This window comes from Alexandromys fortis, unplaced genomic scaffold (assembly GCF_014885135.2).
Source record: "Alexandromys fortis isolate MF-2015 unplaced genomic scaffold, M_Fortis_MF-2015_v1.1 scaffold_26, whole genome shotgun sequence".
Classification (NCBI taxonomy): Eukaryota; Metazoa; Chordata; class Mammalia; order Rodentia; family Cricetidae; genus Alexandromys; species Alexandromys fortis.
The window spans coordinates 6,996,434-7,066,303 of NW_026067894.1; the positions used below are offsets into that span (position 1 = coordinate 6,996,434).

The 69,870-nt window shown below is 52.5% G+C and overlaps 2 protein-coding genes across 3 annotated transcripts in view; both read left to right on the forward strand.

Annotated features, from left to right (window-relative positions):
- The first annotated feature begins 16,763 nt into the window (after positions 1-16,763).
- On the forward strand, positions 16,764-42,387 carry Ldlrap1 (low density lipoprotein receptor adaptor protein 1). 2 transcript variants are annotated; one of them, XM_050152993.1, is made up of 9 exons: positions 16,764-16,932; positions 25,513-25,655; positions 26,707-26,819; positions 28,551-28,665; positions 33,416-33,488; positions 33,792-33,875; positions 34,409-34,539; positions 36,087-36,118; positions 37,019-42,387. In XM_050152993.1, exons 1-9 carry the CDS (start codon positions 16,848-16,850, stop codon positions 37,161-37,163), a joined length of 921 nt encoding a protein of 306 aa, XP_050008950.1. In that variant the 5' UTR covers positions 16,764-16,847; the 3' UTR covers positions 37,164-42,387. The 2 variants fall into 2 exon arrangements, with proteins under 2 accessions (XP_050008950.1, XP_050008939.1); XM_050152982.1 differs by having other exon boundaries at positions 16,765-16,932; positions 36,084-36,118.
- Positions 42,388-67,145: 24,758 nt separating this feature from the next.
- The window catches only part of Man1c1 (mannosidase alpha class 1C member 1), a 142,664-nt gene continuing 139,939 nt past the window's right edge, over positions 67,146-69,870 (forward strand). The window contains exon 1 of the mRNA XM_050155642.1: positions 67,146-68,448. Within this exon, the coding sequence (XP_050011599.1) occupies positions 67,954-68,448 (495 nt within the window). The 5' untranslated portion in view covers positions 67,146-67,953. The remainder of the gene's footprint in view (positions 68,449-69,870) is intronic.

Consider the following 69,870-nt stretch of genomic DNA (forward strand, 5'->3'; position numbering starts at 1 on the left):
AAATCCCCTGGCTTCCCTTGGCAGTATCTGTCAGTCTCAGTCTCTCTCTGGATTCTGTCCCTTCCTGTCCTCCAGGTCCACAGAACAGACCCCACACCAGGGAAGTGGATGAGCCTGGAGCCTCGCTGGGTTTTGGTCTATGCCCTTTTCCAGAGCTCATCAGCTGGGCATGTATTGAGCACCTCCAGTATGCCAGCTCTTATGGTAGGAGCCTCACAGCTGGATGTGGTGGTGCATACCTTCAGTCCCAGCACTTGAATGGCAGAGGCAGGCGAATCTCTGTGAGTTTGAGGCCAGTCTGGTCTACATAAGAAGTTTGAGGCCAGCCAGGGTTACTTTCTCCAAAATAAATAAATAAACAAATAAAGCCATATAGCATCATGACTGGGTCACCTGCTCTTGGGGGCTCAGGAAGTTCCCATGAGTGAGGAAGGGCTACCTGCTGTCATCCTCCCTGGAGTAACGCCCAATAACTGTGGGCAGGCTCAGGAGAGGACTGCTGGGAGCTGTGGACTGTGGTTGGGTTTCTTGAACGTGTGTGCATTCCGTGTGTATGCACCTGGGCATTTTACACAGTGCAGGGGGGCACAGAGGGAGTGACTGAGGTGGGATGTCCTTTTGTATATGTGTTGCTTTTATTTGTTGATGAGTAAAGCTGTTTCGGCCAACGGCTGAGCAAAGTAAAGCCAAGCAGAAAATCCAAACACAGATATAGAGAGTAGGCAGAGCTGAGGAGACGCCATGTGGCTGCAGGAAGAGACAGATGCCGGACGGGACCTTACCAGTAAGCCACAGCCTCGCGACCATACGCAGATTAATAAAAATGGGTTAATCCAAGATGTAAGAGATGGCTAAAAATATGCCTGAGTCATTGGCCAAACAGTGTTGTAATTAATATAGTTTCTATTGTGATTATTCGGGCCTGAGAGGCTGGGAAATGAATGAGCAGACTTCGCCTACAAGTGACCAGGCGTGGGTGCAGAAGGAGGACGCTGGTGCCCCCCCCCAAGCCCTCTCACCTGAGCGCTAGGGGAAGGCATTCTTCCCACTGCAGGATGGACAGGGTGAAGGTGCCACTGCACCTACCCGAGAGCAGTGCGGCTGGGTGGATGGGAGCCTCATCGTGTGCATGGTGTCTGGTGAAAACAGCTGGGGTGGCCCCAAAGGTGAGGCGGCTGGTGACAGAGGTAGGAAAAGCTCGAGGGGACACACACATGGCACGCACACACCACATCACTCAAGCTTCTGACTGGGTCTCGGCAGCACTGACTAGAAACTTGAATGACTCCACCCAACAGCACCACAGAAAACATCCTGCCTACAAAAATTACAGCGATCTCGAAAAATCCAAAAAAAAAAAAAAATTACAGTGATCGTGCTTTGGATAAAAGTGTGCCTATTGTGTGTGTGTGTGTGTATGTGATGTGTGTATATGTGTGTATGTGTGTGTGTGTGTGAGATCTCTCTGTCAGAGACCAACCTTTCCTGCCATTTCCCAGGCACTGTACCCTTGGTTTCTTGTTTTTTTGTTTTGTTTCAAGACGGGGTCATTTGCATACTTGGGGCTCAGCAGTTAGTCTAGACTGACTGGCCCAGAGATCCAACTACTTCCCCTCCCTGGGATGACAAGTACACACGTACCCTGGGCACTCCTGTGAGTTCTGAGGATTGAACTCAGGTCCTCACGATTGTCTGGCAAGCGTTTTATAGACTAACTTAGCAATCTTCTTAGTATTTTCTTTTCTTTTTTCTTTATTTTTTAAAATTTACTTATTTATATGAGCTCCTTTGCTCACCAGAGGAGGGCATTGGATCTCATTACAGAAGGTTGTGAGCCACCCTGTGGTTGCTGGGAATTGAACTCAAGACCTCTGGGAGAGCAACCAGTGCTCTTAACCACTGAGCCATCTCTCCAGTCCATTTCTTGGTGTTGTTTTTTCAAGACAGGGTTTCTCCGTGTAGCCCTGGCTGCCCTAGAACTCGTTTTGTAGACTGACTGGCCTCAAACTCACTAAGATCCCTCTACCTCCGCCTCTAGAATGCTCAGATTAAAGGCGTGCGCCACCACAGCCTGGCCTGTTTCGTTTTTTATGAGGTGGAGTCCCATGTAGCCCAGGCTAGTCTCAAACTTTCTTGTAGCCTGGGATGATGTAGCCTTCTTACGGTCCTGCCTCGGTTTCCCAATGCGGGGTGGGGGGTTACTGGTATGGGCACCACACCCAGTGTACTGGTGCCGGAGAGGAAACTGTATGCTGAGCAAGCATTCCACCGTTTGAGCTGCATCCCCAGCCTGGAGTATAAACTCTCAGGGTGGCAAAATAGGTAGATTTTTCATTCTGATTCATCTTTTTATCTTGACCACACTTCTCTCTCACTTTTACCTTCCTGGGGCTGCATAATCCACCCTATAATTTTATTTACTTAAAACCCTTTCTGTGCCAGGTGATGGTGGCACACGCCTTTAATCCCAGCTCTTGGGAGGCAGAGGCAGGTGGATCTCTGTGAGTTTGAGGCCAGCCTGATCTACAGAGAGAGTTCAAGACAGCCAGAGCTACGAAGAAACCCTATCTCTAAAACCAAAATAAATAAATAAATAAATAAATAAACAAACAAATAAATAAATAAATCTTTAAGAGTAAGACCCCCCCCCTTTTTTTTTTTGACAAGGACTCGAGGAGGCCAGTTGTTCCAGAGTGCTGTTCTCTGAACAGACTTCATCTTCATCAGCACGGAGGCGACCACAGACAGACAAGAGACCCTGGAAGCCTGGCCTGCTGACAGGGTTGACAGGTGCTGTTCTCCCACAGAAGGAGGGGTGGGGAGGGTCTTTGGACTCTGGCCACTCCAGCTTACCACTCCCAGACAGCTGCAGGTGGTAATCTGTTAATTGCAAATGGCCTTGGTGTGGGCAGGCGCTTCAGCACTAAAGGGTGGAGGGCAACAGATGTAACTGGAGGGAAGATGCCCTAAGCAGCTAGGGGGATAGCATTCATGCCCGAGGTGAGATATTTTGGGGGTCCCCCACACATTTGTAACTACCCTCTCACCCTTGTCCTGTAAGCAAGCCCAGTATTCTTATTGGTTCTTCACAACGGACTTCGGGGGAAATGTCAACAGGAAGTGGGCAGACATTTGTTTCTATGTCCCAGGGAATGCGTTCCGGCCACCTGCCTCAGCCCCTCATGTGGTGACATTAGAGGCACACGTCACCATGCCCAGCCCCAGGTTCCCTCTGCAATGGCTGCTGAGGTTGTTCCTCACCCTACACCCCACACGTGACTCCCTTCGAGCATGGGCAGCTGCCTGCCTCAGTGACTCCCTCTGAAGCTCTTCCCTGCGCCCCAGGTCTCGAGTCCCAACGGGGGAGCCGCTGAAGCTCCCAGCCAACAGAGCAACAGAGTTGCGTTCCCCGCAGCTGGTGACCACGGAAATAAGCTGCTGTTGTCCACCGGCTCCGTCCTGCTGCCCTACCCAGCCAGGCACCCACTGGCTTCCACATTCTGCGTCCTAGCTCCCTCCATCCTGCCCTTGCTCAGAGGCCTGGGACACTCAGGGCCTGGCCCACTCTGGTGCTTCACTAGGCCCAGGGCCTCAGCTCAGGCCTCCTTCAGGTTCCTGTTTTCCCAGCACCCTGCAGAACACGTGGCAAGTGCCCAGGACGACAGCAGGAATTGCTGGCTTGGGATTGTCAAGGGTGAGCGGCTGAGAATCCAGGTTATCAGAGGTAATCAGTTATCACTGATTTCAGGAGATCCAGCTGAGCCCAGCTGCCAGTTAGAAGCTACCCTGAGACAAAACACCAAGCTGGGGCTGCTTGGGATGCAGGACTCAGTCAACTCAAAGTCAGACTCCCTGCTGCCCTGCTCCTGGCACACGGCCTCGGAGCCAAGCAGTCTCGAGATGGGGCAGGTGAGCACATACGCCACATTCGTGGGGAAAATCGGGACATTTCTGAGAACAGATACTCTGTGTTTTTAATGCCTTTCTGGCATTGGCCCCCCAGTGATGGGTTCTGTGGCTCAGAAACCAGGACCCACGGGACTCTAGCCATCTCTGGGATCCCCAATGTCACACCCCAGAAACTATTCCGTTTCCACGCAGGGCAATCTTGTTGTTTTCATGGAAAATAAAGTTTCCAAAGCTATAGGAGGTGATTTTCACCCCCTCCAGACAACACTAAATGGCTTCTGGCTCAAACAAAAGGCAAAAGTCTGTGAAGGTCAGGAGTGGGCGCAGCAGGGCCAAAGGGACTGACTCACGAGTGTCCGAGTCCTTGTGTGGCAGAGCACTCAAGGTCAAGCCCTCTAACTGGAATATGAGGGTGGAGGCCTCTGCCCAAGCCGGCCTTTCAAAGGCTGCTTCGTCTTGACTCAACAAGCCATCCATCTCTCTGCTGCCACCTGTGCCCACCGGCCCAGGAGCCTCCTTACTTCTACCCTCTTCATTTCTGTCCCAACAGTTTCCTCAGTACTTACATTCATACACACACACACACACAATATAATAATAATAATAGATAAATTATTTAAAAATCATTTCAACTGTTATTTGTAACTCTGCAATATTTTTATTTTAATCTTTAAAATTTTTTAATTAAAATCAATTCATATGTATGAGTGTTTTGCCTGCATGTGTAAATGCACACCACAAGTGTGCCTCACGCCCACTGAGGTCAGAAGAAGGATCAGATCCCCTGGGACTGGAGTTACAGACAGCTGTAAGCTACCGGGTGGGTGCTGGGAATCGAACCCAGGTCCTCTGGAAGAGCAGCCAGTGTTCTTAGCTAGTGAGCCGTCTCTCCAGCCTCTATGATGCTTTGAAAACCTTTGTCCTTCCCTTTCCCTCAAGTTTTTGCTTCAGGATTTCTATCCACTTTCCTGGTTCTGTGATACAGCTGAAGGAGTCTGAAACCCAGACATGGGTGGTTGAGATGCTCAGCAGGTAAAGGTGCTTGCTGCCAAGCCTGACGACGTGGGTTCAATCCCAGGCTTCACATGCAGGAAGGGAGCACGCTGAACTGACTATTGTAGATTGTCCTTTGAGTTCAGTGCATGTATATACATATACGAAAATAAATAAATGCAGTAAAAAATTATTTTTCAAGACAGGATTTCTCTGTGTAACAGCTCTGACTGTCCTGTAACTCGCTTGTAGACCAGGCTGGCCTCAAACCCACAGAGATCCACCTGCTTCTGCCTCCTGAGTACTGGGATGAAAGGCGTGCGCCCTTACCACCTGGTTAAAAAAAATTTAAATAAAATAAAACCCAGACTTACCTTCAAGAGGGAAGGAGGGGGAGGGAGCCTCCCTTGCAGGCTTGCGCTAACACCGAGCTCTTGCCTCCTACTATGGACGGCGGAGCCAGAGCCAGCCCTCAGCCCCCAAAGGCCCTCTTTTCCTCCCTGTTGGCTCATCTCAGACTTGGTGAAAATCCATTACAAAATGGAGACCACAGCAAGGAAGGGAGCTGGGTCTCTGTGTGGTGACCAGGAGCCTTCCGGGCTAGGATGCTTGCTTGCCATGACTGGTCTGTGAGAGAGAAACCCTCAGCCAGACAGAGAGGATGACCATGATCCCAGCACCTGGAAGGCTGAGGCAGGAGGAAAGGCATAACCTCGGCTATATAGCAAGTTAGCCTGGGCTACACCGTAGGCTCTTGTATCAAACAAACATTCAAAATGGCAAAGAGAGAGGGGGCTGATCTGTATTCTCTAAGCTGCTGTCGGCGTCACTGAGGGGTGTTAATGTTGATCCCATGTGATGGAGAGAGGAGGAAGGAAAGCTCCCCGGAGCTCTCCAGGACCTTTGTCCCATCACACAGCTGTGCAATGAGGGAATGAATGAATGAATGAATGAATGAACGAACGAACGAAAGAAAGGCTGCTGGATGTCTACTGCCACAAAAGCTGTTTCTCATGCGACTACAGGGAAGGGACATAAGTGGGGCCATAAGATACCAGAAGTGCAGCCGTTCCGAGCCATTCGGAATCCAAGTGTTCAGCCAGCTGGCTTCCAAGGGGCACAGCGTTAGGTGGAAAAGAGCAAAGGTCCCTGCTGAGTCCCCACCCCCCATTACAAGGGCTTGCCCAAGGTCTCCCTGGCTGGCGGTTAGAAAAGGAAGGGGCTGAGGAAACCCTAGCAGAGGCTTTGGAGCCAGAATGGGTTTGAGGGGGAAGCAGATGGGAGGCCAGAAAGGGAACCTTCCAGCGGAAAGAGAGGCCACAGACAATGGATGGAAATGACCTAAGGAATCCCAGGGGCGGGGGTTAGGGGGAGAGATATTTGGACCAGGGCCTCAGGCCTCAAAGCCTGTAGGCCCACTGCTCCCATCCACAGGCCTGGGGTGACAGGAAACGGCTGGTGAATCCTTGGAGTCTGGACACGGGACTGCCGGAACCACCAAGCTCTGGCCTGAAGGTCCTGAGCCAAAAAGAATGAGATAAATGGGACGGGCCAAGGAAGGTCTGTGGTCCCAGGTGCCATCCGTCCACTCCTTCCCACAACCTCTTTGTTTGTTTGCCAAGTCCCTACTGAGCACCTCTGTGAGCCAGGCAACCACTCTTCCTCAAGGGTCTGGGTTCTAGCAGGGGGGCAACCCCACAATCATAACAAAGAGCCAATCCCCCAGAGAGCCAGGATGCTTCTGGGGCTATGTTAAACCAGACCACAAGTCTGGAGTGAAGGACACCTGAGATTTGCAGAGACCAAGCGTAAATGCAGGTGCTGGGGCAGTTTCCCTTTCCCTCTGCTGTCCCTGCTCCATTTCTTGCCACTGCGCATTAAGTTAGCTATTAATGTCATTCTGAGTAATGAAAAATTAAAAATTTAAATGATCAGCATGAGTTTTGCCATTCATCTTTGCGGTGTGAATTGCCTGTTTTAACCGCAAACGTCAGAGCCTGTCCCTCATGCGTGGAGTCACAAAAACTGCACGGTTTGTATTTTGGGATTCATCCCCCGGGAATGAGGATGGGTTTGAGCTGGTCAGAATGACAGACGCAGCAGACTGAAGACAGTGGGAAGGTAAAGGGGAGAGTTTAGTGCCAGGCCATTTATTGTTAGCATATTTAAAGAGTCATTCCGGTTCCGGACGCACAGTGAAGCTTAAGGGGTGACTACATAGAAACTCCTCTGCACGGCGGGCGGTGGTGGCGCACGCCTTTAATCCCAGCACTCGGGAGGCAGAGGCAGGCGAATCTCTGTGAGTTCGAGACCAGCCTGGTCTACAAGAGCTAGTTCCAGGACAGGCTCCAAAACCACAGAGAAACCCTGTCTCGAAAAACCAAAAAAAAAAAAAAAAAGAAACTCCTCTGCAGAGCACGTGTGACCACAAAGGTGGGTTGTGCACCCGGGCCTGGGATCTGACTGAAATAGTGTAGCGGTCAGCAGGCTGTACAGTACAGGTAACAGCTCCCTCAGGGTGGACTCTGTGAGAGCTAAAGAGAAAGTCTGGGGAGGGAGAATCCGGAGAAAAACCTTCTGGGGGATTTGGGTGAGGTCTGTCTCCACGGGTAGCACAGGTCACCGGGTCACTAACAATATTCACTCCCGGGGCTGGAATGTAGCTCAAGGCCCTGAGTTCATATCCCAGCAACTCAGAGAAAAGCAAGCAAGCAAGCAAGCAAGCAAGCAAGCAAGCAAACAAACAACAACAAAAACAACCAACCAAACAAGACCAATGTTCCCTTCCAGTCTTCTGGGTGGAAAATAGATATTCATTTCCTCCTTTGAGGAGATGCCCCTTCGTGATTACCATGCCTGATTTCCCTAGTGATCTGTGGGCAGGCACGTGGACCTTTGTGCTCCCGACAATCCAGTCCACACAGGCTGGGTCTTGGCAGGGAGATGGGTGACGACCTCTGTATGGCTGGGTGAGAGGATATAGAAGGCCGCCCCTGCCCTGGGTGCTCTTCTACTTCAGAACAGTCACACCCACTGGGTGCTCGTGCTGGAGCTGGAGCTGGAGCTGGGTGCAGAGGCTGGAGCTGGGTGCAGGAGCTGGGTGCTGGAGCTGGGTGCAGGAGCTGGGTGTAGGAGCTGGTGCAGGAGCTGGGTGCAGGAGCTGGGTGCAGGGGCTGGGTGCAGGGGCTGGGTGCAGGAGCTGGTGCAGGAGCTGGTGCTGGAGCTGGGTGCAGGGGCTGGGTGCAGGAGCTGGTGCAGGAGCTGGGTGCTGGAGTTGGGTACTGCAGCTGGGTACTGGGTGCTGGGGATGGGTGCAAGAGCTGGGTACTGCAGCTGGGTACTGGGTGCTGGGGCTGGGTGTAGGAGCTGGGTGCTGGAGTTGGGTACTGGAACTGGGTACTGGGTGCTGGGGCTGAGTATAGCAGCTGAGAGCTAGAGCCAAGAGGCCCAAAAGAGCAGAGGAGAGAATACTTGGGGGAATTTGCAAGCTAGCTTTTAAACTTTTAGCAACTTGAAACTAGTCATGGCAGCTGTGTTGATGCCATGGGAATCAGCAAGTGCTGTTGTGAACTGAAGTCGCCACGGAGGGAGGGGCCACACCTGTGTTGAAGAATTCTACAAAGTCAAACGCCTGATTCAAACGTCATGATTACAGGGTTAGAATTCAAAGCCAAATTTTCCTGGGTTATTTTTTGTCCTTTAAAAAGCCACTTGTGGGGCTGGAGAGATGACTCGGTGGCTAAGAGCACTGGCTGCTCTTCCAGAGTTTGTTTCCCAGAGCTCATGCCGGGCTGCACACAACTGCATTCAGCTCAAGCTCCAAGAGATCTGATACCCTTTTCCTACCACTATAGATCTTTGCATCTGCGGCATACTTATGGCACACACTCACACACACATACAATATATAAAAATAAATCTTCAAAAATTAAAATAAAGTAGAAGCATTCACTGTCCACCCTGTGTGTTATCCCTTGGCTGTCAGGTGAAACCTTGAAGATACATTCTTTCTTTTTTTTTTTTAAAGATTTATTTATTTATTATGTATACAATATTCTGCCTCAATGTATGCCCGCACGCCAGAGGAGGGCGCTAGATCTCAGTACAGATGGTTGTGAGCCACCATGTGGTTGCTGGGAATTGAACTCAGGACCTCTGGAAGAGCAGCCAGTGCTCTTAACCTCTGAGCCATCTCTCCAGCCCCCTTGAAGATACATTCTTTAAGGTTACTAGCTTCCGGGCTGGAGAGATGGCTCAGTGGTTAAGAGAAGTGGCTGCTCTTCCAGACGTCCTGGGTTCAATTCCCAGCACCCAGATGGCATATCACAACTGTGTGGAACTCCAGTTCCAGGGGATCCAACACCTTCACCCAGACATGAATGTGGACAAAACACCAATGTACATAAAGTGAAATTAAATCTTTAAAAAGACTACTTGCTTCCAAGCCTGGCAAGAGATGGTAGCACACACTTTTAATCCCAGTACGTGGGAGGTAGAGGCAGGCGGTGGATCTCTGCGAGTCTGAGGCCAGCCTGGTCTATAAAGTGAGTTCCAGGACAGCTAGGGCTACACAGAGAAACCCTGTCTCAAAAAGAAGAAGAAGAAGAAGAAGAAGAAGAAGAGGAAGAGGAAGAGGAAGAGGAAGAGGAAGAGGAAGAGGAAGAGGAAGAGGAAGAGGAAGAAGAAGAAGAAGAAGAAGAAGAAGAAGAAGAAGAAGAAGAAGAAGAAGAAGAAGAAGGAGACTACTAGCTTCCACCAACCCAAAAGCTATACCATCAGATGGCACCTGAGACCCATAACCATTTTTTTGTGCTTTGTTACAACCTACCTACCTGTGTTCCCACTTGCATACTTGGGGAACATCTTGATTAATGTCTTCCTTTGTTTGGTAACTAATAAAATCTCATGTAACGGCTCCCACGGAGGTTATTATCCTGGGCTGTAGCCACTCACATTTCGCTCAAAATAAACTGTCTTAGTCCCTCTGAGGGGAGACCTGTGCTCTGTGCCAATGCTCCACACCAGCGTGGAACACGCTTTTTCTTCCAGAGTGGGTATGTCAATGCCATTCACAAGACGGCTCCGGCCACCAGCAACACCAGGTAGGAAGCAGCTGGAGCTCTCAGCGGGCTGCACACCCAGCATGCTTCCCAGGAAGCCTGCAGGTGAGTCAGACCCTCCGAGGAGCCCCTGCCCTCTCTCTAGTGATGAGCCAGAAGAAAGAGACTGGCCCAGTCCCAAGGCGTGACAGCAGCAGCGGCCACTTCTCAGATCTCTTCCTTCAGGCCATTCACAGCGGCTCAACACTTGGTACAGTTGGGGCCTGTCTATCTCAACAGGGCAGCCACCTGCCTGTCACAGCTGAGATAAACAGGGCTGACTCCAGAGCTCAAACTTTAGCCTGTGAGGCCTGCCTCATGGGTCACTGAGGAGGGCAGGAGCTGGGGAAGAGGAGGAGAGCCTTCTCACGGGGTGGTGACATTTGGTCAGGCCTTGAAGGAAGAGGGCAAAGCTGGGGAAGGCTTTACAGGTAGGGGAAATAGGATAGGAAGAGGCTTGGAGGAGAAAGAAAACACAGAAAGTAGGGGTGGGCAGTACGGGGTCACTCAGTGCAGTGTATGGTTGTAGGAAACCAAAAGGGAAAAGGAGCGTGGGGTCTGAATGAGAAGTTTCTAGGAAACAAGTCTAAAAGACTTGGTATTGGAAGGCAGAGGCAGGCGGATCTCTGAGAGTTCGAGGCCAGCCTGGTCTACAAGAGCTAGTTCCAGGACAGCTAGGACTGTTACACAGAGAAACTGTCTCGACCCCCCCCGCCCCCAATGCTCAGTGTTTGTCCTATCGGCTCCAATCTATGGCCCTTCTAAGAAAGCAGTCCAATACAGAACCGTACACTCACTTAAAACAATGTGAGGTGATGGGGACAGGCTCTGTTAGCATGAGGACCTAAGTGTTGTGTAACTTTTTTTTTTTTTTTTTTGGTGGCCATTTTTTTGGTAACTTGAGTGTGCTGTTCTTGAGCATAAACTCTGTAAATGCAGCCCTGGGTTACAGTTTGGGAAAGGTGGATGTGGCCTGTGGAGATTTCCTAGAAATCAAACTGTAGATCTAGGTAGAGGATACACAGGTTGCTCGGGTCTCCAAGCCTCTTGGCAGGTGCTGCCTCCCAGCCCTATGGAGAGGAGCGTGCTTTGAAATGTTTCCAGATGTTCGTAGTGGGGCACACCTTTGATCCCAGCCTCAGAGGGCAGAGGCAGAGGCAGGCAGATCTCTGTGAGTTCGAGGCCAGGTCACTGGTCTACACAGTGAGCTCCAGGACAGCTAGGACTGCACAGAGAGCCCTGTCTGAAACCAAACCAACCAACCAACAAACCAAAAACAAACAAAATAATAATAATAAAAGAAAGAGGAAGGAAGGAAAGTAGGTAGGAAGAAGGAAAGAAAGATAGGAAAAAAGATGAATATTTTTATAAAATACGTATAAAATTAGTTGGAGGAAGACTCGCCCCCCCCAGCCTAATGTTTTTATTTTTGAAATTTGTTAGACATCAAATCCTCCCCCACATGCTCATGAGTGAGTTCTCAATCTTAGATTTGTCCTTCCTCTGCAAAGCAGGCTGCCCCGGCTCCCTCCTGGGACATCTCTTCTGATCACAGCCAAGGTGCCTTGAACAGCCTCTACAGAATAGGCAAAGAGCTTGCTCAGCGGAGGCAAGTGGCCTGCCCAAGGTTGCACACTGGACCTTGTTTCCTCCTCCTCTTTGCACAAGGTCAAGGGCCCTGTAGATGGCACAGGGTGGTAGTGGTGGTGCTGGTGTGCATGTGTGTGTGAGTGTATGTGTGAGCCTGTGTGTTGGAGGCAGTTTAAGACAATCGAGGAAGCTTGCTCAGTGTCCTCCTGCAAGGGGGTGGTGGAGACAACCAGTCTCCCATCATCTCCTGACATAGTCAATGATCAGCTTCTCAGTGTGGCTTCCAGGGAGGGCCAGAGATGGAGGACAGGAAGAGGCAGGGGACCCGTCAGTCGCTGGCAATTACACAGTGCTTTGTCATTCTTAATTAGCTCAGTGGCTCTGCAGCCCTAGATCTCCCAGGCTGCCCACGCTGGGAGGAGGCAGCTGCAAGGGTTCACTGGGGACAGCAAGTGGGGTGGGCAGGGCAGGGCTCCTCAGGAGTACTTTGTCCAGATCCCTCAGGCTCTGGGAAGGTAAGGACTTCCAGTCCCCCCACTGGAGACCTGCTCACCTGTTGGGAACTGCCCACAGACTCACTGTAAAAATTTCAGAAGGCCATAATGGCTGTTGGTTGGGCACCTGCTTCATACTCCAGAAGCCTCACAAAACCCTCGAAGGTGGCCATGAGCCCACTGTACTGACAAGAAAACTGAGGCACTGTTAGTTTAAGGTGAAACACACATAGATGGAGGATTTGGTTGAGAGTCCAGGCATAAGCCCAAGGTCTGAGAAATGCTGTCAGTATGTACATATGTGTGCAAGCACGTGCAAATATGTATGCATGCACATGTGTGCATGTCTTAGGGCAAGAGCAGTGGTAGCCCACACCTTTAATCCCAGCTCTTGGGAGGCAGAGGCAGGTGGATCTCTGTGAGGCCAGCCTGGTTTACAAAGCAAATTCTAGGACAGTCAGGGCACACAGAGACAACATCCTGCCTCGAAAAACAACAACAAACAACCAAATAAAAAAAGTAGTTTAAGTAGCTAAGGTTGGGATATTGGAGAGGGAGGCCTTTAGATACTATAGCATAGGTGAGAAAACCAGGAGTAGCTAGAAGTTTCTAGAAAAGGAAGCATTGTAAGCAGAGAGGATGGTCCAGGTGAGCAGGTTAGCAGGCAGGTTAAAGGCTAGAGCTGTGTAAGGGCTTCTCCTGGACTACGGGCTTTCAGTCACTCAGATCCACGCAGGTAGCTGAAGCGAAGTCAGCTTGCTCGTGGCTCAGGCCGGGTCAGGCTGGTTCCAGTCTCCAGAGCACTCCCTTCCCTGGAACCTGCGTGAGAACCACAGCCACAGAGTGTTTCTTTGTTTGAGACAGGGTCTCACTCTTGATAGTAGCTCTTGCTGTCCTAGAACTCACTCTGTAGACCAGATTGTCCTGGAACTTGCTTTATAGACAAGGCTAGCCTTGAACTTACAGAGACCCGCCTGCCTCTGCCTCCTGAGTGCTGGGATTAAAGACGTGTGCCACCACTGTCCGGCTCAGTTTGACAGTTTTAGTAAACCTAGACCCTCAGTATTTAAACATTTTGCCAAAGGCCAAACTCACAGCAGCCTCTTTCAGGCTAATCTGTCCTGTCCAGGAGACAGAGGAACAACAGGTGGAGGACTGACCCAGCGAACCAAGAAGATTAAAGTTTTTATTAAATTTACTTATTCATTTTCCTGGGGGGCCCGTGTGCACAACATGGTGTGGGTATGGAGGTCAGAGAAAAACTTTGAAAATTGTATTCTTCTACTATGTGGGTTCTGGGGATTGAACAGGGCCACTGGCTTCTCACCCAGGCCTCTGTTTCTGTCTCAGTCGCTGCACAAAGATGTTAATGGTCCATCCACTTGACACCTGCTCTCTCTCCGGGGGGCCTTGTGAGTACTGAGAAAAGAAGCCAGTCGACTAAAGCCAGAAGCTGCTTACTCCTGTGAGATCGTCTCCCCTTTTCACCTCATTGATTTTTATTTTGCAATTACTAAGGGACTTAAGGTCCTTGCAGAAGTGTTTGTAAAATTAGAACAGAGAAGAGAAAAAATAAAAAACAAACAACAAAGAGTGCCCGGCATGGTGGCACCTAAGAGACAGGAGGATCTCTGTGAGTTCAAGGCCAGCCTGATCTACAGAGTAAGATCCAGGACAGCCAGGGGTACATAGTGAGAACTTGTCTTAAAAAGTATAAATTAATTGCAGGGCGGTGGTGGCGCACGCCTTTACTCCCAGCACTCAGGAGGCAGAGGCAAGAGGATCTCTGTGAGGTTGAGGCCAGCCTTGTCTACATAGTGAGTTCCAGTACAGCCAGGATTGTTATACAGAGAAATCCTGTCTCAACCCCTCCAATATATGTGTGTATTTATATATATGTATATATACACACACATAAATACAATATATATTTGTAAAACAAAACAGAGGTATGGGGATATAGTTGGTAAGATGTTTGCCTTAGCACACATGAGACTCCAGGTTCAATCCACAGCACCACATACACCTGGAGGGTTGAGGGGGGATTGCCCCTATATGGCCACCTGGGAGGTGGAGGCAGGAGGGTTAAGGTCTTCTTCATTAGGCTAGGTAGTGAATTGGAAGCCAGAAGGGAGCTACAGGACCCCCTATCTAAAAACAAACACCAGCAGTAAAACCCCCAAACAGAAAGACACCTCAAAGCCTGTCTTGAGTGCTGAGTATGAGTTACTCACCCCTGTCCTGGAGTTTTAAGCATCCCAGTATCTCAGATGGGAGGCAGAGAGCCCTGGCTGCTGGTCCTAGCCTGCTGTGTGACCTTGGTCAAGTTCCCGCTCCTCTCTGGGCCTTAGCCTCCTCACCTGTGAAATGAGGCGTTGGGCACAGCGACTGCCCTGGAGGCCCCTTGCAGCTCCAACCTTCTGTCTCCACTTCTCTTTCTGGAAGCAGCAGAAGGGCCCCCAGCAGCCTGCCCCTCTGCAGGAGATGCATGCCTGACAGCTCTCAGCAAGTCACCTCCGGAAGGACACGAAAGGGCTAAACAGTCTTTGCTCCCCATACAGGGTTCCCAGGCAGGCCTGATTATGGGGTCCATATGTCTCCCCTGCCAACCAGACACCACCGCTGCTCTTGGGCCCATAGCCCTGGTCACTGCTTTCTATCCAGGCTCCAGAAATCTCTCTGCTTTTCTAGGATCACGCTGACCTTGGACAAGAAAGCTAGGGTCTCAGCTCTGTCACCTCCTACCCACTGCCACAGCCTTCTGAGGGGACAGATGACCTGGGGCGGTAGAAAGCTGGACTAGAAAGAGAGGGGAGGAGGAGGGACGGGCAGCCCTTCCTGCTGACAACCCTCCAACTCCTCTTATACCTTCCTTAGGCACCTGGGGTTAGAAATGAATCAAAAAACCTTTGTAAGTCTTTGAGGACATGGCCTCTAATTCAGGGGGGAACAACAGGGAGCAGATTTACAGTGCTCCAAGTTCAACTCTGTGGGAGCCCATGGGGAGAAATTTAACCCAGGGGTGGTGCTCTAGGAGGGCTTCCTGAATGAAGCAGATGGATTCTCGAGGTCAGGATTTAGCTTCTCTAATCTAGTCCCACAGGTCACCCCTGTGGAAAAGGTTTTATTGTCACCTTCACAGATGAAGCCAAGAAAGGCCAGATCACTACCGTGACTGCCACAAGGACCACTGGGTGCTCAGTGGGGCTTCTCTTTCTAACTCTTGGGGACTTCAGGTGTGTCTCCTGCGGTAAGGGAGGCTGTGGCTGGCTGCACTGTCTGCTCAAGCTGAGCAATTGGAACAGACAGGAGGGTTTAGAAAGAGTGGAATGTGAGCCAGGCACACTGGAGACAGTCTGCTTGTCTCCTAGCCAGAGTAGGCCTGCAGGCTTCTGAAACTAACCAGACGTCACAGCTGTGTGGCTGAGGCATGGCCTCTGACAGCCAGGGAGTGAGTGCCCGCCTTGGATGTCCTCTGCCTGGGACTGCACACAGTCTGACCCAATGCCCGGGGTTTTATGGTTAGAATTTTATATATANNNGTTAGAATTTTATATATATATATATATTTCTTTTTTGAGACAGGTTTCTCTGTGTATCTCTGGCTGTCCTGGAACTAGCTCTTGTAGACCAGGCTGGCCTCGAACTCACAGAGATCTGCCTGCCTCTGTGCTGGGATTAAAGGTGTGCACCACCACCGCTCCATTTATTTTGCGTTTTTTTGAGACAACATTTTTTACTCTGTACCTCAGTATGCCTTGGAACTTGCATGAATCCTCCTGCCTCAGCTCTCCCTCCCTAAGTGCTGGGATTACAGGTATGAACCATCACTCCTGGCTCCAGAGTTCGTCTAACTTCCTGGAGCTGGAAGAGGTGTGCTGCCTTGGGAACAGGCAAGGGTTGAAGCAAGGTTATAGTGTCTGCCGGGGCAGGTGGGTAGGTTTTCTAGAGACAGGATCATGCTTCATTCAACAGATAGCATGACTCAGAGCAGGGAAGGACAGCCTGGGGTCACACAGCAAATCTGAGTCAGAGGCTAAGGCTGCAATGTTCCTGAGACTGTGGGGAGGGGGACAGCTAAGCAAGTTGCTAAAAATGCCTACTATACATTCCCATTCCTTCCCAGCAAAATACACAGCCGTCACTCTCTCATTAGAAGCCTCATTGCCTTGGTGAGCCCCTCCTTCAGATTTAAATTAATTCTTTACATTTATTTTGTGTATGTACACAATGGGAGAGGGAACGTGGGTGTCACTTTTAGCCCCTGAAAGTCAGAGGACAACTTGCAGGGGTTGGTTCTCTTCTTACACCGTGTGGTCTTTGGGATCATGATCACGCTTGGCGCAAGTGCCTTTATCCACTGAGCCATCTACCATCGATCCCATCTACCACTTTTCTTTCTCTTATTTGACGGCTCTAGCTCTCACTCTCCCCATCTGTATAATAGTCTCCAGGTGTCGAGTAGTCAAGAAGACCGTGGGATTCTGTAGCTTGGGACCGAGGAAGGGAGCGGAGCTGGGAGCCTCGTAGGGTACAGGGCTTAGGAACGCACAACTTGCTGCGCCTCTGTGCTGGGCGGGGAGGGGCGGGGTCGCACTCTGGGAGCGTGTCTGAGGCGTGGCCACGGGCGTAGCCTCTGTGGCCACGCCCCCGGACGTCGCAGGGAGGGCGGGGGAGGAGCGCGGAGGGCGCGCGCCGCCTGGCCCGGCGGAAAGTTTTCCTGGAGGAGTTTTGGCGGCGGCAGCGGTGACCGGAGCGGGCCATGGACGCGCTCAAGTCGGCGGGGCGCGCGCTGATCCGGAGCCCCAGTCTGGCCAAGCAGAGCTGGGTGGGCGGCCGGCACCGCAGTGAGTGTGTGCGCCCCGGGTCGGGCCTCCGCGGAGCTCGGGGCCAAGGTGGACCGGGCGGCCTCGTCCCGACCCGAGCGGCCGGGCCCCGGGGATCATGCCGGCTGCGTCTGGGGAGGGTCGGCGGGGAGCGGGCTGAACTCCGGGTCCCCAGGTGAGGCGCGGTGAGGACTCCTAGAGCCTCTCCACCCGTTCCAGCCCAACCCACGGGGTCGCCTCTAGACGACCCGCAGGTCTCGGCTCTGAGGAGCGAGCTCAGCCCGGTGCCACCCGAGGTCCTCTCGCCCTCCCTTCTGGACGCGTTCAGGTGGCGAGGCTGGCGTCCAAGCTATTTTCAAACCCTGTTTTCCCTCGTACCTTCCCCTTGGGGGCTGCCCAAGTCCCTGGGTACCTAGGCAAAAGGCAGACTGACTAGCTGCCACTTCTCCCGGGCGTCTGGAAGAGCGGAGAGGAGCCTTCCCCAGTCACCTCTCGGGTTACTCTCTGGGAGCCGTCACCTGGCACCCTACCCTGAGGCCTGAGAAACCTAGCTCAGGTCCCTCCCTTTTGGGGAGTCGTTTATAGGGGATCACCCGAGCCTTTCCTTCTAGATATGAAGCCTAGGCGCCTGGACTCCGGCATAGTCTCACCTGCCACCCACCTGGGGCTCACTGGCAGTACCCTTCCCTCCGCTCCCAGCTTCTTGCCAGCACCTTGCCTTGCCCGGCTCCACCAGGGGAGCCCGAGTTCCCTGGTCCCTGGAGCGCCAGCGTGTCTGGGCCTAGGGAGCCCGCCCTGCCCCTCCTCTCTCCCACTGTGGTGTTCCAGCTGTGGGTTCCTCCTAGCCCTGACTGGCATTGGGAATGTGTGCTGGTGCCTGCTGGTGGGGGTGGGGTCAGGGGCCCCTGGGGCAGGGCATGTACCATCTTCCACACTTGCTGACTCCCAAAATAGCCCTTCAAAAATTCGTGGGATGTGACCAGGACTTTTGAACGTGACCTTCCCTTCCAGTGGATGAACCCTGTGGTTTTCTCCTGGGACAAGGGAAAGAAGGGTGGGTGGGGAGGAGGTCCGAAGAGGAGGGAGCCAGGAAGCAGAGATGAATCTGGAGGACCAGGGTGCATTTTGGATGGCGAGGTTTCCCTGTCATTTCCACTCTAAGGCAGAGATCACTTACTCCGTCTTGATGATTTTGGTGTTCCAGCCTGCAAAGTGGGGATAAAATCCCCCTGGGGCTGGGGATGTGTGTGGTGTGTAGGTGCTTGCCTAGCTTTCAGGAAGTCTTTTGATCCTAAATTCTTGGTTCTGTCGTCAGCACTTCACAGATTGTTTGGTAGCGGCTCTAGTCTGTAATCCCAGCCTTAGGGAGGTGGAATTGTGGGGCGGGGAGAGGGGGGCTTGCGCAGGGGTGGGGGTGGGGGTGGGGGGAATCAGAAGTACACTGTCATGCTGTGCCAAAGAGTGAGTCCAGCCTGGGCTAGTTAAACTCGGTTAGTTAAACTGGTGCTAGTGTATTTTCCAGGTTGTAGCCCAGGCTGGCCTGGAACTTGCTGTGTAGACCAGGTGGGCTTTGTGCCTCTGCCTCCCCCCAGTGCTGGGATTAAAGGTACACATCACCATTCCTTGTCCTCCTGGCTAAACCTAGTTCTTAACCCGGTTTGGCCAGCTCTGACTGAGATGGGAGTGGCAGTCTGTCTGGACCCTGAGCTCTCTCTTCTCCCCTCTCTGCGCCTCTCAAAGCTCTGTACTTAGAATGAGCTCCTCAGAAGCCTGGCTGTCTTTGGTTAGGTGTCAAATTCATAATCTTAGTTTACCAAGAAGAATATTACTTGCCTGGGACTCTTGTGTCTGTGTTTTACTTACCTGGTGGTGGTTTTGATGAAGGCAGGCTCCTGCTTTTGTGTCTGGTGTTTGTGACTTCTGTTAGATCATTAGCTCCTGGGAGGTGTCAAAGCTTGCTTATCTTCTGACCCATTTTAGAGATAACGGACAGGGAAGTCCACCCACAGCTCCAGACACGGAGAGGCAGAGCTTCCTCAGCCCTGGGATATTAGTCACATGCTTTGGGTTTTTCTGGCTGTTGGGGAGCTAGGGACCCCCACTCTGGGTTTGGCTGGCTGGACATAGGTTAGAGGGGACCTACGTGAGAGGTTGGGACCTACTCAGCCAGTCCTTGGGTCTAGCTTTCATGATCAAAGGCCAGAGCCTGTTAGATGGGAAAAGGAACTTGCTCTCAAGCCTGAGGACCCACGTTCAATCCCTGGGTCCCTGGTGGTGGGAGGAGAAAACTGATTGCCAAAGGTTGCCCTCTGACCTCCACACGTGCTCTCTGGCACATGGGCTTCTCTCCCCCACATGCCCACTAAGTGTGGGGGAAAAAAAAAAAGAAAAGAAAAAAGCTCAGAGGGCAGAGCCACCGCCTGACCTGGAAAGAGGATTCCCTCCTTCTCAGGGCCATTTTCTCCTTCTCTCTGGGAACCATAAAGATCATATCTCAGCACCTGACCCAGAATCAGGATCTCTTCCCCAGCTCAGTGGCTTCCTAAAGGTCCTGGGGTCACTTTGACCCTCAGATTCCTGTATGGGTAGTGCTAGCCTGTCAGAGAACCCAAATGATTAAAAAAATAAGATGTCTGTTCCAGTAAAGGTAATTCATGACTCTCTATGGGGCCTATTCATATTTCTGTATAGGATTCTAAATACTGCTGGGCATAGTCCTTTAACCCACACCTTAACCCTAGCACTGGGGAGGCAGAGGCAAGTGGATCTCCGAGTTCCAGGACAGCCTAGTTTAAAGCCAGTTGCAGGACAGCCAGAGCCACATAATGGAGAGAACTTGTCTCAAAAAAAACCAAAACCAAAACAAAAAAACCCAGAATGTGACAACAGTAGAGCACAGTGAGTCTGAGTGTGTCTCACACTCACTCACTCACAGTGAGTGGTGTGTACTGTGATGGTTCTCACTGCTGGTGGAGGAAGAGACAGAGGGAGAAGGCCGCAGATAGTCGGTGAGGCTAGAACAGAATGCTAGAAAAAAGATAAAACAACAGAGGGGCAGCTTTTTCAGATAGAGTGGGGATTGTGTTATTCTAGCTGTAGCCGCTGAGACATGGGTCCAAGTGCAGATTCTCTGGGAGGATTTCCCAGGAAGTATGGTGAGGATAGCTGAGATGGTAAGGCAGCCTCCATAGTGGACAGAGGGGCAGCCCTTGGGCCTTAATTCTGAGGTCCCTCGAAGTAGAATTAGCTCTATGCTGTCTTGCTTCTGAATGGCAATGGCTGGAGCAAGACCCACTGGATTCATGACTGGAGGATCTTGCAGATGGAGACCACGGTCCTCCAGTTTGTGAGGCACCCCAGGCGCTGGGTACCACTAACAGCCAGGCTGCAGGCAGAGTGGCAGGCGCTGGCGTCTGGTGTCAGAAAGTGGTGTTCGTAGAGGGGATCAGAGTAGTAGGTCCTGGCAGCCACCTCTCTTAAGAAGCTGGCCTGGAAGATCCAGGTGAGTCCAGGGAGGGACGTGGGAAGGGGATTTGGCAGTGGACCGGCAGGTCTGAGGGACATTGAACTGGAGGATCTCTGATTACTGAGGGAGGGGCAGGATGTTTGAGGAGACAGGTCACCCACTGTTGACAGAGGTCAGACACTCTCTTTGGGTGCCGAGGCATGTGTCAGTCACCCCTGCCTTGCACTGGAGGGGCTTGGTGGTTGCAGGATGGGGTGTGGGGCCCGAGTCTCGGGGCTGTCACTTAGGATTTGTATTTCTTGCCTGTGGCACTGTGACATACTGATCTCATAAAACACAGTAAGCTGCCACATGTGCGTGGAAGCTCTTTGCACCTGATGGGTGGCGGTGGCAGTGGCTGGTTCTCACAGGGCTCCAGGTGTGGTTTCAGCAGGGTCACGTGGGAGCTCATCTGGCCTCATGACAGCCCCATGGAGTGGGTACTGTTACCTGTTTCGAAGTAAAGAAACTGAGGCGCAGGAAGGTTGAGGGACTGACGAGCCTTTCGTTGCACTGACTTTTTTCTTCTAGTATAGGTAGGAGGGAGCTCTGACTGAGGTAGCCATCACTTCATTATTCACCTTTAAGAATTATCTCAGTGGTTTTAGTTTTTGAAATCGGCTTAGTCTTTGTTTTGTTTTGTTTTTATTTTGAGACAGGGTTTCTCTGTGAAGTCCTGGCTGTCCTGGAACCTCCTCTGTAGACCAGGCTGGCCTCAACTCACATCTACCTGCCTCTGCCTCCTGAGTGCTGGGTTCAAGGGTGCACTGCCACAATGCCTGGTTCTTAGTCTGTTCACATTCTGAAACTTTTGCCATGAAAATCCTGAGAGACCCACTGGGTTTGTCGAAGATTGTCATGTTCCTGCAGGGCAGAGTTTAGGTCCCCTCCTAGGACATCCTGCCTACTCCCAAGTCACCCTCACCAGGCTTGGGAACCAGACTGTGTCCCTGGGCAGAGGCTTGTCTTCACTGTACCTGTGGGTTGGCTGCAATTGTGGTGTTCAGACACCACCCAGCCAGGTCCCAGCTATGGGGGTCGGGGCAGGACGCCCAAGTAGCCCTAACCCTTCTTGGGACCTTTACCAGGAAGCAGCATGTGGTGGGAGCTGAAGCTAGCCTGGACTTGCGGTCCTGTCCTGAGCTAACTCCCATAGCAGGCCATCTGTAAAATCATAAAATGAAAATAGCGTAGTCATTACACACCACAGGGCTGAAAATAACTCAGACTGGAGTAAGGCACAGGCCTGTATTTGCCCAGGGGCCTCTGGGAGCTCTGCTTGGGAAGGGGTGCGGCTCTGGCTCCTTGCTGTATGTGGTGTCTGGTGGTTGGAGACCACACTGGTCTGTCTGTTTGTCTCAATGCTCTTTCTTGGGCAAGTTGTGGGCGCCAGAGGCCTCGAAGAACCTCAGTAAAGAGTAGGTCACGTGTCCAGAAGCACAGGCGAGGAGGCTGGCCTGCAAGGATAGGCAGGCAGAGGTGATGGGAGAAGCGCTCAGGGCAGAGGCCCTTTCAGCGCCACAGCCTGGGGAGCAGACCTGAGGACAGGTCTTTTGAAGAGAGGCAGGCAGCTGCTGTGTGAAGAATCGGCAGAGCCCTGCTCAAGGCAACAGCCATAGCCAGGATTGAGCAAGCCTGCAGATACCTGCCCCTGGACCTGGCCCTCAGCCTGCACCTTTGTCCGCCATATCTCATTATCTTGCCCACAGCTCTGAACAGCCCTGTGAGCCTAGTGCAGTTGCTTTCTCTATTTTATCCTGATTTTGAGAAAGTCTTGCTATGTAGCCCTAGCTGGCTTGGAACTCATTATGTAGACAGACCAGGCTGTCCTCGAACCCACAGAGATCCACCTATTGGGATTGGGGGAATGTGCCACCACAGCCACCCTTTATTTCTTAAGTATTTTTATTTTTTAATAGTGTGCATATGTGTGTATGAACATGAGTGCAGGTTCCTGCAGAGGCCAGCCTATGATGTCCCTCTCGGGCTGGACTTAGCAGCATGTGTGAACGGTCTAACCAAACCCGCCCCGCAATGCACTCAACTGCTGAGTCATCTCAGCCCCCAATTCGTCTTTGTTTTTTTTTTTTTCTTTTCTGAGACAGTCTTGTGTACTCCAGGCTGGCCTCTAACCGGCTGTGTAGCCGAGGGTAATCTCTAACTTCTGATGCTCCTGCCTCTACTTCCCAGTGCCAGCATTATGGGTATGCTCCACTATACCTGGTTTGTGGGGTACTGGGGATAGAAACCAGGATGTCGTGCATGCGAAGCAAGCACTCCACCAACTAAACAACACCCCAAACTCCTTTCCCCCATTTTAGAGATGAGGAAATAGAGCTCTCACTCAGGGTCATTCAGAGTATCAAACAAAGGCCCTCACTCTTAGCCACTGGGCTGGCTTGCCTGCCTCTGATTAGGTGCCCTGGGAGAGGGTGAATGTGTGGATCACTGTGTAGCTCTAGCAACGTAGACCAGGCTGGCCCCAAGTCCACAGAGATTTGCCTGCCTCAGCTTCCTGAGTGCTGGGATTAAAGGTTTGTTTCTTATACACAATCTCAAGGTGTGTTGTAGGCTAGCATCTAATTTAGAGTCCTGCCTCTTCCTGGGATTGCAGGTGGGTACTGCCATGCCTTGTTTGGAAAGAGCATTTTGGATATTGAGAGAGTAGATGTTGCAGTGTGGCAGGAGCTTGTGTAGGGACGTGTGTTGGGGGGTTGGGGGACGCTGCTTTCAAACAGCCCAGCTGTCACTGAGGGCACCTCCTCTCTCTGACTCACTGTGTCATCTTGAATAGGCGCTGCACCTCTCTGGGCTTCAGTTGGGTCAGCTGTCAAGCTACAGGCCTGGGCAGAGGGTCTATGAGGCTGGGTCTGGTAGCCAGTGTAGAAGTTGGCAAGCAGTACTATAGAGAAGGGTCAGGTCGGGGTAGGAGGACAGCAGAAAAATGTCAAGCATTTGGGGTCAAGGAGGAGAGAATGTTTTGACAGCAAAGAGAACACCAGTGACCTTGGCAAGCTTTGGCCCTTTGGAATGAAGTGAGCGGAAGTGGCTTTGGACCTGAGCCAGGGAAGGGCTGAGGCAGAGGAAATGGGAGAGTGGGACCCAGAGATAGGGGAAGGATGTGTGCCTTAAGGCAGGGATGGATAATGAGAAGAGGTCACCCCTGATTGATTAGTTTTGCCTGCCTGAGGCCATAGTTGAGAAACTGGGAAGCACTGCTGTCTATTGGCATCTCAGGTTGGAAATGGTGGGCTGGGTATCCAGGGCTGTGAAGTCCTTTGACTAAACTGAAGGCAGTTTTCCTTGTGGCTAGTTGTGTGGTCCAGTGACCTGGAGCTCAGGCTGGTGTCCTTCGCACTCCAGTTCCTCCTCCTGTTCCTCCACTGTAGAATGGGCTGTAGAATGGGTGTGAAAGACCTTCAAGGCCGCTGGCTGTGCCTATTGAAGTGGCCTTCACTGTGCTCATCCTGGGAACAGGGCTGCGAGCCTTGGTTTCTTCCAGAGCAGGGAGTTGTTCTGGCATCCTCATTGCCTGACCCAGGACTCTGCTTCCTTCTGGAGGACCTAATGGATGGGACATCCTGTTGGACTTTAGGATTGTCTTAGTTGGGGTTTAGGAGGCCTGCAGGGCATTGTGTCAAACAGCTGGAGCTGAGAGTATTTAGGACGTCTTTACACTCAAAAGATGAATACCAGTTGTGTGTCCTCACGAGTCAGAGTCACCTGGGTCTGAGAGAAGGGGTCATACTTGCAGGTCCCTTCTTGTTCCCACCCACAGTGAGAGGCAGCTTCTTGCTCAACACAGATCCCAAGCCATGAGCCATGGAACGAAGAGATAGCGTCCCTGGAACTCAAGGCTCTGGACATGGCCCAAGAAAGTAACAGGGAGTCTAGAGGGGTCAGGGGCATGGGGTGACAGGAGGGGCCCTAACAGGGCTGTGCACGCATCCCCAGTGACCTCACTGTCTTAAGTAAGCTTGGCCCCGTTACCCACTGTGTGATGGGTGCCCTTAGCCTCAGCTCTAAGGAGGAACTGGAGAATGGGCAAACCTTCCCTGGGGTCTGCACTCTTTCCTTCACGGGGACCAGGTGGGCCCCTTCCCAACTCTCCCCTGCCCTGGCTTTCACTCCACTCACTCCTTGCTGACGTTAGTGATGGCCAAGACATCTTGGAGGACCCTTCCCACGTGTCATGGCTGCAGCCCAATGGAGCCAGTGACATCACTTAACTCTAACCCTAGTCCCTTTCCTTGGGCCATTGTATCTTTGCTGGTCCTCAACCCCCAGACTGCCCAGCTCTTAAGCAAGTGTGGGCTGGGATGCACCAGCTGGTGGGTGACTCTGCCTGTATTTACCGTGGTGGCCTTTGGCCCATACCTTCCGTTCTTGAGCCTCAGTTTCCTTAACTGTAATGTGTGTCTTCTATTGCTATGAAGAGACCTCAGGACAATAACAACTCTTACAAAGAAAACATTTAATTGGGGCTCACTTACAGTTCCGAGGTTCAGTCTATTATCATCATGGGGAGACATGTCGGCAGACGTGGTGCTGGAGAGGTAGCTCTTACACGTTGATTGCAGGCTACCGGAAGTAGACTAAGTGTCACACTGAGGAATGAGACCTCAAAGCCCACCCCATAGTGACATTTCTCCTAACAAGGTCACACCTACTTCAACAAGATCAGGCCTCCTAATAGTGCCACTCCCTTTGGGAGCCATTTTCCTTCAAACCACCATAATGTGATAGTCCTCATCTTAAAGAGTCAAACTGAGGACTCATTGAGGAGGAGGGACCATTTGCCCTCAGCCATCTCATCATGAGATGGCATAGCCAAGTCTCGACTCTAAACTGACTGTGACTTGGTTTAACTTCCTGGACTTTGGAGTGGCTGTCTGCAGTGTGTGTGACAGGTTGTGGGTGCCCCTAAGGGTGGACGGGGACAGTATATGTGAAGCTGGCCAGGTTTTGGGTAGGCTGGGAGGTAATAGCTAAAGTAAGGATGGGGGTACCCCAGGGCCCTTTGTAGGTGTGCTGAGAAGGTGGGTGGCGAGAGCCAGGCCTGCTCAGCACACTGAGGGCTGTCTGTCCTGTGCTAGAGTTGCCAGAGAACTGGACGGACACTCGGGAGACACTGCTGGAAGGCATGGTTTTCAGCCTCAAGTATCTTGGCATGACGCTGGTGGAGCGGCCCAAGGGCGAGGAGCTCTCTGCAGCTGCTGTCAAGAGGATCGTGGCCACAGTGAGTGTCCAGGCAGCAAGACAGGAGCCCGGGCCAGCTCCCCTGCCCCAGCTGCCCCTGTCTCCAGGTGGGATCTGTATAACATGTGCTTGAGCCTGGCACACATTGGGTCTCCTGTGTCCAGCTCAGGCATTTGTGAAGATGGCCTTTGTGTTTGCTGGGTCAGTTAGCATCCTCTGCAGGCTACCCTGGCCTTGACTGTTTCCAGCCTGGAGTCCCTACCTCAGGCTCCTGGTGACTCACTAGCTCCAAGGAGGGAAGGAAGTTGTTCCCTATTTACCGTGTTCTCACTGCTTGGCCCACCAAAGTGTCCTTCCCCTACCTCCAAGAGGATGTGAGCTCTTTAAGTCTATTCCCTAGGGTAGCTGTGACCTATAGCTCAGGCCCTGGCATGTGATAGAGTTGGGTCCCCAGGTTGTGGTGCTGGCCTGTGACAATCTGTCTCGAATTCTTGTCAGTCCTTGGGCTAGTCCCTTCCCCTAGGAGTCCCCATCTTCCTGGACAGGGGCTATTGATCCCCTCCTATGAGGCCAGTGCTCACTGGGCAATAGGCTAGTGGGCAGCGGTTGTCCGTCTGTGCCTCAGGAGACTTGTCGTAGTGTGCTTAGCATTGACCAAAAATTAGGAAAGGGTTTGTTTGTCTTAAACTTGCATCACAGCCGTCACTGAGAGAAGTCAGGGCGGAAACCCAGGCAGGGACTGAAGCAGAGACCTTGGAGAAATGAAATTTACTGGCTTGCTCCTCATGGCTTGCTCAGCCTGCTTTCTTATATCCAGGACCTTTTACACAGGGTAATACCACTTCCCAGGGGACCGGGCCCTCCCACATTACTCACCACTCAAGGAAATGTCCCCACTAGACTTGCGAACAGGCCTGTCTGATGAGTCTCCCCCCTCTTCCCAGATGACAAAAACTAGCCAGCACAAGGTGCTGTTTGAGCATCCATTCTCCCCTCCCCCGTGGCACCTGCCAGTTGTCTGAGCTGAGGGGCCTTGAAGCAGTGAGGTACAGGCAACCAGACAGGCACCTCTGACCCCTGTGTGCCTCTAGGCCAAGGCCAGCGGGAAGAAACTGCAGAAGGTAACTCTCAAGGTGTCGCCCCGGGGGATCATCCTGACAGACAGCCTCACCAGCCAGCTCATTGAGAACGTGTCCATTTACAGGTATGCTCAGCAGGGAGTGGCCATGTCTGCTCTGCTGCTCAGGGGTTGATTGGATTGTCCTGTCTGAATCTAGGCTCTACAGCTTTCTTTGTGGACTCTGGGGAACCTAAGTTTCCCTCATTGGTAAAATGGGCTGGGGGCAGGTCCTGCTTCCCTGTGCTGTTAATGTAGTGCTGGCAGGTAACCCACAGCTCACAGGGAGGCTGCGATTGTGGGCACTGCTGTCCTCTAGCCAGCTGAAGCCGGCTCAGAGCCTGTGCTTGGTCATGTGCCAGGGAGTCAGGCTGGGGACACACACCTGTGAAAGCTCCCTGTTCTGTCTGCCTTGAACAGTGCTCAGCCCTGAGTGTCTGACTCATTGTCCCTGAGAGGCGTCATGCAGGATCTGGAACAGAAATGGAGATATTCCCTCTCTGTCCTAGGGGGCTTCAAGGCTACCCCACCTCTTTTCAGCTGGTCAGGGGTAGGAGTACAAAACAGGAGAAACAACCCAAATCCATGTTAACTATGGGGAAACTTGAGGCCCAGAGAGAGAGAGTGGCCCAAGACTGTACCATGAGGTGGAGGCTGAACTAGGGATTAAGAAACCAACTGTCTCTCTTAGATCTGTCTGCCCAGGTCCAGAGCCAGGGCGTGGCAGGCACAGGTGTGCTGGAGTGCTTCCAGAGGCCCAAGCTGCCGCCTGTAAGCCTCCATCCAGATTCTACCTGCCTTTCCTTAGCCAGCACTTCTAAGTGCCTGCCAGCCCCTGCCCTCTGAGCACTTCCGGTCTGGAAAGGAAGGAAGGGAAGGACATAGAAGACAGTGTTTCCCAAGAAGGCAGAGAAGGGGGTGTGTTGGGGAAGCCTGGGAAGACCTCCCAGTGGAGGTGGCTCCCTGCAGGATCTGGCTGATGTTATCCAGAAGCAAGGAATAGTTAGGGATCCAGATGCCTAGGATAGAAAAAGCCCTTGGGAAAATGGCACCCTCATCTTCCCTCCTGGGGTTATCAGTGATGTTATTGAAACAATGTTCTGAGAGTTGGGACTGCTTTGGTGAGGGGTGAATCTGCTGAGCTGCACCCCTAGACAACAGCCCCTCCCCCAACTGTGAGTCTCAGGATAAACAGAGGTAGGGAGGGGTTAGATAAGAGGTGAGAGACCTGGGGAGCTGAGGTTGTGAGCAGAGATCTGAAAGGCCACTGTTTGCAGCAGAGGAAGCTGGTAGTCTCTGCACCCACGGGGGCTCCTGGGCAGATCATCCGCACATAGCCCTAGCTCCACCCCTAGCCACAGTTCCAGGTCGACTTGTTCTTGGTCCTGGTCCCTAGGGAGATGGTCCTGGGTATGATCTGTTGTCTGGTTGGTGAAGGAAGGTGGTAGGCAGGGCAGTGTCTGGCTTCTCCTTCCAATTGACACAGCCGCCTCAGGGTTGTGGGTGTGGCTATCACAGACCCCTGGCTTGGAGGTTAAACAAGGAAGACTCTGTAGGGTCTTCTGTACAGACAACTGTACAGACTCGTGTGCAGTTGGGTCCAGATGTTCGTCTTAGGGCTGTGGCTCAGTGTGGGGTGGAGAGAAGAGGATGGGACTTCCTTCCTTATCCCCATGTCCCCTGCCTGGCAAGGCCAGATCTGCAGAGGCTTACCCAGTGGAGATCAGGCAGCAGAGTCTCTGAGACCCAGCAGAATCTGTACATCCAGATGTGATGAGGTGCCGTGCAGGCCGGTGACACTTATCGCCTGCTTTCCAGGATCTCCTACTGCACCGCAGACAAGATGCACGACAAGGTGTTCGCATACATCGCCCAGAGCCAGCACAGTGAGAGCCTGGAGTGCCACGCCTTCCTCTGCACCAAGCGGAAAGTGGTCAGTGGGGGCGCCAGGCCCAGAGGGGACAGGCTCAGGGACTTAAAAACAGGAGGAAATCCCCAGGAATCCCAGTGGGTGTCAGAGTCCAGAGGGTACTGCGAGGGTTGGAGTCGGCCAGGCTGGCTGGACCATCTGGCTTCGGGCATTGAGCAGCCCCTGTCCCCTGGAAGTGCCTGGGCATATTCCTCTTGGGATTATTATTGCTCGGGTTTGAGGCTGTGACCCTCTTGTCGTTAGTACGGTCTGGGGTGCAGGCCTTGTAGGGATTAGCTTTTGGATATGGGAAACCAGAGGGACCCGGTGCAAGGTAAAAGTGAGACTTCTCTAGACTGGGCTTCCTGGGGTCGGGCAGAGGCAAATGGCTCCTTTGCAACCCCCTCTGTGCCCATTTTGGAGCTGGGCTTCAAAGTGCTTTCTTGTTTAGTCTCCAGGGCAGCCCTGTAAGGTGGAAATGGTCTCTGTTGCCTTTCTTTAAGCCTTTTAATTACAACAAGGCGCACCCCAGAAGCCAGCAATTTTGCTCATAATGGCACAGCCAGCCAGGTGCAAAGTGAGGCTCAGAGCCCACAGTTCCTCTCCTCTGCACACCCAAGAGGCTGAGCACTTCCTGTCCCTGACCCCTGGCAACATCTGTTGGGGCTGAGTGATGGAGGCATCTTGGTGGTCTCCAGCGTGTGCTGGGAATGGGGAGGAGCTGGAGCTTTTCTGACTTGGTTGATGACACCTTGGTTTCTGGGGCCTTTGAGGATTGAGTGTGAGGAGGCCCCTGGTGTCAGCTGGCTCAGCATCCAAGTCTGCCGACAGCTCAGAACCTGATCCCCAGGCCCCTGGCTCTCAGAGGCAAGGAGATGAGATCTTTTTCTTCTCCATCAAAGGATACATCAGGAACTCCACAGTCTATGGGGCAGCAGGAATAAATGATACAAACATAGTGACTCAAAACAGCACAGGTTCTAGGAAGCGGCAGGCTGGGATAGGCCAGGACTTACATCCTCAGCAGCCCAGGAAAGAGCCCTGTCTTTGCTTTCCTATCTCCTGAGTATTCACAGCCCACCTACAGATGCTCATGAACGCATACTTTGTTTTCAGAGGTGCCCGTGTGCTGTCTTCCTGTATCGTGTCTGTCTTAGTCACTGTGAAGAGATACTGTGAACAAAGTAACCCTTATAAAAGGAACATTTAACTGGGGCCGGCTTACCGGTCAGAGGGTCAGGGCATTGTGACAAGGAGAATGGCAGCCTGCAGGCAGACACTGGGGCAGCAGTCGAGAGCTACATCCTGACAACAACATTGTGCCTCGTGTGGGCTTTTGAAACCTCAAAGCCCACCCCAGTGACACACTTTCCCCAACAAGGCCACAGCTCCAAAGTCTTCTAATCCTTCTTAAATAGTGCCAGTTCCTGGTATATATTCAAATATATGGGCCTACGAGGACCATTCTTATTCAAACCACCACAGTGTATTCTCACTCTGCTGTTTTGGTGCCTCTCCTTCTCGGGTTCCTGTGGTGATAATGTCTGCTGGATCATCCAGATTTATCTCCACGTCTCTACACCTTTCCTTCCCCTAATCCTCCTGTGAGGCTGTGCTCAAGGCGTCCCAGAGAAGGGGAGCAGCTAGTGTGCTGTGTAACCATGGTGAACCCTGCCCTTCTCTGGTCTGCTTACTTATTGGCAGAATCAGAGGTCACTTCATTGACCCCAGGGTCATTCCAAAGGCCCCGTTTCCTCTGCATGCCTTATTTCTCTGTAGACTCCATGTTACCAGTCTGATGGGGTCCTTCAGGGCTTCTCCCATGACAGCCTGGATCCCACAGATGGCGGGAGACTTTGGCATGAATGAGGCCACTTTGACCTAACACTGCAAAGTTACTGTGTTCTCACTGTTTGCTTCTTCCTCCTCACTGACCACACCAGGCAGGACTGCTGGCCCTAAGTTATTACTGCAGTGTGGGCACTGGTGGGAGGGGCATGCTCACGTGAAGCAGCTCTCTCTGGGATGGGGTTCTGTGCAGAACAGGGAGCAGGCCCAACCATTCAGAAGGAGACCTGGGCCAGAGGACTCTACACAGCCTGCCCCAGGACAGAGGGCATTGCTGAGAAAAGCAGAGGCTCTCTATCCCATGGCTGTGGCTAGTATAGCCTCGTGGGTAGAGGGTATAGCTCTTGCTGGACACCCAGCTGTTTGTTTCTCTGTGTGCCTGGCTGTGGTCTGTCTCCCACCTATTTCCAGCTTTTGTCACCCAGGGTTTCCAAGTTGCTCTGGGGTGGTATAGGTTCCTTCCAGGCCTTCAGGACCTTTGCTGGGCTCTAAAGCCATAGCTCAGTGGGCCAACACTGAAGGCTGTCCTGAATTGGCCTGAGATTCCCTGATTATCTGAGGGAGAAGCAGGGATGAGTTGGGGGCCTTGGCTCTGCTCCGCCTTCTGTCAGCTGTCTCCAGTTTGTGGACAAGGCTCTGCAACCTACAATTCAAGCCTGCATAAGTCTGTGGGGGAAGGGCTGACTTTGACATTGAGTCTAAGGCTTGGCTCTAGGGTGGAGGTTAGGGAGATGCCCAGAGACTGGAGACCTAAAGGATGAACAGAGTGGTGAACACGAGTGTGCCAGGCTTAGGGACTAGTCTGCATAGCACAACTTGATATGGTGTGCTGGGCCTGGAGACTCAACATCAGGCATGGTCAGCCCACAGGACCCATGGTGCAAATGTGGCCCTCACTGAGTCTCCACCTTTCCTTGCTGGCCAAGCGAGAAGCTTGGAGAAAGAGGTTCCTCCTGGGGTCCCCCACAGTGCAGCCAAGGGCTCCCTTTTCTGGTCTTGTTTGAGCATGATCAGAAGATCGCTACAAGGAAGTGGCTCACTACGCTCATGTGAGAGGCCTCAGCTCAGCAAACACAGCCTCTGTGATCAGACGTGGAGGAGGAGGAGTCTGGACTTCCTGTGTGGGCATAGGCCTGGACACCCCAGTTCTGTCTAGCAGAGGGGACAGGGCTATTTCCTCCACGTGGACCTTGGTGTTCTGGAGAAATCTTTGTGCAGAGGTTAATATGGGAGCCAGGTGAGCGCTGGCAGGGCTGATGGTGAGAACAAGACTTAGTCTGGGCTGTGTACCTGGCCCAGGTGACCTACTGATATATATATATATAGTTTGCTTAGGTGGAATGATTTAGGGACATGGACAGCTGGACCAAGAGGAAGCTGCTGGGTCATAAGACAGCCTCCCAGCAGAAGTCCCAGGAAGACTGTGCAGTAGTAGCCTGGAGGATGAAGGTCTTCCCACTGTGTGTTCCTGTGACTCATCCTGCTGGGGGTCCCTGGGGAAGCAGGCCACCCCCAGGCCTGCCCAGCCCAGACCTGTAGGCACTTGCACGCATCACTTCAGATCTCGGCTCAGGTTACATGTTTATTATGACTTACCGTCCAGGACCCTAGGGCGCAGGAGCAGGAATTTGCACAGATGAACCAGATTTACGTAGACAGCATAAACCCCTGTCCGCAGGTTCCTGCAAGCAGACGTAATGGTGTTTCCATAGTCCTGCCGCATGGGTGACCAGCCCTTGCTCCAGAGTATGGTGGTCTGACTTGGCTGGTAATTAGCCCATATTTTTAGTTCATGGGCAATTCTCAATGGTAACTGGGTCTATTAAACTTGATTCAGACGTGACAGCTTAAATTGTAAACAGCTGTGAAGACTTTCATACTTAATTACCATATTTAAGTTCCACCATAAAGCATCCTCACTTCCATCACAAATGTAAATGACGGAGACATTCAAATGAGATTTTTATACTTCGTGAAGTTTAATTGGCACAGATCAGCCAGTTTGGAGATTTTGAAATTTTTTTAAAGGAGTTTTGAAGGCAGTGGCCCCGAATTTATTTCTCAGTTAAATCGAGTTGTCTGGTGGAGGCTACTTAAGCCGGAGCTTGTTCTACAGTTGAGTGTGGTTCTCTTCTCTGGGACTTGCACGCCAAGCTCCGGGCCGGTTATTCCAGGACTGGGTAGCAGGATGTTGTAGGAGATCTGTGTGACAGCGGGACCTGTGACGCCATCACTGCCTCCTGAGGTCGCTGACTGAGCTGTGGTACCACTCTTGCTTGTAAAGGAAGCATGTGAGCTAGGGCCTCTTCCATCAGCAGATTCCAGAGGGAGGTGAGCGGGGCTGTAGAGACCTGTGCTGGTGATGGGAGAGAGGTGATGTGGGAGCCAAGGCAGCTGCTCATAGGCTGGCTGCAGTGCTGGATGGCTTCTCTTCCTTACCATCACTAACATCTTGATTCTGCCACCTCCTGCCTTGCTGGGATGTCAGTTACCAGATGTTGGCACCCTCAATGCCCTGTAACACTTGAACAATGTGGCCTCCATCTCTCTGCCTGTAGCTCACTCAAGCACAGCTTCCATTCCCTCAAGGACTGTGAGTGTAGGGAATCCTCGGCTCACCCAGGAGGGAGTTCCAGAGGTAGCTCTCACAGTTGGCTTAGATATGCCTGAAGGGAAGGAAAAATAGAGGTGAACAGCCATTAGGGGTGGGGCTGGACAGGAGGTGCCTCATTGGCCCCCAATGCCATCCTAGCATGTGGCTTCATTATGCCCCAGGCTGCTGTGGGAAATGGAGGAGCTAGGCCCCTCCCTTCCCCCCGGGCCCTCCAGAGCCTGTCATGGGGTGGGATCCCCCAACCCTCCAGTTCATACTTGCTTCTGCTGCCTGACGCTGCACCCATCCCCACCCTCATTTCCTGTTTTTCAGGCACAAGCCGTCACCCTCACTGTAGCCCAGGCCTTCAAAGTTGCCTTTGAGTTTTGGCAGGTGTCCAAGGAAGGTGAGTCTTCCCTTCTGAGCTTTGTGAGTAATGTGAACAGGGACGGGTAGAGGCCAGAAGTCAGACCTGACTGACCCCAGCCCCGTCCCCTGCTGGGCTTGTGATCTTTGAACAGGTTGTCTTACCTCCCTAGCCTCAGTTTCCCCATCTGAGGCTTCTTCAGAGTGTTTGGGTTTCAGTATCTGGAAGGTATCTTTTCTCCTGGGGGAGCTCTCATACTGCCCTGAGTGCAGTCATTCTCCTCGGGGGCTTATGGAGACAGTGTCCACAAGGGCCCCAGCATGTTGTGCCTTGATCCCACAGAGAAAGAGAAGAGGGAAAAAGCCAACCAAGAAGGAGGAGACATCTCAGGGACCCGATGTGACAGCACCCCCTCATTGAAAAGCTGTGAGTCTTGGCACTGAGCTTGTCTCCCATCCAGGGCTCCCTCCTGACCTGTTGCTGCTTCCTTTTCTTCTGTTACATCAGCAATAACAATGCCTTGTAGGTAGCTAAGAGGGTATTGTTCAGATGCACACACTAACCCAGGCGTGTCCCTGCAGACACGCATACATGTGTGTGTGCACCTGTCTGCTTCGCAGCCTGTTAGACATCCCAGCCTACCTGGTGTGTGCGCCACCCCTGCCTGGCCACGTGGAGCACTTTTAAACATTCAGCTTATGTTATGAACATGCAGGCTCCAGGGTCTACCCTCAGGAGCCACAGGGTCTCACCTGTGGACAACTGTCCTGTAGCTGGGGGTCGGGGAAGGTGTCAGAATGGGGCTCCATGTGATCAAGGTCCATCCCGCATCTGGACCAGGCCAGAGTCCCAGAGCTCCTTGGGAATGGTATAGTACCAGGGTACCGGAATATGAGTGTGGAAAAGGCTAGAGATGATGTTCATCCTCCTCCTGATGGCCCCAACTGACCCCCCCATAGTGGTTGTCACGGGGAATCTGCTGGATTTGGAAGAGGTGGCTAAGGCCCCGTTGTCCACGGTTACCACTAATACCAACAACTTGGATGAGACAGCACGGCCTCAAGTCTTGGGCAGCAACAGTGTCGTCTGGGTGAGTAGTTTGTGGCCTGCATGGTTTTGGGATCTGGTGAGCATTAGCCAGGTCTCTGAACAAGCCTGAAGTGGTTCCCAGACCCAGGCCCTGGGTGGAGTAGCTGAACAATGTCCTCTCTGAGCGCAAGGTTGTGTCCCCAGCAGGCCTGGTTCCCAGCACGGCCATCTCCTCACGATACTCAGTCTGAATCTGGGTGTCTGTACTGTTCCCTCTCTGTCAGCAAAGGCTCCCTTGTTCTGGGCATAGCAGGTTTGTGCCTGGCACCCCTCCTTCTCAGTTGTCTGAATTCGCAGCCAGGCTGTGGGCTCTCAGGACTCATGGCCAGTGCCTGACCTCTGTCAGCCTTTCGCTCCCTCAGCAGCGAGCTAACCTTCCATGCATCTCCCAGAGGAACCTGAATGGCCGTTAATTTCAATTTTCATTTGGAGGTGGTTGGCTTCAAACTGTTATTACAGAAATAGCACCAAGTATTCCAGTGCCTAGAGACACTTTATATCAGCACGTGAGAATGACCAATGGGACCACGCGCCAGCGTCAGCAGAAGCCGCCAGTGCTTGTCATAGCTCATTCCTTTCTTTTTCTTTCTTTTTTTTTGGGGGGGGTGGTGGTAGTGGTGGTGGTTTTTGTGTATTTTTTTATTTTTTTGAGACAGGTTTTTCTGTGTTGCTCTGGCAGTCTTAGAACTCACTCTGTAGCCCAGGGCTGTCCTTGAACTCAGAGATCTACCTGCCTCTCTGTGTCTTTTTTAAATTTAATTCCTTCAGGGAAGACACTGACCTTCTATGGCATCCTCCTGCCTCAGCCTCCCAAGTATCTCAGGCACCCCAAGCCTGTCCCACCAGGCCAGTTTATCTCTTCACATGATGGTACTCCTGACAATTGTCAGCTCACCTGTCGGTTGGGAACAACTTGGGTATCCCTTGTACCTGTCCGTTGCTGTCATTTGTCATGTGTCCTAAAGGCTTTGGAGGGTTTCACATAGCACTTAGCCCCTAAGGCTGAGAGGCTCTAGCATCAGTTATCCTGAAGTAGCACAGGACTGTGACTGGCGTTGGGCACGACGGAGGTGCAGGCAAGGGTTCTCTGTCCTTCCTTTGGGGCTGGAAAGCTGTGGCTCTCATGTCCCTCAGTTTACAGAAGGGAAAGCTAAGTCTCAGAGGAGCGTGACTTATCTGGGTCACTGAAGGTCCAGACATGCCTGTTCCTTTTCTTTCTTTTTTAGGGATGGGGTGGGATTGGGGGTTCAGAGGCAGGGTTTCTCTATGTAGCCCTGGCTGTCCTAGAACTTGCTCTGTAGACCAGGCTGGCCTTGAACTCAGATTCTCCTCCCAAGTACTAAGATTGACGATAGATGGCACTACTGCCTAGCTGAGACACGCCTTTTCTTGTCCTGTGCCCCAGCCTTGGGTCCATGGGCATGACGCTTGCCTTCGCTAGTTTCCCTAGGCACCCCCTCCCAACATACATACAGGTCCTGGGTCCCTGGAGCCCCCTTGGGGAACATGGACCACTCAGTTCTTACTTCTTGCTTTGTTTCTAAGGAGCTGGATGATGGCCTGGATGAAGCATTTTCAAGGTAATACTTTGAGGGCTTGTGCTGGGGATGTGGGCCTCGGGCGACCTGGCTTTGCCCTCAGGTCTCTGTCCTGACTGAGAACTCGAGTGCCCTAGCCATCTACACTGCCATTCTCGAGTTCTTCCAGCGACAGGGAGCTTATTACGTAGGATGTCTCGTATGTGAGAATGCTTTTGGGGTTCAGTCAAAATGCAGGCTCAGCCTGTCATTTTGTAGCGTGTCACTAAGGCAGTAGGCGAGGACTGGACCACTGGGGTTCCTAGTACTGAGTCTAGACCCTCAGGCCTCCCTCCACCCCTTTGGATATACAGCCCCTTCAGAGGCTTCCTGCTTAGGGTTAGCACCGTTGCCATTTCCCTACCAGCTCCTGGTGTAGCCAGGGACTGACCAGCAGGTGAGACCCTTCCCAAGGAAACAGCCCTTTCCCCCACCTTCCCTGCTTCAGTGACCAATTCCACCCACATTTGAAAAACAGTTTCATCTGCTTTTCCAGAATGTCCAGTTGTCACGGGTCCTTGTTAGCAATCTCAAACCTCTGTGTGGCATAATCCCAGGCCGGCCCCATGTCTGCTGATTCTGCCCACGAGCACAGCAGCTTGTATCCATCAGCGCACAGCTGTGGCCCTGGGACTCTGCATTTTTCTCAGTGTTGTCAGAAGCCTCCCTCCAGGCGTTCACACAGCCCAGGAACCCCTCCTGAGGGCAGGGCTGCCTGGTACTGACCCTCTTTGGCACCCTGTTGTCAGGGGACATTAGCTCCCCTGCTGAGCTTTGAGTCTGGCTATTTTCCCACTCACGTCCCTTCAGGCCTTCTGTCCCCATGCTGGCCAGGCTCTCCCTGTTGCTTAACCCCTGCCAGCTTCCCACCTCTTGCTTGGCTCACACAGCTCTGCCTTCCAGGCTGGCACAGTCACGGACGAACCCTCAGGTCCTGGACACTGGACTGTCAGCACAGGACATCCACTACGCACAGTGCTTATCGCCCACCGACTGGGACAAGCCCGACAGCAGCGGCATCGATCAAGATGACCTCTTCAACTTCTGAGGGCCTAGGACTGGCAGGACACAGCTGGCCTTGACATGTGATGGACCAGAAGCCACCTGCAGCAGGGCAGCCATCTCCAGGAGCCGTCAGCCACTCTGCAGAGCTTGCAGAGGAGAGCTGCAGTCAGGCAGGGAGAGAGGGCGGAAAGAGCCTGGAATACCCAGGTTTGCATCAGGCACTCGTGGTGTGTGCAGGCCAGGGCCTGGCCTCCTGGCCTATGACCAAAGCATTCCATGATCCTTTTCTCGGGGGCACTCACTCCTCAGGCAGTGAGAGCCTACTGTTCCTTGTGCACTGGAGGGGACATGGCCTTCAGGGAAGCTTCTTCGGGGCTCTGAGAGGCAACCCCTGACCAAAGACACATAGCTCTGCACTTTAACTCTCACAGGTGGACATGGTTTGAGGTCCTCGATGGTGCTGTGGGAGAAGCGCTCGCTTCCTGCCTCCCTCCACAAGAGGGCACAGTCCCTGAGGTGGTCTGTATAGTGCTAAGACCTAGTGTACCGGCTGCCCAGACTCCCAGAGTCTCATGGCAACCTGGGGAACATCTCTGCGTGGCTCTCAGGGCGTCCCCAACAGGCGAAGCTGAGCCTGCTCTTCTGTTTTGTCTGTGTGTCCTGTGTGTGTCCCCATCTTCTGCCTCCTCATAACCGTGGGATGATACCAAAGCCTAACACTAGGTTGTGGCAGAATATTTCTCATCCATTTTACAGATAAGGAAACTGAGGCAACACGTGGTGGGGTTGGAGTTGAGAATAGAACCCAAGTCTGATACCAAAGCTTCTGTCTGTGCTGCCAGCCTCTCACAGCCCACGCCTCCTTTCTCTCTAGTTTTGTTGTCCTCCCAGGAACCAAAAAGCCCCAGCTATTTTCTGACCAAAATGTGTTTCATAACAAACCATCTGGTGCCTTTCCACACAGCACTGGCGCGGGCCTCCTTGCCCTGCTAGCTGCCACGCTGCTGTGTTTTGAAGATGTGTTTTGAAGTGTGTCGATTCCATGGGTTAAATGGAATCCTCCAGAAGCATCTCGTTGTCCTTTCCTGATGCTGCAGCCCCAGTGGTCCCCGCACCCCAGCTGATGGTCGAGCAGTCCAGTGGTGAGCTGTCCTTAGTTTCACTGCTCCCATGGCTCTGGCATCCTGAACCTCAGCCAAGCCACAAGCATCTTTGCATGGCTAGGAGCCCCCAGTGGCTAGGCTTGTGAGAGCAGGAGAAACACACCAACCAGCATGACTTACTGAGTGGCTGAGTCAGACCCTTGCCTTGGGGAAGGGACTTGGGGAACTCTCCTTAGAATCAGGGTAGCTCCCTTTCCCCAGCCAGCTCCAGGGTCCTGAGCATGAGGGGCTGCCATGGTGTGGGTAGTGCTGTGGTCTTGAAAAGCTGTTCACTGCTGCAAGGCTGCCTCTGAGGAAGAAAAAGTTAAATGTTCCCTTTTTAAAAAAAGTATAAGCACCACTCGGTATTGCTGATGACAAGGGGCAGTGTCATAGCTCCTGCCCTTTGGTGATATGAGAGGCAGTTGTCGAGAGCCTGGGGGAGGCCACAGCCCTTGCAGCACCGGAGTGGAGGGTGATGGCGGGATCCCCGTTGATGAGCCAGCGGGGCTCCTTTCTTTGCAGCTGTCACCGTGTGACAGGGTACTGATGAGTGACAGGGTCTATGTGTTGACACTGACAGTGTTTCTAGCCATGTGTCCTGGCCAGACTCTGAGCCCCTGAGACATGAGTGTGTGAGGTGTGGGTGTTCCCCTGTGCACCCTTTCTGGGACAGTATCGTTCCCACAACTCCCATGACTCAGACTTGCAGACTTATCTGTTACTCCTGTTCAGGTCCTGAGCTTGGTGCCTTGGATGAGCCTGACACATGTGGATTAAGCTTGTGTGGTTTTGTGTGATGGGGACAGAGGTGGAGGATAGGGGTTCAGTGATTTTAGAAACCCAAAGTCCAGCTATGGCCCTGCGTTAGTTACTTGCTTCCTTGAGCCTTGGTTTTCCTGTTTGTAAGCAGGGTACAGCAATCTCCCATGTCTGTGTCCCAGGATTTTGAGACTGTTGTCCACTATGACGTTATTGGTAGCTCATGCCTCCGGTAGCTCACAGGTTATCTCTGAGCAAGAGGTCATTTGGATCGAATGTGTAAAGTCCCAGTGAACTCGGACAGAGTACTTCATGTGTGCCGGCTGTCATGACAGAAGTCATGGAGAGCCCAGATGTCTTCAATTCCTATTGCTGAGGGTTCCGAGCTTAGCTAGAAAGATGGCCCTGTCTTGGGCACCTGGTGGGGCCACAGCCCCTTCGCATATCCCTGACCCTCATCCTGTCATGTAGGGATTTCCCAAGAGCTGGCTGTGATCCAAGTGCTCAACACTCCTGCCCAGTCTCAGTGACCATTCCAGCAAGGCTGCAGTCCTCGAGTTCCTTGGCCTTGTGTCTGGGGACTCCCCAGCCACTGCTCCTTCCTGTAGCTTGTGGGGGTCTCGGGCATTTATGCAATAGTCCTATTTCGTGTCCAGAGGCAGCCTTCTGATGCCAGCCGAAGAGCAGACTCCCTGCGAGGCCCAAGTGGATCAGAGCAGTCTAAAGAATTCTTTCTTCTTTGCCCCATAATTTGAAAAGACACTCAACAAGCTCATCTTTCGGTTTAAATTTGGCCAACGCCTTTAGTCTCCGGATGTCTCAAATTACAGATCCCGAGCCCAGCTGCCTGCTCTTTCATGCGGAACAGATAAAGTGAAAGAACAAAGCCACCTTTCAGATTTGACGTGACCTTCAGCTCCTCTGGGTAGACGTTGGGTTGGCTCTCCAGGAGAAGCCATCACAGTTAAACCTCACGAGGGCTTTTCAGCGTCTGTGCCTGGGACACAGGCTTGAGCCTGGCCTTGCTCCATCTTCCCTGGTGCAGCGGTCAGGGTCCTTGTGCCCGACCTCAGCATTATCAGTCTGCCTTGGCACAGTAGGAGGGGGGTAGGTGGTCTTAGAAGTAAAAAAAAAAAAAAAAAAAACAACGGAAACTTTCGTTTATTCTTTGACAGTTTCATACACGTAAGCATCATCTTGGTCCTGTGCACTCTGCTCCCCTCCCCCCCAAACTCCAGCATCTTCTTTTCCCCTTTTCCTCTTTAATGCTTTGTAACCTAAGTCCAGTTATCCTGCCCGGTGAAGCGCTTGCTGGCCTCGTTGGCTTGCTCTAGTGCAAGTAACCACAGCTGCAGAGAGTTCTGGGATGTGTTGTCCATGTCCTGTAAAGGACAGCATTTCACAGCTCTCCCCTCCCCCACAGTGCCTAACGGTCTGTGTGCTTCCTTCCCCGCAGTGTGCCCCTGATCCTTGGGGAGGGTGTGAGAACAGTCTATGTCAACCCTTCTGTAATCAGCCCTGTTTAGGACTGAGCACCCACCAGGCCCCGTCTCAGCTTTGACCCATTGAGTCTCTTTATTAACTCCTGGCCACTGTCGAGAAGCCACCTAGCCAGGGTTAAGGACAACCCTGACCTATAGGTATAAACATAGGTGGTATAGGACATGTTGCCGTGTCCTTCAGCAAAGTGATAGTAGTAGGTTCCCCCTGGGCCTGTCACTGCCATAACCATGGGCTTTTGGCCAGGTTTGTGGTACCAGCCTGAATCCCTTCCTGTAGAGCAGGTCTAAATCCCCAAGTGGTTGGTTATCCCCATAACCTCATGCCGCTACTGCACCAGTGGACACACTGCATGGTAGGCCGGTGTTGTGGCATGCAGGGCTGGGTTTCCTTCTCCCAGTGATTCTCCCGGCGACCCGCGTGGCTCCTTCCTGCACTGAGAGCTAATCAACAAGGAGGGAGCTTTTGGAAAGTTCAATTTGATTTCTGTGTTATACAGCCAAAGTGTGTCTTATGCAGTGGAATCTCTGGGGCCTCCCTGACCAATAAACTGTAGGGAGGTATCCCATGTAGTCTTGCTTCTTAGGTTGGGTACAGGAAAGATGCAAGCTGATTTGAGGCTCACATTCAGGAAGAGGTTAAGTCAGGGATTTGAACCCCAGGCTGTCTGAACCCAAAACTTATGCCGCAGCACCAGCAGTGGGCCTGACCGCACGGGCAGTATCGGCAGGTACCAGCCACGTAGATCTATCGGCTGGAGTCTCTTGACTTTCCAGCTGGCTGCCCCTCAGGCAGCTACTCTGGACATGCCCAGCTCAGGATACTGCAGAACCATGTGCCCCTCACATAGGCCCCATCTTTTCCCGGGTGACATCGTCCCCTCTGCCAGCTTGAGAGTACTTACCACAGGAGGGACATTGAGTCCGAGAGGGCTGGAAGGAAGGAACCCTTGACGCTGTCCATGGTTTGAGCCACTGTAGTGACTGTAAGTGGTGTCTATGTGAGGTGAAGGCACTGAGGCCCATAGAGATTCTACAGGCCTGAGGCCCAGATCCTCTGTTCACTGTCCTGGAGTAACCCCGTATCCGCAGGTCACTGGAACACTCCGAGAACATGGCCTTGCTTGCTGGGAGCTCCTGAGGCCAGCTCAGAAGAACAGCCTTGACCAAATGCCAGCACAGCACTGCTAGGGCAGCTGGGAGCTCCCAGCCAGGACAGGTGTGGGCTGGAAAACAAGGTCATGCTGCTGGGCAGCCATGTCTGCACGTGTCTGCTGGTCACCAGCTTGGCCTTGTCTCTGGGTGACAAGAGGCCTCTGCTCTTGATCCTTCATAGTCCAAGGGGCATGGTTCCCATCAGTCCCGGGTCATACAGACTGGCCTACATGAGTGAGACATTGGAGAATTGAGGGGTGTTGCAGGGAATGCCAGCTGGGCTGCTGAGTGAAGGGAGTGGTCCTGCTGGACCTCAGAAGGAGTAGGAAGGTTGGGATACCTTCGATGGCTTGGTAGCTCTGATGTTCAGGCCCTGTCTGAGTCACTCCATGGCCAGGTGCCCAGGCACTACCTGGCTCCATGTGGCTATGGCTGAAACATGGCAGAAGGGGGTAGACCCAGTCTCAGTTTCTGAGAAACTGGGCAGCCCCAGGTCAGTGGCAGCCCAGCGGTTTGTTGGTCACCAAGGTTCTGGTCCCACAGACGCCCCTGCAGGCCCTGATTGAGGGTGTACTTTGTCTTCATTGCTCCCAGCCAGCAGCCCTGCAACCCTCCCTGGGCCACGTTGCTGAAACTGGGGTCTAACGCTATATCCTGACCAAAGATCTTGCTTTCCAAAGTGTTTTCAAATAAAGGTTCTAGAATCTGAGTGTGTGGTATGTATGCAGACACAAGTGTGTCGCAATGCATGTGTGGGGATCAGGGAACAACTTTGTAGTGTGGTCTCTGTCTGCCTTTGTGTAGGGTCCAGGGGTTGAAGTGATGCCATTGAACTTCACAAGAAGCACTTTTATCTGCTGAGCCATTTTGCTGCCCTTGCTAGACTCTTAGTGCCAGGGAGAACCACCTGCCTACCTCCTGATGACTGGTAGGGACATGTGCACCACTATGCCAGCTACAGCTGTTATGTCTTCTGTGACTTTAGTACGTGGCTCCTGGGAGGACTGAGTCTGACGGCTGAAGCAGGGAGGCCCAGACCCCCAGACTGTGATCCTCAAGTGCAAAGTCTTAAAACCAGAGACTGCCACCCATTCCCCGACCCCTGGTTTCTATGGGGTAGAACCCTCACTTCCCAGTTGGGGAAGACCGGAATGTTTGGGCTCTGCCAATCCTAAGTGAGTCATATTTCTGAATTTGATGGTCCACAGGAAAGCCAGGACTTCAGCAAAACCAACTGTGGTAAAACCAGTTAGGAGCCAAAGGATTCTGGGTTCGACTATTCTACCCCTGTTCCGTGTTGTTTCTATACCCATCAATGGCTCGGTGATCTCACCTGTAGAATGGGAACTCACCTCATACGTAAGTGTGGAGATCCTGCCCTCAGGTCCACCCTCTGCAGTGGGCACTGTTTTCCATCTCGCAGAGGAAGCTGAGGCCCAGAGAGGTGAAGGTACTTGGCCCGAGTCACTCAGCGGAACAGGGGCATGCAGCCTGAGAGATGCATCTCAAATCTGATGGTTGGCTGATGGGGGCATTTGATCAAGGGCGGCTGTCATTAGAGCTCAGAGAGATGAAGTGACACAGGCAGGAAAGGGTTAGTCTGAGAGGAAGGCCGGATGTGACTGTGTGTTGCGTTCCCTCTGTCATGGCGCCTTTCCCACTCCTGTCAGCGGCGTGTCCTCAGAAACGGACGGCATCCAGATTGGGAGGGACACAGAAAAGTCACCCCCGCCGGAAGACAGACAGGTCTAGGCGGTCCTCTTCGGATGTCTGTGTGGTTAGCAGAGCCCAGCTCTGGGCCAGGGGTCTTGGGGTACCTGGTGTAGGGTAGAGAAAGCTGCATGCTACCCTCAGACAGGTATCAGGGGCCTGAGTGGAGACCAGACTGTGGGACAGGCCAGTGTTCATCTCTAGGAGCTGGGAGACTTCTGCCTATCACAGAACAGAAGGGAGGCTGTATGAGAGGCGTGCCCAGCCATGATGTCCTTGTGAGGGTAGTGGTCAGATCCAGGCACTGAGTCACCCCCCAGCAGCAGGGCCCCCTGAACCATACACTGCCGTAGCCTGAGTCAGGACCGAGCACGTCCCGAGTGCCATTTTTATCACTATAAGTTTGCCGATTCAGCTCATTACACTTAATTAGAATTATTTAATTAGAATCTTAATAAAAGAGTAAAACAGGAAGGAGGCTGGGAGCGGAGGTGAGGAGATCCGTGCCGAGCCTGTGAAGTAGACGCAGCTGGAAAAGCGCAGTGTGGAGGGGCTGCAAGGACCTGCTCGGAAGGTTGCACAGAGCGTCTGGAGCAGGTAGGGGGCCACCGAGGCACAGGAGCCTGATGGGGGACATGGGAGGCCCTGGAGTCGTCATCATCTGTTCTTTACCAGGTGCCAAGCCCCCGGCTAGGGGAGTGGACATGTGGTGTGGGGCCCACTTCCTGTCATCCAGGGACACCCAGTCCACAGAATAGAAGACAGATGTTTACACAGATGGCGTGGGAAGCAGAGTCGCTGGCACTCGAGGTGAGGTACCTGACTGGCTGGGGCTCGCATGGTGATAGCTCCACAGACCTGAATGCTGAGTTGTAGGTAGACAAGAGGGGAAGTGTGGATGAGGATGGCAGAGAACCCGCATCAAATAGGGAGGAAGGGCAGAACGCAGGAGAGGGTCACAGCTCAGACCTGGGGCCAGTAGGCTTATTTCCGGACTCCAGAGTTACCTTAAGCTTTGCCACCTCCTTTTCCTCTCCTGGGGGTGAGGGTAACCACGGAATCCACCTCACGAGGCTCCTGCATGGAGAAGCTGAGCTAATATCTGTATAGCATGTGGGCTAGCACAGGGGGCGTGGCCAGGGCCAAGAGCAAAGGGTGGCATTCGTGTGCAGATGTCCCTTTAAGTGGTCAGTTCACAAGTCTGAAGCCCAGAGTCTGAAACAGAGGTATCGGGATTCTGCAGCTGTCGGGGAGCCACCAGGCAGGTGTGACAGCCAGCATTGCTGCCACCTGACCCCTAAGCTCATCTTTCCCCAGTCTTTGAAGAACCTGAGTGTGGTTCAAGGACAACTCAGTTTTTCAGGACCCTGCAGGGGAAGCAGCCCACACCATGGCTCCAGAACAGATCCTGCAGAGACCAAAGATCTGGCTGCATGGTCAGCCCAGGGTCCCCCTGCCCCTCTCTCCTGGACACAAAGCAGCTGGTGGTCCATGCTTCCCTTTAGGAAGCCATGCTGCCCCTGGTGCGAATGTGCCCGCCGTAGCTTATTTCCTGCCCTAGATAGGAATCCCCCCCCCAAATGGGGTAGGATGCCCGCAGTCAGTGCTTATAAACAAAGGGCAGCTGACATCAGTGCTTCCCTGATTGAAACCATCCTGGCTGGAGATCAGACATGAGAGAGCTTGGGGGCGGGGGGATGTCCCAGAAACCCACCTCCCTCAGGGTCTCACGGTTTCTGTTACTCACAGCCAACCAAATGTACCCCACACATCACGGGGCCACAAAATAAGAGAAGACCCAGGGTTGCCCTGGACTGTCTGCCTGGGTACAGATGGGCAAGGGAGAAGAAGCTGTGGGCTCAGCCGCCTCTGGAATTTGTCCCCGCGAGGGATCTGACTTTTGCGCTGGCTTTCCACAAACCACTCCGGCGGCAGAAAAAGACAGGAGAATTTTTAGCCCAGTTACATAAAGTGTTTCTCAGCCCCGGCGCAGACTGGAGCTCTGTACTTGAGGGCTTGAGTTCTTCCCACCCCCCACCCTGGTGTCACAGAAGCAGCTTCGGTCTTCAGAATTCTCCTGGCCCCCACAGGCTGTGTGGACTCAGGTCCTCTGCCCTCCAAGGGACTGTCCCCTCTCAGATGGCCATGGGCCACCATTAAATTAACAGATTAAATGTAATTTAATTAGCTCTTGTTTCATCACTCACTACGCTCTTCGGGCCGTTAGACTGCGTCCTTGCGTGTACAGTGGACTTTCCCTTCTGTCCGACTAGACAGATCTTCCTCCCTTTCCCTGATTTCCAGGCAACTTTCTTGATGGAAAACAGCGGAACTTACTGGAGAGACACCAGCTTGCTCATGAAATCTCCTGGAAAAGCTGGCTCAAGGGGAAGGAGGACTTCAGAACTGTGGCTTCTGTTGCTGTAAGGGAATGGGGTACTCCCTGGGCATCCTGGCACGGTACTGCCCATGAACGAATCATCCCGACCATGGCCTGTGGCACCGGCATCTCCAACCCTGTGGCACCAGTGTGTTCCTTGACATGAGGGCAGGTTTGTGAGTGACGGAGGTGGAGATAGGCCTGCTTCTGACTGGCTGGGGCCAATATTAGCTTTTCACTTAAGACAGATGTACCTCCTGCTCCCTGGATAAGAAAGGGGACTGGAGCCTGGCAGTGGTGGTGCATGCCTTTAATCCCAGCACTCGGGAGGCAGAGGCAGGTGGATCTCTGTGAGTTCGAGGCCAGCCTGGTCTACAAGAGCTAGTTCCAGGACAGGCTCCAAAGCTACCCAGAGAAACCCTGTCTTGAAAAACAAAACAAACAAACAAACAAAAAGCAAACAAACAAAAAAGGGGGGGGGATTGTCACGCCCGCCTTGACCAGCAAGGAAGATGCAACCCCGGAGCTCTTCTTGGAGGCAGGCAGTTTTATTCAGGACTTTTTTTTACAGCAATCTTTCTCTCTCTTTCCTCTCTCTCTCAGGGCAAACCTCTCCCAGCTCTTAAAAAGGCACGGGCCGCCAACCCCGGATTGCCAGGTGGGCACTGCCCATAGGTCCACGCATATGCAAGCAGCTGACAATCATTGCGTGATAATAGCATGAGTCAGGCCTTAGCCATAATCGCCATCAGGTGCGGCTCCACGCAGCGCCCTACAGGGGATGGGGTAGGAGTAACGGGACTGAAGGCTAAGCAGGAGAATTTCCCACGGAAACAAACCTAGAAAGCCTGCCATGTTCCACCTTGTCTCAACACAGTGTTATCATTTTGACGGTGTTCTCTTTGTTTAATCTTGACCGTGAACTTCCAAGAGCTGTTACTGGCATCGGCCTGTTTTGTAGACTGGACGAGGGGTTCGCGTCTTTGTCACAGTCCAGGCTTTAGGGTGTGGTGACAACAGGACAGTGCTGTGGCTTCTGGAGGGGACACTTGGACTTTGGACCAACTGTAGTTCTTCAGGGTCCAGCAGAGGCAGGCAGGGCTGCTCAGTACCAACCACTGTTGCCCTGCTCGGCATGGGTCCCAGAACAGGAGGGCACCATTATGGAGACAGCAGCAGCCACAGCATGCCAGTTTCTCACCAGAAGCAAGGGTGTGTCAGGGATGTGAGCTTTCTGTTGCCTCGGGGTGTGGCGGCCTTGTGAGGATGCTGGCTACCGCCCACAGTCGAGGTGGTAGGGCCCCACTGTGGTAAACTAGGGGCCACTGTGCTGAGCTCTAAGACCCAAATAGCCCACAACTGGGCATGCTCACAGAGTTTCCTGTTGGTGGCAAGGTCTCCTCCATCAGAATGGCGGTCCCTGAACCTGAGGCCATCTCATCTCTCAATAGAGGTTCCCAGGGCTTGGGTGACTCTTCCTCCTACATATCCAGAGGAAGGAGGAAGTGAAGAGTACAAGAACTTTGTCTCTCTCTAAGTACTAAAAGCCATGGTCCCCACTCTAGGATGGGACATGAAAGGTGGGGCCAGCAGCACTGGGAAGAACCGGTTTATCCTGAAGGAGGCCCTGAGAAGAGTTAGGACTTGCTGAGGTAATCCTCCAGGGAGGCCATCCCCCAGACAGCCTCCCATCTTCTAGCCAGGAGGACGGGGTAACGGGTGAGGTGTGACCCTCAGGAATGTAGAACTCAGCCAGCAGGGGCAGCCCTGCTGGCCCAGGCTCAGCTCCAGCACGTAGCTGCCAGCTCCACTCCTCGGAGGATCCTGCAATGTTCTGCCTTGACGCTTGGAGTCCTTGGCCCTGCTTCTGGCCATTGTCTCATCCTACAGAGGCTGACAGATGTGCACAGCTGGGTGGGGGCTCTCAGCAAAATTCAGCTGGCTCACCACAAGCCTGAGCCATGGAGCTGGACTCTGGATTCTAGTCCAGGTCTCCACTTTGCTGAGGTGGGTGACTCTAGGCCCGGGGCTATTCCCTGCCATGGGCTTTAGTTTCCTTCTCTGTTCTCCATCTCTGCCGTCACTACAGTAGCCAACACTATCCTGCTCTCTGGTTGGTGTGTGCTCGTCTGTCCTGGGCTCGTCATGGAAACACAGTCATGGACTCTGTGGTGCCTCTCTCACAGAACATAGTGCCTCCCAGGCTCAGCGTGTAGATGCCTCGGCCCTCCCTTCCCACCATGCACCAGTGGGGTAGAGCTCAGAACAGGGCCTCGGGGGGGGGGCACTGAGCCCCTCGCTCTGGTTTAGCCCTACCAGCAGCCAGGACCCTGGCTGTGACAAGGGTCAACAAGCTGGCTGCAGAGCATGTGTGTACTCTCTGGAGTACTGTGGAACCTGCCCCCACGGTGTTCTGCCTTGGTGGCTTCCTCCTCCCCATTCCTGTCTGCAGTTACCAGCCTGTGGCTCCTGCTGTTGTCCCTTGACTGCCCGGGTGACAGGAGTCCTCTTGGGTGGGTGTCAGAAGGCTGCATGAGCTCAGTTCCCTTCTGTGACCCCTGCTGACCCTCAGCACCTGGTAGCCCTCTCCCCCTCACCCCCGTCCCCGTCCCCCGGCTGTCCGTTGCCACCTCTTCCACCATAACCCTTTTCTGTTCACTTGTCTGTTCTTAGGCTGCCCAGGGTTGGGTTTTCCTTAGTGCAGGTTGGCTTTGGGCCTATTTGTCTCCCCTGCGCTCCAAGATCTCAGGGGGTCCAAATGGGTGTCTGTCTGGCTTCAGCTCACACTTTCTTCTCTTCAGTGGCCTCTGACAAGGAATTTTGCAGATAAAGGTCTGAGGGGCAGGAGACCTGCGGGCTCTGCTGTTGGAGTGCCTGATCCTCATCCCATGCCGCCATGGCTGCACTGTGGGGCTCCAGGTCAGACTCCTCCCTCTGCCTGGAAGTTTCCTCATTTATCAACTGTGCTGACTAGTTGTGTGTCAACTTGACACAAGCTAGAGCCGCCTGAGAGAAGGGAATCTCAACTGAGAAAATGCTTCCACGAGATCGGTCTGTAAGCAAGCCTGTAGGACATTTTCTTAATTAGTGATTGATGGGGGAGGGCCCAGTCCGTTGTGGGTGGAGCCATCCCTGGGCTGGTTGGGCCTGGGTTCTATAGAGCAGGCTGAGCAAGCCATGAGTAACAAACCAGAAACTGGCACCCCTCCACGGCCTCTGCATCAGCTCCTGCCTCCAGGTTCCTGCCCTGCTTGAGTTCCTGTTCTGATGTCCAGTGATGCTGAACAGTGATCTGGAAGTGTAAGCCAAATAAACCGTTTCCTCCCCAAGTGGCTTTGGCCATGGTGTTCACCACCTGACTAGAAACGCTAACTAGGAAAATGGCCCTTCTTCTTTTACTCCCATTTTGTAGATGGCCCAGAGAGAAGATGCAAGGCAGTGACGCCCGGCCCTGGCCTCCAGCCTGATCTGCAGAGAAAGAGTTCCACAACAGTCAGGGTTACATAGAGAACCCCTGTCTCAAACCCCATCCCCCCCTCCAAAAAAAAAAAAAAACAACAAGGAAAAGGAAGGGAGGGAGGGAGGAAGGGAACCCAGATGATGGCTTAGTTGGGTAAGGCATTTGCTAGGCAAGCCTGATGATGGCCTGAGTTTGGTCCCCAGACACCCCCCGCCCCAGGGGAAGGAGAGACAGACCCCTGAAAATTGGCCTACGACCTCCATACCCATGTTGTGTGTGCCCCCTCCTATCATACACATTAAAATGAATAAAATAAGATAGAAACCCTGCTAAGTAGGAATGTCGGGTCCATCCCACTGAGCTGTATGCAGCACCCACAGTGCCTGGGCTGTAGCTCTACTTAAAATGATCTGCTACTTATTTGAAACTGAAACTTAACTGGACTCTGCTCTGTTTTTACTGGTTAAGTTTGGCAACCTCGGCAGCAAAGGCCACTGAGTTGTCACCTCTGCAGAAGCCTTTTCATTCCACTGGGAAAGCAGGTGTGGTACCCTCTCTGGCTTTTGTCCTCTGGCGCAGGTGGCCATGGCCTTTGATGGAGGTGAGGGGAGAGTGGCCTCCCTGCAAGGCCTGGGGGCTCATGCGACAGGGCAGACCCTTCGCCTTCTCAAGGTGGGGTCTTCAGGTGTTTAGGGAGGCTGGTGCACCTTGGGCTGTGAGGTGAATGGTTGAAGCCATGGCCTCTTTTTCTAGCCAGGAGCCAGCGGTCTAGGAACATGCATGGTGCTTCCTCAGGGGTGGTCTGTAGACTTTGGGGGGTGGGGTGGGGCAGTGGATGGGGTGGCCGGGGACGGAGGAGGGTGTGGAGAGCCTGGGTTGGCCAAAGCTCTCCTTGTGCTTCTCCAAGTCAGGAAGGAAGGACTGAAGAGCAAGGTCTAGAGCAGCTCTCCTCTGCCCGCACAGATAAAGGGTGACAGAGAGGGGCTGGGGGAAGTGACATGGCAGGGTTAAATGGCAGGAGTCAAGGCCTCATTCCTGTGGATCATCCCAGGTCACCTGACTTCCCCGCTCAGTTCCACTTTGCCCTGCTAGAGCCTGAAGAAGCGACTCCTTTGTGTGAGCCCCCTTTGGCTATCCTCACATGTCCTCCACCTGGAACCTGTCCCAGCATTGGGTACAGATGGATTACACATGATGACAGAAGGCCTGGCCACTCCCACACCTATTCCTCAGACTCTGACCCACAATATCCACCCAGAACTGCAAAGCCAGGCAAGGGTGAGGAGCAAACCCCATCCCAGTTCAGCTGCTCACTGTGGTCTTGAGATTGGCGCTGGGCCTTTGCCGGTTCAGAAGCACGATCAGGTTGTTCCTCGTTAGCAGTCCAGGGGCTTGGGCGGTTCCCTCGCGCCTCATGGGTCTTCTGCCTACTTTCCAAATTTCATTAACGTTATCTCCTCTGCGCTCGTTATTCTTATGGTTTTATGTTCCCCAAAAATAGCCGCTTGTCTTGGTGAGAATGGAGCGTCAGGATGGAGCAGATATATGTGTGTCCAATCTATCTTAGTTTACCAGAACCCACATTCAGCCTAATTTAATCTTCACAACAGTCCCAAGGCTGAGAACACGCCACGGGGAGAGCATAGTCTCCTCAACAAATGGGAAAGCTGGGTAGCCGCAGGCGGCGGGATCAAATTGGACTCCTATCTCACTCCAGAATCAGCTCAGAATGGATGAAAGATGCCAACACAAGGCCTGCAGCTAGGGAAGTACAAGAAGGAGAAGAAAACACGACTAGAAGAAGAATAGAGAGCCCCAGGACATTTGTGTGGGCAATATTTGGGGAGGTACGACCCAAAAAGCTCAGAAATGAGAGAAAAATAGACACACGGAATTACTCTGAACCGCTTCTGTACAGCCAAGAAACTGAACACAGAGACGCCACAGAGCGAGATGAATATCGCCAAACCACACCTCTGACGGGGGCTCCCTGTACAAAATACGCTTGGAGCTCACCCCACCAGCGAGACAACAAATAACGCAATTAAAAGCTGGATTAAGGCCCCGGGTGTGGTCGTGTGCCCTTGTAATTCCAGACTCAGGAAGCTGAGGCCCAGGGATCAGGATTATCGAGGACAACCTGGGCTACGTGGTGAGTTCAAGGCCAGCCTGTCTCAGAAAACAAACCCAACGGAGGTGAAGACCTGGAATAGTCCCTCTTCAAGGGGCAGCTGCTATGTGGAAAGGTGCCAAACACCACAGGTCATCATGGGGCTGAAAAACCAAACCAGGGGCTGGAGATGGGGCCCAGCAGCTCAGAGGGCTTCCCAAGCTCTCACAGAGGACCCAGGCTTGGTTCCCAGCACCCACGTTAGGCAGATCACAACTGCCCGCAGCTCCAGAGGTTCTCATGACCTCTGCCCTCAGACATGCAAAATATCCTCCACACATGTGCACATAATTAAAAACAAACCACCCTGAGCTGTCAACTCACATGTTACCCAAAGATGCAGACCACATACATACACTCAGGCACACACATAGACATATGTGATGGTTTGAAAGAAAACGGCCCCGAAAAGGAGTGGTACTATTAGGAGGTGTGGCCTTGTTGAAATAGGTGTGGTCTTGTTAGAGGAAGTGTGTCACTGTGGAGGCGGGCCTTGAGGCCTCATATTTGCTCAAGCCACACCCAGTGAGCGAGACAGACCAATTGCTGTGGTCTGCAAATCAAGGGCTCTCAGTGCCTTTTCCAGCACCACGTCTGCCTGCACGCCACCACGTCACACCACAATGATAATGGACTAAACCTCTCAATTGTAAGAGAGTCTCAATTTTAGAAGAGCTGCCATGGTCATGGTGTTTCTTCACAGCAGTAGGAACCCTAACTAAGACATGTACATACATAAAATTAAAAATAAAAGCGGTACAGGATGGACTGGTGCGGTGGTTCAGTGGGTAGAGGGGCTTGCAGCTGAGCTTGACGACTTGCGTTTGATCTCTGGGACCCACATGGTGGAAGGAGAGACATGTCCCTTGACTGCCACAGACGTGTCTTAGAACACCCCATACATTAATACATTTTTTTTTTTTTAAATAAAGAAGAGATTATATTGGCTCGTAGTTTAAGAGCACAGTCCTCAGTCGGGTGGTGGTGGTGCACGTCTTTAATCCCAGCACTCGGGAGGCAGAGGCAGAACACTCTGTGAGTTCAAGGCCAGCCTGGTCTACAGAGTGAGTTCCAGGACAGACTCCAAAGCTACAAAGAAACTGTCAAAAAAAAAGCACAGTCCTCACGCGGCAAATCCCTCCTCTTTCCACCTTCAAAAGCTAAATCTCCTGACTGCAAATTGAACAGAGAGAGCCCTGGCCTTAAGAGCTTCAATAAACTATTTGTCGAGTGTAATTAACAGTTTGGAATGACCTACATGTCCCGCGGTAACAGATTAGGAAAACAAAGGACGGTGTATCCATTTTAGTATACGCGCTGCTGAAGGGAGCACAGTGGTGCATCCATTTTAACAGTTCTATTTGGCTGTTCCGAAGGATGAGGCTGAAGACTATTTAATTTCATGGGAAAACGCCCCTGACATATTGGTAAATGGAAGAAGCCGGTTTCCTCAGCGGCAAGTGCTGTAGAAACCCCACTTTCACAAGAGTAGCAGGGACACGGTGACAAATTCATTAAAAGGGCTCAACGTGAGCACTGTGAGGGCTTGGATGTCACCCAAACTCTCACCGAAACTTAATCTTGATTGTGAGGTATTTACTTGAAATTTTAAAATTACATTTTTTTTTCAGGAGTGTCGTGTGTGTGTGTGTGTGTGTGTGTGTGTGTGTGTGTGGTTGTGTAGGGCAGAGGACAATGCTCGGGAGTCAGCTCTCTCCTCCCACCATGTGGAGCAGGGGGGGCACCCTAGCTTACTGAGCGGTCTTGCTGACCCAGTGTTCTTCGGTTCCAGAAACTTGACTGCGTTGTGATCTTTGAAGGTGGAACCTCAGGGAGGTTAAATGAGGTCCCTGAGAGAGGCGCTAACCCAGAGGTTCTTAGTCTGTGGGTCAGGACCCCTTTGGGGGTTGACTGGCCCCGTCACATATCAGATAGTCTGCATAGCGGATATTTACACCACGATTTATAACAGTAGCAAAATCACGGTTCCGAAGCAGCAACGAAATGCTTTTATGGTTGGGGGTCACCACAACACGAGGAACTGCTGTTTTAGGAAGGCTGAGAACCCCTGCTCTATCCTGATGTGACTGGGGCTCCCTAAGAGGAGGAAGAGAGGCACAATGTGGGGCGATCCATCTCAGTGTATGTCCTGACACTGTCTGGGGACTCTCAAGTCCCCACTAGGACAGGACCTTTCCTGATGTGACCCCTTAGTCTCTCAGCCTCCACACTGAAGAGCAGAACCAGAACAAGCCTTTATTCTCCATACACCTCAGCATCCCATCTGTGGCATTTAGAGACAGCAGCTGAGAACAGACCAGCACCCACGCACGGCCATGGTCATAGCAGCGCTATCTACCGGAGCTATGGTGGTAGCAATCCATTGTCCAAGGTAGATGGATGGACGAGCAAAATGTGGTCCTTGGGGGACTGGCTCCCGGACGCCCTGGGATGCAGGGTCTGGATGCTCATTCCCTTAGAGAGAGCGTGGCTACCTTTGCATACAATGCACACACACACACACACACACACACACACGTGTAAATACGTGTTCTGCAGTGTGGTTTAGGGTGTGATGACAAGGGAACAAACGCTCCTTCAGTGAGACGTGTGCTGTGGATTTCCCATATAGGAAGTCTCAGGTGTACTGCACACTTAAGGGGTCAGAGGGCATTTTGCAAGAGTCGGGGCTCTCCTCCAATCACGTGGATCTGGAGAGCAAACCCAGGTTGCCAGGTTTGGCAGCAAGTGCCCTTCCCAGCTGATCTATCTCTCCGGCCCTTTTTTTTTTCTTTCGAGACAGAGTCTTGCTGAGTAGTCCATGCTGGCCGTGAACTCAGTCTCCTGACTCACCACCCTCCAAGTGCTGAGACTGCGCACCATGCTCAGCACAGCTTCTTCTACTTTAGACCTGGCCTCTTAGTAGTCCCTCCCTGCTTCCCTCCTCCTCCCTGTCTTATTGGGAACAATGCACGTGGGGTGGGGGTTGCCGGTTGGACCAGCCTGTGAGGGAAATGGCAGCCATCACAATGAGAAGGAAAAGCATGGACAATGGACCCCTGAACTCTCACCGTAGCCTGTCTCCGGTGAGAAATTGGATTTCTCTTTCTTTCTTTCTTTCTTTCTTTCTTTCTTTCTTTCTTTCTTTCTTTCTTTCTCTCTCTCTCTCTCTCTCTCTCTCTCTCTTTCTTTCTTTCTTTCTTTCTTTCTTTCTTTCTTTCTTTCTTTCTTTCTCTCTTTCTTTCTTTCTTTCTTTCTTTCTTTCTCTCTCTCTCTCTCTCTCTCTCTCTCTCTCTCCCTCTCTTTCTTTCTTTCTTTCTTCTTCCCCACCCCCCACACCCACAGAGACAGAGTTTCTCTGTGTGTAGCCCTGGCTGTCCTGGAACTCACATTGTAGACCAGACTGGCCTAGAACTCAGAACCTCCCTTTGCTCCCCAAGTGCTGGGGTTAAAGGTAAGCGTCACCACTGCCCAGTGGATTTCTTGGACAAGGTCAAGGACACATTTATTCAGATACTTTAGGCAGAATATTTTAACTAAGATCGTTAGCCACTACTGTTCAGTCCGGAAAGCCCAGCCCTGTGGAGCTTGTAGGACGCTTGGTCTGGGGCTGGTCTGGCTGTGGGTGTGCTTGCCTAGATTGGGAGACTTGGTATTTGGCTTTAGCTGTCAATTTGGTGCAGTCTAGAGTCACCTATGAAGGGAGTTGCTATTGAGAGATCGCCCGGATCAGTTTGGCTTGTGGGCATGTCTGCAGGGGATTTATCTCCTCTGCCAATTTAAGCTGGAGAGCCAAGCCCACTGTGGACGGTGCCACTCCAGAGGCAGATAGTCCCCGGCTACTCAAGAAAGTAACCTATGGGGCCTGGAGCCATGTCTCAGTGGCTAACAGTACTGGCTGCTCTTCCAGAGGACCTGGCACCCACACTGAATCCAGCACCCTCTTCTGGCCTCTGCAGGTCCTACGTGCATGCAGGTCACAGACATACTCAAAGGCAAAACACCCATACACATAAAATAAAAATAAATCTTTTTTTTTCTTTTGTATTTTATTTTTCAAGACAGGATTTTTCTGTAGCTTTAGGGTCTGCCTGGAACTCTGTAGACCAGGCTGACCTCGAACTCTCACAGCAATCCACCTGACCCTGCCTCCCGAGTGCTGGGATTAAAGGTGGTGGCACACACCAGTGTGGTTTGTCGAAGGAGGCAGAGGCAGGAGGATCATGAGTTTGAGGACAGCCTGGGCTACAAAAATAAGTCTTTTTTTTTTTTTTTTTGGAGGCAGGGTTTCTCTGTAGTTTTAGAGTCTATCCTGGAAGTAGCTTTTGTAGACCAGGCTGGCCTGGAACTCACAGAGATCTGCTTGCTTCTGCCTCTTGAGTACTGGGATTAAAGGTGTATGCCACCACCGCCCAGCAATCAATCAATCAATCAATTAATCAATCTTAAAAGAAAAAGAAAGCTAGCTAAGGATGAGCCTGCGAGTGAGCCGGCAAAGAGCATTCTTCCATGGTTTCCGCAGCAAGCTCCTGTGAGTTACTGTTGTGACTTCTCTCAGTGATGGACCTGTAAGATGAAATGAACCCTTCTCTCCCTAAGATGCCTTTGGGCAGAGGGTTCCATCAGAGCATCAGGCAGCAATGAAGCCAGTCACCTTCTCATTGATGGTTCCCCCATAATGACTAGAATAATAATACTTTGGGTATACCAGGTTAAATAACATATGTTTTGTTGAGATAGGGTTTCATGCATCCCAGGCTGGTCTCACACTTACTACGTAACTGAGGATGACCTTGATTTCTGATCCTCCTGCCTCTACCTCCTGGCTGCTGTACTTCTAACAGTATCAATTTTTTTTTTTTTTTTTTTTCTTTTTGAGAAAGCATTTTAAAAGCTAAAAAGTGCGGTGGCTCAGAAACTCAGACACACAGCGACCCAACACAACATGAGTTCATTTCCTACAGAGGCTCCCAGTCACCGTGGCCAATGCAGACTGCAGCAACTCTCCTCTTTAGTAACCCTACGACCCCGTGCTGACGGAGCAGCTGCCTCAAAAATCCCAGCCAGTCACCTGCAGCGTGGACAAGCCACAGCTGTGGAGAACATGGCACCAGAGACAAATGCTCTGACCTAGAAGTGATGCCTGTCCTTCTTGCTTGCTGCTCATTGGCCAGAACGATCCACATGACCTTACTCAACCACCAGGGGGCGGGACAGTCCCGCTCTGCACAAGGCTTTGGTGCTGTAGAAAGAGAGCCTTTTAATTTTTAAACATTTTAAAGGTGCGCTCTTATTTTGTAGCTCAGGCTGGCCTCCAACTCATAGTCCCCTTCCTCTGTCTCCTGGATGCTAGCAGACCAGGCTTGGGCCATCACACCTGTTATGACACATTTGAAAAACGTTTTGAATTAGGACCAAGGCACAATACATATTTGTGGGATGCTGAAGATCCCTTCCAGACAGGGACACGGCACTTGTCCATTGTCTGTCTCATTTGGGATCCTGTGGGTCCCCTTTACGCGTGGAGAAACTGGCCTAAGGAAGGTAAGGGACCTGTTAGATCATCCGGCCAGTTGGCAGCATGTGGATGTGAGTACAAATAGCAGGACTGATGCCACCCACCTTCAGACCCAGTGTTTCTGCTTGCGTGGAATCTGCTACTCTTTATGTCTTTGAACATTAGCAGTCCGTGAGGCCTTCTGCTTCTCTGCCTTACTTATCCAGCTCGAGACACACAATCGAATGCCAGCAGGGTTAAGTCTGAGTGCTTTTCCCATGCTTCTTTGGCCCAGGTGCTCTTCGTCCCGCCACACCTTGAAGTGGGAGGTCCTTCTGTGTGTGTGTGTGTGTGTGTGTGTGTGTATCACTTTTATTGGTTGATGAATAAAGTTGTTTCGGCCAATGGCTTAGCAGAGTAAAGCCAGGTGGGAAATCCAAACGGAGATATAGAGAGAAAGTAGGCGGAGTCAAAGAGATGCCATGTAGCTGCTGAAGGAGAAAGGTGCCAGAACGCCAGAACCTTAGTGGTAGACCACAGTCTCGTGGCGATACATAGATTAATAGACATGGGTTAATTTAAATTGTAAGAGTTAGCTAGAAATATGCATGAACCATTGGCCAAACAGTGGTGTAATAATCAACATAGTTTCTGTGTGATTATTTGGGCCTGGGCGGCCCGGGAAACAAAGAGCAGTCTCTGTGTACAACACCAGCCTCAGCCTCCTCCCCTCCCCCTTATTTAGACCCTAGAGGCAGAGATTTCGAGACTGGACGTAGACTCTGGAGCCTGGGCTTGTGGATATTAAAAAAACAACAGACAGGGGTGATGAGGTGGCTGACATGGTAAAGGGCTTGTCAGACAAGCATGAGGACCTGAGTTCAGATCCCCAGAGCCCACATAAAACTCAGGTGTCACCATGCCAAGCTGTGGGGGCCATAGAGACAGGCAGATCCCTGGGGCGCACTGGCCGGTCAGTCTAGCTGACTCGGCGAGTTCCAGGTTCACTGAGAGGTCCTGTCTCGAAAAATAAGGTATGCTGGGTGTGTCGGTGCACACCTGTAACCTACAGCTCTTGGGAGGGTGAGGTGGGCAGATCTCTGTGAGTTCAAGGCCAGCCAGGTCTACCAAGTGAGACCTGCTCTCCAAAACAAAACCAGAACGACACCAAACTATAACAACAACAACTGAACAAACAATAAAATGGGAAGTAATAAATGAAGACATCTGGGGTCAAAGCCTCTGTGGGTACCCTCCTCCCCCAACAGACTCTCCTTGAGCTTAGCAAGTGCAAACAGGTGGGTAAATTACGGCAGGACTGCCTTTTAAGGAAAAGATTTTATTTCCAGCATTATAGGGCTTGATAAAAGCTTTCGGAAACACGTTTTTATTAGAGTCAAAGATATTTATTTTCCGCGCCCTTTGAAAAGCACCGGTGCCATAAATAATAAGAGCTCACACTTAGTCTCTGTTGCATGCCAGGTCCTCTGCTCCCATGCACACAGTGGCAAGCGGGGGACGCTGAGCCCTGGAGGACCTGATGGGCAGTGGTGTGTAGAGCGGTTCCAGACGGGCTCCTCAGGCACTGGAAGAGACATCTACTCAGCTGAGCACTGAAGTCACTCACATACTCTGGGCCTTAGAGTGCACGGCTGCAGCTTCCCACTGCCTTGGGTGGGGGGCATCCCCAAGCTCCTGGAAGGAGGAGGGCTGATCTGGGCAGCTCTCAGCACAGCCGTGATTGTCTGTAGCCACTCAGGCAGGGACCATACCCAGGTGTTGAACATCTGAGTGACCCCATTCTCACAGGGGACCCTGGACAGAGGGTTGTGGCCATGGCGCTTCCTTGCAACTTGATGTTCCAGATCTTTCTTGGGGCCGGGTGTTTTGTTCCCGTGGGTGCTCATGCTTATGTGAGTGTGTGCATGCATGCCTGAGGGTGTACGCGCATGTGTGTCTATACACATGGAGAAGCTCATGTCCAGTATTTTTCTTGGATACTCTCTAACTTACTGGCTTTTCGTTGTTGTTGATGCTGCTTTTTTATGAGTATTTTGCCTGCATGTATGTGACTGCAATGTTTTGCAGTCATGTGTGTAGAGGGCAATGGGTCCTCTGGAACTGGAGGAACAGATGGGTGTAAACCCCCTGTGGGTGCTGGGACCCCAACTTCGGTCCTTGGCAAGAGCAATAGCTATTAACCTCTGAGCCATCTCTCCAGTCCCATGGCTTATTTTTTGAGACAAAAGTTTCTCACTGAGCCGGGAGCTTATCGATTTGGCCAGCTCTGTTGTTAGGGGTACAGAGATGCCTGCCACATCAGGCTCGCATGTGGGTGCGAAGGACCTGAACTCATGTTCTCACGCTTGTGTGGCAACCATTTTACTGACTGAGACACTGCACTAAGAAATTTGCAAGAATATCCTCCTTCGGTCTCCATGGGTTCCCTATGTGCTGGGAACCGGGCTGTCTCCATCCCACAGGGGAGCAACCTCAGCTTTCCAGGGCTGAGTGGGGTGGGGATTGGCCTGGGCTCGCTGGGGTGGGTGACTGGATCTCCAGGGTCCTCCACTTTCTCTCCGCATCAGATGGAGGACTTGGGAGCAGATGAAGAACAGGTAGGCCCACCAGCCTCTGCCCTGGAGGAGGAGCATGCTGCTGCTCCGGACTTCCTAGCTGCCTCCTGGTCTTCTCCCATCAGCACAGCTGCAGGCTGAGGATTCCTCACTGGACAGGCCTGGGACCAGCAGGGCTTCTGCTTTTTCTCTTTCTCTCTCTCTCTGCTCTCTCTCTCTCTCTCTCTCTCTCTCTCTCTCTCTCTCTCTCTCTCTCCCTCCCTCCCTCCCTCCCTCCCTCCCTCTCTTTATACATTGCTGTTCTCATAAACTTTGCCAGTTGACTGTCCTCATCATAAAAACCCTGGTTCTGAAGCTTGTTGAGTGTTACTTCTTAAACTAGGGATGGCTAAGGTGCTTATTGACATATCAAAGTGGATGCTGGCCACCACACTCTCTGCATCTCCCGCCTTCCAGTCCAGAGTTCCGGCTGTGCTTACCTACCCCCAGCTCATCTGGTCCTTATAAAATTCAGGCATTTTGGCTAGGCCCCTCTCTTGACGCAGGTCACCCCTCTTGGTTGGTCACCCCTCTTGCTCTTCCTCCCCTTTCTCCTCACAAGGCCCAGCTTAGTCTGGTCATGTTTACTCTGAACTTTCCCAGATGCCTCTGCCTCCATCACTGGCTATTTTCTCCCTTTTATCTACGATAAGCTTCTCTTCCACTGGACCTAGGAGAAGTCACACCCTTCCTTCCCTTTCTTTTTTCATTCATTGAGTATGGTGGCATGCTTGGTCTTCATCGACACCATTGGACAGACGGGAAACCAAGTCTGAGAGCTCTGGCAGTTTGCCCAGGATCGCCAGCCCACTTGTAACCCAGCCAGGACTTCCACAAGTGCCTGTCTGCAGTGCCTTGGCCCTTGCCCAGGTTTCTCACCTCTCCCCCTTGTTGTGTGGGCTGGATTGTGGGCATTTTAGTCTACTGAGTAGCATCCCTGACCCATGCCTGTGCCATCTCCCTGACTATGATGTCTCCAGGCCCCCGTAGAAGCCTTGCCCCTGCTACTAGGACTCCAGCGCTCGGGCTGAAGACATAGCTGACAGTGACTGCAGCGAGGCTTAGAGACAAAGGCAGAGCTGAAAGAACCGAAGGGCAACTTCAGAGAGTTTTGGCTCTGTGACCCTAAGATCGGCCCCCAACACAGAAAGCTATTGGCTGAGTCAGCTTGCTGAGATGAGCCTAAGATGACTTCAGGGTCTTTGATCTCGGAAATAACCGGTGTGCTATGGGCTGGCGTGCTGTGAACCTTGCTCTTAACGGATCCAATGACCTGGGACAGATGTATGAAGTCGGTGGAACAACAGCAACAAAAAAATCTAACCACCTGTTTCAAAAAAAAAAAAAAAAAAAAAAAAAAAAAAAACAGCCCTGGATGGCCTAAGGCATTTTTTATTTATATGGTTTCGATAGTTTGCATGAACAGTTTTACAATCATATTTGTTTCCTTAAGTTTCTAATAATAATTACAATAATTGCCAGTTTGTTCTCCTGTCTCCTCCCCTTTTCGTCCCTCAACTTTCCCACTGGTAATCATTACCTACTTGATTCGCAGCCTTAATATTGGGAGCACAAGCAGCAAAGCCAGCAACAGAGGTAGTTTTCTAACTATGCACACCTACGGGTGGGACAGGGTGTCCAGTTGGCAGCATATGCGGTTACAGCATCATGCAAGTGATAGGAACACGTGCTTCTGATGGTTAATGTTTATCTCTGGTCAAATCTAAACTCTCGCAATCCACTCCTCAGCCACAGCTGAATCAATCCGTCATTCTACACTACTCTGTCTCCTATGGGGGATAAACCAGGTTTCCCCCATCATCCTATAAACCACGTAACTTAAAAGCTTAGTCTTAATAGTTGGCGCTGCTTATTCCTCGTTCCCACATCCCCATCCTCTCATCTTCCTACGGTAACGGCACAGCTACAGAGATGAGGACATTGTGGGTTTCTGTGATTCTTCTTCATTCCCCGTTCCTAGACTGTGCCCATTAACTCTTGATATCATCTCTTCATTTGCTTGACTCTTAGATTCCTGTCGTTAGACGCATTATCTCCAGGACTATTATCCAACTACGCAATGTCTTGAACTACTGTGACTCTTTTGGCCCAGTCACGAGGTGCGTTGGAAAGGCAGAAACCTCTTCTTGAGAATCCTGACTTCGTGGTCACACTTGAAACATCAAAGGCTTTAGGAGCTGAGTCAGAATCACTGTGTATTTTAAACGACATCCCCTCTGCCTCACCCAGAGGAGAATCACCAGGGGAAAGTTTTCCTAATACAATAACCATTTCATCTATGGCTCTGAGAAAGGTGGGGGAAAGCCAGGAGAGCAGGTAGCGCCCATGCTCCTGGGGTCATGCCCAGAAGCAGAGAGCAAATTACCCCTCGGCCTTGCCAGAAATGGGTTAGATTCTCCCAGGCCTTGCCGAAAGGGGAACTTGTTTGTGCTATTCTCCCGCCTTGACCCACAAAGAAGTCACATGGCTCCCAGCACTGGGGAAAGAGAGAACACTGTTGCCCCACCCCGGCTGTCTCAGTGTCTCCTGCCTGGGACAGATTTGTCTGGTGGCCATTAGGGAGCTGTCTGATGGTTATCTCCCAGACAGCTTGGTTCTCTCTGTCTGTGATTCTAAACGGGGCTAATGGCCACTTGAGATTCAGATTCCGCTGCTGCCTAGAGCCTTCCTGTGCAAGAGAAGGAGCAATTCCTCAGCCCTGCTTATACTACCACCTCAGACACATGCTAGAGCCCTGGGCGTGGATGCCAATGCCCCCATCTGCCATGGCCCAGATCAAGCTTCCAAATGCCTTCTAATTCTCCCCAGTCCCAGGCAACCTGAGCAGGGGCTACAGTAGGCCACCCCAGGAGGTCTCCACCTCCTTCACTGTCAGTCCTTCAAAATGTCCCTAGCCAGGTCTGGTGTCATAGGCCTGTGATCTCAGCTCCTGGGGAGGCTGAGGCAGGAGGGTCACGAGTTCTAAGTCATCTTGGATCATTTAGTGAGACCCCGTGTCAAAGTATGCAAGTGAAAAAGAGGGCTGGGGTGTAGCTCAGGAGTGAAGTGCTTGCTTAGCATGGGAGAGGCAATGGGTTTGATCCTCAGCACTACAAAGGAAAAAAAGAGTTCATTTGACCCTTCTTCCCCAGCTCCCTGCACTGTTCTTATCTGCAAGGCTGCCTACTGCAGTCTGTCCAGTCATTGTCTTCTTCACCACCATCATCATCATCACCACCACCATCACCATCATCATCACCACCATCATCATCACCACCATCATCACCACCATCACCATCATCATCACCACCATCATCACCATCATCATCACCACCATCACCATCATCACCACCACCACCATCATCATCATCATCATCATCATCATCATCATCATCATCATCATCAATTCTTCCTCCTTTTTTTTTCCTCCCAAAACAGGGTTTCTCTGAGTAGCTCTGGCTGTTCTGGAACTCACTTTGTAGACCAGGCTGGCCTCAAACTCACAGAGATCCACCTGCCTCTGCCTCCCAAGTGCTTGGATTAAAGCTGTGCACCACCACTACCTGACTTATTTATTTATTTATTAATAATGTGTGTGTGTGTGTGTGTGCACGTGCATATGTTCCTCTGTGATGTGTGCGGACCACTTGTAGAAATTAGTTCTTTCCTTTTACTATGTGGACCTAGCTCAGGCCATTACACTTGGCAGCAGGCTCTTGTCCTCTGAACCATCTTGCTTGCCCTCAGAGGTGGTTTTCATGACCCAATAATTTAATTTCTCCAGCATGCTGTTTTGTTTGTTTAAGATGCAGTTTATAGCCCTTAAACTTGTGACAATCTTCTTGCCTCAGGCTTTCAAAGGCTGAACTCTAGGCTTGTACCACCACACCTGGCTTCTCCAATGTGTATTGCAAAGATCCAGGCCCTCTCCCCCGAGTGTGTGTTGCATGGGAACACACAGTCCATATCATATATGAAGAGGTCAGAGGTAGGCTTTCAAAAGTCAGTTCCCTCTTTCCATTATGTGGGTCCCAGGGATCAAACTCAAATCATCAGGACAGCAGTTAGCACTTTACCCACTAAGTCATCTCACCAGCCCTCAGTGGACATAGGCTTAACATAACATTTGCGAATTATTCCTTGAGTGGCTTTGGATACGTCACAGTGCAAAGCCTCAGCTTCCTTCCTTCCTTCCTTCCTTCTTTTCTTTTCTTTTTTGTTGAGTTTTTTTTGGGTTTCTCTGTAGCTTTGGAGCTTTCCTGGGAACTAGCTCTTATAGACCAGGTTGACCTCAAACTCACAGAGATCTTCCTGCCTCTGCCTCCAGAGTGCTGGGATTGGGAGTGCGCCACCACCACCCGGCAGAACCTCAATTTTCTTATCTGTGGAGTTGGCATCTGAGTGGCAGGAAGTTGTTCATTTGGTAGACTGCACAAGGCTTGAGTTTGATCCTCAGCTCTATTTAAAAAAGCCAGGAGTAGTGGCTGCTCATGCCAGCACCATAGAAGCAGAGAAAAGTGGGTCCCAGGGACTAACAAGTGGCCCAGGCTGGTGGTACTTGGTTCCTTCCTCACAGGTTCATTCCTTCTGCCTTGCCTTTCAGAAAAGAATCCCCTTGAAGGGAAGCTTTGTGTCCTACTCAGGGTTGAATCCTCAGCCCCTCTGGCCTCAGCACATAGTAGGTGTTCAATATAGTTCCTCACTGGACGAGTAAGTCAGTACCAACAGAGACCACGCTCAGCCCATCCTGGTGCCGGAAACCAGATTTGTGTGACATCTACCCGCCAGTGTGAGTGAGCGTTTGTGCACAGAACAGCTTGGTAGAAAAGCTGCTGGGCTGTGGTTCCAGCCCAGCTGAGAAAGACGCTCTGGTGTGTAACCGTCTGTGACAGTTGGCTGGGCTGGGAGATGCTAGATAACGGGAAGACACCATCCCTGAGACAGGAGGGAAGGTATGAACGCATGGACTGAGAGACGGTCTAGCCTCCGCTACACAGGGGCTATCACTAACCCATGCTGGGCTTCCACAGAGCCAGAGGGCCAGATAAATACCAAGGGAGGTTCTGAGGATGAGCTGAGATATCCATTTTTCTGCTCTGGAATGTTGGGGCTTTCAGTTCTGGGGTCTTCAGGCTCAGATGAAGGCCTACCTATACGATTGTCCCCTCTTTTCGGTGCTCAGTGCTTCTCCTCGGACTGGAGTTGTAGCATGATTTGCAATCATTAGCGATGGGCTCCAGCCTCCACACTCATGTGACTCAACCTCTCAGCATAAAGCTGTCTCCCTCTTGGTTCTGGCTTCCTGGAGAACTTTGACTAAGACAAAGACTTATTCACTTATCTCAGATCTCTCCAAGTCTTTTGTGGAATGACGCTATTAATAACACTCGCTAAGATTGTTCTGAAGAGTAAATGAAGAAGTTCCTAGAAAATGTGCACCTGTGTCCCGCCTTGGGCCTCACGTTCCTCGTCTGTAAATGGGTATTTATTTACTCATCCAGCAGACACGGTGTTCAAGGGCACTCACGGCAACGGGTTGAGAGTCAGGGAAGCCACCAAGGCATGCAGGTTCCAGTTCTTTAGTGAGGGTCTTGTAGATGCTGGACCACAGAGCATCGTGAGAGATACGGCTGCTGGGAGAAGAGCCACAATAAGTGTGCGTGTCCAGGGGCCAGATGTATGGATGGTGCCTAGGAGAGCTGACTAGCAGGAGTGTAAAGGTTATGGGACCACAAGCTTGTGTGTGTTTGAATCGCCCACATTCCAGCAGTCTGCAATGGAACTAGCCCTCTGTGGGTTCTGTACCTTCCTTAGGTGCCTCCGTGGCCGTACTTAGCCCCTGGCTCACAGAACGCGGCTAGGGACTTGTTGGGAAGTCCTCTCACAGTGAGCACCCTGTTCAGACATCTTGCTCTCCACCTCCTTCAGCGAACCCCCCGCCACCACCACATACACGCACAGTGCAGACCGATGTTAGAGAAGCACAAACTAAGGGCCCCTGCCTTATTCCCCGAATACATGCCAGCAGTTTCTTGTGGGATCCAGTGAGAAGTTGGGGCAAGGGAGATGTGGGGGAAGCCAGCTAGGCCTCGGAGCTCCAAGGATCACATGCTTACGTATTTCAGTGATGCGCCAACTCCAGGGAACTGACTTCTGCCAGCCAAACTCGCAAGAGACTGAAGCATTTGAAGCAGAAATTTACATTTAAGCTAGGTGTATTGCAAAGGATTATTCATCTTCAGCAGCCAGAGTATTTGCACCTGTTACCCACAGCAGTCTTTTTTTCTTCTGTTCTCAGCAGAGAGAAATTTATATGCCAGGGGTATTTAAATATCAGGCGTGGGCGTGTCGGCAATGGCCTGGCCAGGGTTAGAAGTCTCGGTGGCCCATCTGCAGTAGGCCTCAGGGGAAAATCAAGCTTTATGAGGTGAGAGCCTGCCTGAGCCACCTCCCTGCAGTATTTTCTGTCTTGTCAATGCCGCGTTTCGTTTTAAATTGCAGCTGAAACAGATATTTCCCCCTTCGCCTATTACACCTCTTAAATTGTCTCTCCCTCTGCTGTTGTCTCTAGAAAGTGTTTTTGCCTGAAACCCACACAGCAGTGTTGTTTTGCCCACGGTGAGGTTTAACAGCAAAGGAAGGTGCAGACTAACTCCACGGATGACAGTGCTTTGAGTCTGGGTCACACGTGTCTTACAACACATGCCTGTGTATGCGTGGGCTTGTGGAGGTGTCTATGGCTACGCCTGTGCACATGTCAATGTTTGCTAATATAGACGTGTCTAGGTACACTTCGGTATAATTGCTCGGGTGTCCGTGCTGAAATTAAGTGTATGTTTGCATGCAAGCACACACCCACCCGGCAGCCTCTGTATGCATAAAAATGCAAATGTGCACCGACATGCATGTCGTATGTAAGACCCATGCCTATGTCCAGTATCCCGCGTCTCTCTGTTCCTCTCTCTCTTCTTGCTTCTCAGGTTAGCATCTCTAGCTAACCCCACCCAAGAGCCTTGCCTACGTTTTTGGTGGCGGTTTGTAAGGACCACTGAAAATACTGATTCAGCCAGAACTAACCACGGCCACAGCTCTCCGGTTTGGTCCAGCCATCCCCATTCCCCCAGCGCGAATCAGCGGTACCACCGCGGCTGGTCTGAGCTCTGAGCATCCCCGGCCGGTGCTGAGAAGTGGCAGGGTCGCCTATGGATGGGCAAAGCCTTCCAAACCAACCTGGTCTCCTGGCCCTTCCGGGGGAGACCGAAACACAGAGCGGCGCAAGGAAGAGGTGGGCGGTAGAGGGGGCGTCTCGGTCGTTTGGAGTCCAGCGAATGCTGGGCAGAAACCAATGGGTGACTGTGGCCCAACGGGGATCCCTCGGAAGCAGCCAATGACCTCGCTTTGCTCTGCACCCCGCCCTTGCCACAGCGCGCAGCTGGACCATTGGAGCCACAGGATGGGGGAGCGCAGCGCCAGTATGGGGAAAGGGGCGTGGCCCAGTCTAGACCCGCCCATTCCTCCCGACTAGGCTCCCCATTGGCCAGACTGCGGCGCCGCGGCGGGCGGGGAGGCGGGGCGCGGGGCGCGCATGTGGGCGTGGCCTGAGGGCGTGGCCGGCGGGGGGCGGGGCGGCGGCGCTGTCGCAGTGAGAGCCTGAGCGGCGGCGGCCCGTCTGGAGCTGCGGCGGGGGAGGTTGCGCGGCGAGTGGAGCCGCGGGGCCGGGAACAGGTGATCGCAGCGGGAGACCCGCGCCCTCACGAGTTGCGGCGCCCGAGCCCGCGCTCTTGGGCGCAGCGGCAGCCACCCAGTCCCGGGCTGATCGAGGCCAGCTGCAGGCTTCGCACGCGCTTCCCGGGCATCCCTCTGCTTGCGCAAGTGTCAGAAGCCCCCGGGTCCCGCGAAGCCTCAGGAGCCGCAGCTGCGCGCAGCACAGCAAAGTTGTGGACGTGCGGGGACCACCGGGCCCCGCGCTGTCACCACCAGCCGGGCGCGCGCTCTAGGAGCGGTGTTTGCGCTGCAGCCCCGGGGGCTCCCGTTGCAAACTGCTCCAGAGGCTGAAACTTCGGGTGCGGGAGGGTTGGGGCCTGCGTGCGCCCCTGCGCACCCTGCTAGGGCGTCGCGGACGGCATGTGACGGCTCCGGCGCGGGAAGGAGCGGGAGGGCTCGGGTTCCGCGGACCAGGCAGAGGGCAGGCTGCTGCGCACGGCGGGCCCGGGCTCCAGCCGAGCAGCCCCCCTCGCCCGGGCCCCGCCGAGGCCGCCGCACTCCCGCCCTCGCGCGGGAGGACTCGCTCCAAACTCCCTGAACTTCGGGCGGGTCCCAGAGCGGCGGCCTCGGGGTGCGCAGTCCTGCCTGGTGACACCAGCCCCTGCGCTCTTGCTCCCCACCCTTGAGGACTCCGGGAGCCCCGGCGGAGCTGACAACCCCTGCTGCTGGCCGCGCCGCTATGATTGTGAGGAAAGTGCCGGGCTTCGTCCCGGCCTCGTCGTGGGGGCTGCGGCTGCCGCAGAAGTTCCTTTTCCTGCTCTTCCTCTCGGGCCTCGTCACCCTGTGCTTCGGCGCCCTGTTCCTGCTACCCCACTCCTCTCGCCTCAAGCGTCTCTTCTCGACCTCGCGGACCCAGCAGCCCGGCCTGGAGGTGATGGCCGAAATCACTGACCACCACCCGGTGCCCGAGCAAGAGCCGCCTCCCAACCCTGTCCCCGCGGCTCCGGCCCCGGGCGAGGACAATCCCGGCCGCCGAGTTGGTATCCTCCGTAGGAAAGGCTGGCTGCGGCGCACCCGCCTCACTGGACCCCGGGAGGAGGAAGGGAGCGTCCGGTTCAGTTTCGACTACAATGCTTTCCGTAGCCGCCTTCGACACCCAGTCTTGGGGACAAGGACTGATGAGAGTAAGGAGTCCCAGAGTCTAGTGCGAGCTCAGCGGGAGAAAATCAAAGAGGTAAGCCCCCCCCACCCCACCCCAACACACCCTCTGCCAAGACTTCCCGCTACCAGCGGCTCCCTTTTCTTGATCCCTCCTGGCTCCTGCTCTGCCTGAGACCTTTCAGGCACACTGCAGCACCGCCGCTCTCTCCAAAGTTACTCACTCTTCGGTGCATACTTTAGGGTAACTAGGACTTTAGCTTATGGCCCCTACCTAACCTCCAGGCCGATCCCCAGCCCTGGTGGGCTCCGCGCTTTCCCCTGCGGAGAGGACTCTAGGTCCTTAGTTTGCCTTTGTGCAGGAGAGAGCCACTAGAAATATTCTTGCTCACTTGTGTGTCATTAAGTCTTGACTTTCCTTAAGCCCCAACAGGATATGGTATTTGGTGTTCTGTTTTGTAATCTCTCAGCATCTTGCCAACCAGAGATGTCTAGCATTCCTGCTAACTGCTTCTATCGAGCCTTGCAACAGTTGTACATAATTGCATGTGCGAAGGGAAGGCATGATCAATAAAGCAGTGGTAATGTTACAGAACTCTGGGGTTATTGACTTAATGAGGTGGGTCTTGGACCGGTTCCCTGTAAGGACTGGACACAGAGCGATTTAGAAGGATCACTTTGAGTCAGAGTCTTAGTTTAAGACATCAAAAGCGAACACAGCCTAGACATGGCTTGCAGACAGTTGCCCAGATGCCATCGGTAAGGTACCTGAATCTTCAGCCCCACCCCAGCTAAGAGTACTCTGTGTGGCCAGCATAGCAGAGGGGCCTGCAGTGACACCCCCGGGCCACAAGGGGGACATGAGCAAGCAATGGGCCAGGGTCTCCTTCCTGGAAAGAAGAGGATGCTTTCCCTTTCCTGGGGACCCAGAAGGAAAGCTCTGCTTCAGTCTGGACCTCTGAGTTTACTGCAGGAAGTCAGCAGGCCTGCTACCATTTCTAGAGAGAACCGGCAGCACCCTTAGGCTCTCCCTACTCGGCCAAGATCTACTCGGGCCACCGGAGGGCTTGGCTACCCTCTTCCCGTGTGGGAGCTGCCCTTCCTCCCAGCGCCACCATTTATGCCTGCTTGGACTGTGCAGAGCCCTGTTGGAAGCTCTCAAGAAGCAATCACAGAACATGTGAAGTCACACAGAACCTAAGTCCTTGATGTGTGCATGCTCACGTGTGCGCATGAGCAACTCGCAGTTCCCCAGTTCTCACTCAACTTTCAAAGGGTAACCAAAGACTAGAGTTTGCAATAGTTAAGCAGGAGATGTCATTTCTCCTGTTTCGGTTAAGGGGCTGTCTTAAGACCCAGTTCACCTGGGCCACTCGCCTCTCCCTTTCCCAAAGCTGCTCCCCAATATAGGCCCTCTTTACACTCTTCTGAACCTCCTTGGTGGGCTGCAACCCCCGGTGAAATCAATCACACATATGTCGCATGCATGCATGCTGTT

Bases quoted from the DNA above. Each gene is read 5' to 3' on its own strand.
- Ldlrap1 (XM_050152982.1), top strand. From the start codon at position 16,848: ATGGACGCGCTCAAGTCGGCGGGGCGCGCGCTGATCCGGAGCCCCAGT. The intron at 25,656-26,706 runs GTGAGTGTCCAG...GTGTGCCTCTAG, and splicing joins TCAAGAGGATCGTGGCCACA to GCCAAGGCCAGCGGGAAGAA. The intron at 28,666-33,415 runs GTCAGTGGGGGC...CCTGTTTTTCAG, and splicing joins TCTGCACCAAGCGGAAAGTG to GCACAAGCCGTCACCCTCAC.